Source organism: Zea mays, chromosome 2 (assembly GCF_902167145.1).
Source record: "Zea mays cultivar B73 chromosome 2, Zm-B73-REFERENCE-NAM-5.0, whole genome shotgun sequence".
NCBI lineage: Eukaryota > Viridiplantae > Streptophyta > Magnoliopsida > Poales > Poaceae > Zea > Zea mays.
The window spans coordinates 189,779,792-189,851,880 of record NC_050097.1 but is presented as its reverse complement, the minus strand read 5'-3'; the positions used below and the strand labels follow the sequence as shown (position 1 = coordinate 189,851,880).

Here is a 72,089-nt window from a genome sequence, read left to right as displayed (position 1 = left end):
GAGATTTTTCCTGCAAAAAGAACACCCAAGTGAAGCGAGAATAATCATCCACAATAACTAGAAAGTACTTACTCCCGCCGATGCTTATGTAAGCAATCGGGCCGAATAGATCCATGTGTAGGAGCTCGAGTGGCCTGTCAGTCGTCATGATGTTCTTGTGTGGATGATGAACACCGACTTGCTTCCCTGCCTGACATGCGCTACAAACCCTGTCTTTCTCAAAATGAACATCTGTCAGTCCCAAAATGTGTTCTCCCTTTAGAAGTTTGTGAAGATTCTTCATTCCAACATGTGCTAGTCGGCGATGCCAGAGCCAGCCCATGTTAGTCTTAGCAATTAAGCAAGTGTCGAGTTCAGCTCTATCAAAATCTACTAAGTATAGCTGATCCTCTAATACTCCCTTAAATGCTAATGAATCATCACTTCTTCTAAAGACAGTAACACCTACATCTGTAAAAAGACAGTTGTAGCCCATTTTACATAATTGCGAAACTGAAAGCGATTTGTAATCTAAAGAGTCTACAAGAAAAACATTGGAAATGGAATGGTCAGGAGATATAGCAATTTTACCCAATCCTTTAACCAAACCTTGATTTCCATCCCCGAATGTGATCGCTCTTTGGGGATCTTGGTTTTTCTCATAGGAGGAGACATCTTCTTCTCCCCTGTCATATGGTTTGTGCACCCGCTATCGATGATCCAACTTGAGCCCCCGGATGCATAAACCTACAAAACAAGTTTAGTTCTTGATTTTAGGTACCCAAACGGTTTTGGGTCCTTTGACATTAGATACAAGAACTTTGGGTACCCAAACACAAGTCTTTGACCCCTTGTGCTTGCCCCCAACATATTTGGCAACTATCTTGCCAGATTTGTTAGTTAAAACATAAGATGCATCAAAAGTTTTAAATGAAATGTTAGAATCATTTGATGCAATAGGAGTTTTCTTCTTAGGCAATTTTGCACGGGTTGATTGCCTAGAGCTAGATGTCTCACCCTTATACATGAAAGCATGATTAGGGCCAGAGTGAGACTTCCTAGAATGAATTCTCCTAATTTTGCTCTCGGGATAACCGGCAGGGTACAAAATGTAACCCTCGTTATCCTGAGGCATGGGAGCCTTGCCCTTAACAAAGTTAGACAATCTTTTATGAGGGGCATTAAGTTTGACATTGTCTCCACTTTGGAAGCCAATGTCATCCTTGATGTCAGGGCGTCTCCCACTATAGAGCATGCTTCTAGCAAATTTAAATTTTTCATTTTCTAAGTCATGCTCATTAATCTTAGCATTAAGTTGAGCTATGTGATCATTTTGTTATTTAATTAAAGTCATATGATCATGAATAGCATCAATGTTAATATCTCTACATCTAGTACAAATAGTAACATGCTCAATGGTAGATGTAGAGGGTTTGCAAGAATTAAGTTCAACGATCTTAGCACGTAAAATATCATTGTTATCTCTAAGATCGGAAATTGTAACATTGCAAACATCTAGTTCTTTAGCCTTAGCAATTAATTTTTCATTTTCAATCCTAAGGCTAGCAAGAGAGACTTTCAATTCTTCAATCTTAGCAAGCAAGTTAACATTATCATCTATAAGATTGGTAATTGAAACATCACAAATATTGGAATCAACCTTAGCAATTAATTTAGCATTTTCATTTCTAAGGTTGGCAATAGTGTCATGGCAAGTGCTTAGCTCACTAGATAGTTTTTCACATTTTTCTACTTCTAGAGCGTAAGCATTTTTAACTTTAACATGCTTCTTATTTTCCTTAATTAGGAAGTCCTCTTAGGTGTCCAAGAGTTCATCCTTCTCATGAATAGCACTAATTAATTCATTCAATTTTTCTTTTTGTTGCATGTTAAGATTGGCAAAAAGGATGCGCAAATTATCTTACTCATCACTAACATGATCTTCATCACTAGAGGATGCATATTTAGTGGAGGATCTTGATTTTACCTTCTTCTTTTTGCCGTCCTTTGCCATGAGGTACTTGTGGCCGACGTTGGGGAAGAGGAGTCCCTTGGTGATGGCGATGTTGGCGGCGTCCTCGTCGGAGGAGATCTCCTCGGAGTCCCACTCGCGGCACACATGGGCATCACCGCCCCTCCTCTTGTGGTACCTCTTCTTTTCTCTCCTCTTGCCCTTCTTGTTGTCGCCTTTGTCACTATCACTAGAAAATGGACATTTAGCAATGAAATGACCGGGCTTACCACACTTGTAGCACACCTTCTTGGAGCGGGGCTTATAATCCTTCCCCCTCCTTTGCTTGAGGATTTGGCGGAAGCTCTTGATGATGAGTGTCATCTCCTCATTGTCAAGCTTAGAGGCGTCGATGGGTTGTCTACTTTATGTAGACTCCTCCTTTTTCTCCTCCGTCGCCTTGAATGCGATCGGTTGTGCTTCGGGCGTGGAGGGTCCATCTAGCTTGATAATTTTCTTTGAGCCTTTGATCATCAACTCAAAGCTCACAAAATTACCTATCACTTCCTCGGGAGACATTAGTGTATATCTAGGATTACCTCGAATTAATTGAACTTGTGTAGGGTTAAGGAAAACAAGTGATCTAAGAATAACCTTAACCATCTCATGGTCATCCCATTTCTTACTCTCGAGGTTGCGCACTTGGTTCACCAAAGTTTTGAGCCGGCTGTACATTTCTTGTGGCTCTTCCCCTTGGCGAAGTCGAAAGCGACCGAGCTCCCCCTCGATCGTTTCCCGCTTGGTGATCTTGGTCACCTCGTCTCCTTCATGCGCGGTTTTGAGTACATCCCAAATCTCCTTGGCACTTTTCAATCCTTGCACCTTGTTATACTCCTCTCGACTTAGAGAGGTGAGGAGTATAGTGGTGGCTTGGGAGTTGAAGTGCATGATTTGGGCCACTTCGTCCTCATCATAATCTTCATCCCCTACGGATGGTACCTGTACACCAAACTCAACAACATCCCATATACTTTTGTGGAGTGAGGTCAGGTGATATCGCATCATATCACTGCACCTAGCATAATCTTCACCATCAAACGTTGGTGGTTTGCCTAATGGGACGGAAAGTAATGGCGTATGTTTAGGAATGCAAGGATAGCGCAGGGGGGTCTTACTAAACTTCTTGCGCTCATGGCGCTTGGAAGTTACGGACGGCGTGTCAGAGCCGGAGGTGGTTGGCGACGAGGAGTCGGTCTCGTAGTAGACCATCTTCCTCATCTTCTTCTTCTTGTCACCGCTCCGACGCGACTTGTGTGAACGAGATTCCTTTTCCTTCCCCTTGTTATGGGACTCTCCCGATGGAGCTTTCCCGTGGCTTGTAGCGGGCTTCTCGCTGGTCACCATCTCCTTCTTGGCGTGATCTCCCGACATCACTTTGAGCGGTTAGGCTCTAATGAAGCACCGGGCTCTGATACCAATTGAAAGTCGCCTAGAGGGGGGGTGAATAGGGCGAATCTGAAATTTATGAACTTAAGCACAACTACAAGTCGGGTTAGCGTTAGAAATATAAACGAGCCCGAAAGAGAGGGCGCAAAACAAATCGTGAGCAAGTAAAGAGCGAGACACGATGATTTGTTTTACCGAGGTTCGGTTCTTGCAAACCTACTCCCCGTTGAGGTGGTCACGAAGATCGGGTCTCTTTCAACCCTTTCCCTCTCTCAAACGGTCACCTAGACCGAGTGAGCTTCTCTTCTCAATCAAACGGAACACAAGGTTCCCGCAAGGACCACCACACAATTGGTGTCTCTTGCCTTGGTTACAATTGAGATTGATCACAAAATAATGAGAAAGAAAAGAAGCAATCCAAGCGCAAGAGCTCAAATGAACACAACAAATCTCTCTCTCTAATCACTAAAGCTTTGTGTGGAGTTGGGAGAGGATTTGATATCTTTGGTGTGTCTTGTATTGAATGCTATAGCTCTTGTAAGGTGTAGAAGTGTAGAAACTTGGATGCCATTGAATGTGGGGTGGTTGGGGTATTTATAGCCCCAACCACCAAAAATGGTCATTGGAAGGCTACAGTCGCATGGCGCACCGGACACTGTCCGGTGCGCCAGCCACGTCAGCAGACCGTTGGGGTTCGACCGTTGAAGCTCTGACTTGTGGGGCCTCTGGGTTGTCCGGTGGTGCACCGGACAGGTCCTGTAGACTGTCTGGTGCGCCACCCGCACGTGCTCTGACTTCTGCGCGTACTGTAGCGCATTGAATGCGGTTGCAGTCGGCCGTTGCGCGCGAAGTAGCCGTTGCTCCGCTAGCACACCGAACAGTCCGGTGTGCACCAGACACTGTCCGGTGACTCACCGAACAATCCGGTGAATTATAGCGGAGCGCCCTCTGAAATTCCCGAAGGTAGCGAGTTCAGCTTCAAGTGCCCTGGTGCACCGGACAGTCCGGTGCGCCAGACCAGAGTGCCTTTGGGTTGTCTTTTGCTCTCATCGTTTGAACCCTTCCTTGGTCTTTTTATTGGCTTATTGTGAACCTTTGGCACCTGTAAAACTTATAGACTAGAGCAAACTAGTTAGTCCAATTATTTGTGTTGGGCAATTCAACCACCAAAATCAATTAGGAAAAAGGTGTAAGCCTAATTCCCTTTCATATATGTACATCACTAACAAGTAAACAACGATAGAAATATTACCTCTTTGTATCTATTTATTTCATGTTATTATCTTGTTAGTCAGTCACCGGTTAGCCATCAATAAAATGCGTGTTTACATTAAAGTATAAGTTTTCGCTTAATAGTTCAATTCCCGTTCATTTTCTATACCGTTTATTCCTTTTAGTTTTCGCTCTTGACTATTCTAAATCCGATCCTTTTTAGTCATAAAATATGGAAATAAAAACTGGAGAGAGGTTTTAACAGCCGTTTTCGTCGCTAGCACCTAGCCTTGTGGCGTTGTTGATCCCTACATCAGACGCACATACGTGGCTTCACGATCCAGTCGATTGGTATTACCCGCCTACGTGCACCGGGCACAAGGGAGCGGTCGCTGTGGACTTGGGACGCCGCGGTGCCCCATGCCCCCAGACCCTTCTCTCCCTCTCGCACGACCTCAGAGGCTCAGACAAGCGTGAACCCCACGAAGCTGCCAAGCCGTGACTGCCCCTCGACCTGCCCGCTTCCTCCGACACCTAGGGTTTTCTACCACTCTTGTCACCGCGATCCTCGCCCCCTGCCCGCTCTCTCGATGCAAGGAAACATGATGGAATCCACGCCTGCCTCGGGGGAGAGGGAAGCAATCTCCACAATCATCGCCCCCGCCTTGAATCGCGCTTGGATCCCCTTCCATCCTTGGCACCATTGGCCCTTCCATCCTTGGCGCCCTCCGTCCAACGGCAGTGATCCCATTCCATTGGCTGGCCATCTCCACCTCCCTTCCGCAAGAACACATGCGCGTCTCCCTTCCATCCGCCATCTTCACGCTTGGATCCCCTTCCAGGCGTTAGAGCCCGCCATCTACCTTAGGTCTACAGCAAGCACAGATTACATCAAGCCCACCATCTATTTAAGAAGTCCTCCTTGTGTAACACCCGTGGAACTTCCACAGGCAAGGCCGCCACCCGCCCACCCCAACCTCATGCACAGGCAACCATGAAGCTTCCACAAGCAACAGCGAAACGTAATTTGTGCTTGTTGTTCATCTGTCCAAAAGTCCTACAGTAAGTTCTCGTCTAATTTGTGTTAGTTTTGTTTAGTTCTGTTGCCTCTGTTCTCTCAATGGTTCAGTACAATCTTGTTTATTTCATTGTGAATCTGTTCGAATTCTGTTTGTCTAGGTTCAGTTTAATGGTGTACATGTCAATTTAATTGTTCTAATTTCAGTGTACTGAGTTGGAGGTAATATATACCAAACACTGGTATTTTGAATAAATGTTTGGTTCTTGTTAGGGTATATCTGTTAGGGTCTTGTTCAGCTAGGGTGTAGTTCTTACATTTTGCATCAAAGCATCGTAATTTTAGCTCTAATTTTAACGGATAGAGCACAGAGCTGGGCTTGAATAGAAAAGCACATCTGACCCAGTTAATGTTGTAGGCCAATGAGCTCCATACAGATTAGATCAGTCTTCTTCCTTGTCAATGGTTCAACTCACTCCAATAATTTCATTATGTTATTGTTAGTAGAAAATAAGATAATAATAGGTTTGCATCACTAGACAATAATATGTGATTGGACGGAGGGTATTTTTGTTTGACTACTATTAAGACAATTTTTGTGGTAGTTGTGATGCCAAACAAAATAAACACAGCTTGCCATAGAAGCCAGGCATGATGACAATTAGCAAGGAAGCACCTGGTTTAATATTATTAATTATAGATGACTGGTCCATATTTTGAAACTGTTCTTGGACAACTTCATAAGCCTTAGTCTGTTCGAATCCTATTTGTCTAGGTTCAGTTCGTTGGTGTACGTGTCAATTTAATTGTTCTGTTAGAATCTCGTTTGACTTTGTAAACATGATTTTAGTGTACTGAGTTCAAGGTAATATATACCAAACACTGGTATTTTGAATACATGTTTGGTTCTATGTAGATCTTTTTTTCTTTTCATCTCGTGCTAGGGTATATTAGTTAGGCACTTGTTCAGTTAGGGTATAGTTCTTACATTTTTCACCAAAGCATCGTAATTTTGGCTATAATTGTAACTGATAGAGCACAGAGCAGTGCTTGAATAGAAAAGCACATCTGACCCAGTTAGTGTTCCAAGCCAATGAACTCCATACAGATTAGATCAGTCTTATTCATGGCCAATGGTTCAACTCACTCCAATAATGTCATTATGTTCTTGTTAGCAACAAGTATATGTAAACTTTTCGATTTATCTTTTTCCTAGACCCTACTCATGTGGGATCCTCCAGCACTGTCTGCCCTGGATTATATGTGATAATATTTTATTTGCCATTTTCTCATGCACTAGCAAGTGTATCATCATATCTGCACATTTCATGCAAAACGTCTTGTAACATGCTCTATCTTTTACCCACTTCTGTTTACACTGAATTACCAGGCACATACAATAATGTTTGCCAAAGATCAATTCCTTTCTCTATGATATACACATGTTTGCTGGGTTGCATCACCCCAAACAAGCTTTGTTTTGGGAGTTGTTGTTAACAGTTTGGAGTATGGGAAGCAGATTCAAGGTTTATCTGTCAAGTATTGGTTGGCCCGCAATTCATACATAGGTTCTCGCTCGATGACATTTATGTGCAGGGTATTGGTGGGCGGTGGTACATCTGCGGCGGGCACACCCTACACTGTAGCAAGCTCTGCCGCATCCTGGACGGACTCTTCCTACAGTACCCCATTGCGACAAGGTATGGAAATTGGCAGCTTCCGTCGTACCTTATTTTCAAGTCTGAAACACGACTGGTGCTGACTTGCTTCAATCAAGATCCACAACGCAATATTATTCTAAAGAAATTGAAGGATTCACTAGCATGATTTAGGAATATTTAAAGACTTTGGTTGGTCTACTTGACCATTTACTTTGGTAGCAGTATATTGGATTACTTGCAGTCTTCATGTCCTACCTTTTTGCAGGTGCAAGGATCAGGTGATTACTTTAGCATCAGTATATTCTCTAGCCTTGCTTTGCTATTTTCATAAAAACAGCTTGTGTTTTATGTTATTATTAGGCACATATAGTAATGTTTTAGGCACGATCAATGAAACTCAAGTCATGCTTAGTCTACTTTCTCCCACTCGCATTCCAATCTCATTGTTCTGTTACACCAAAGACAGATGTATTTTAAAAGGTGTTACAAGCGCTAGCACATTGACATGTGACTTTACTCTGTTTTTTAGGTAGCATGCCCGCTACTCTACCACCACTGATCCATATCTTTCAGGTCATTGTATTGTTATTTTGCAGGCCATCAACTAGAACAAAGATCTTTCTAGAGAACCATATTGTTGATTCAGAAATTTCTCTTACAACCACTGTAATTTTGGTGCGTGTTTCATCTTTATATATGTGCTTTTGGAGAAAGTTGATAGGCTAAATTGTTTGGGTTCTAGGCAGTAGCTAGAAAGAGACTTGGAAGCTGAGAAAAGTTGTTGCAATATATTGCAAGAACTTATCTCACACCATTTTAAACTCATTCGCTTCTTTCTTTTCTACATACATTCATAGTACATTGATATGTGATCCAATTTATAAAATTTGAGCGAAATTTCTTGTGGATGGTGACCACTACCAAGTCTGGATGGTGAGTAGTACTTGGGAGATACTAATCATTGTTTGGTATACTAAAATAATATGTTGTGGTTCTATGCATTCAGAATATGCGTTCATGATTTTGTTTTTGAGGAATTGGATGATGTGTTGTTTACTATCCTTGGGGCTACATGGTGTGGACTGTGAAGGTCGGCCGATGTACATAGAGAGGCCAGGGATGGTGTCCCGGAGTTTGAGAGAGCTTTCAGGGAGAGGTTCTCTGCCTACACATTAGCTGCTAAGAGGCATATTGACTCCACTACCATCTTCGACGTCCAAGGTGTGGTATGTTAATGATTCAGTTTGAGCTGTGCTTACAAAATGCAGATCTGTGTGGTTTTTGCTCTTAGAATATATTGCTTGTCATACATATGTTTGTTGTTCATGTTCTGTATCACAACTTATTTAGCTAATCGATATGATATGAGGCCTAGGAGTTTCCACTTTGCTTATGCTTGCTTCAACTCTTCTCAGGGGCTCACATGGATCATCCCCGAGCGCAAGCAAACTTTGAGATCCCGCCGAAAGCATGTCATCCCTGGAATCCTTCAGTTGGGAGTAACATTTAGTTTCACTGTGTAGTTTTTGCTCTCTAAATATATCGCTTGTCATACATATGTTTGTGATATCATAGATTTGGATTTTTATTTTTGAGCAGTACCAATTTCTTATTTTTGTTAATGCAAGCCTTGAAGCATATCAAACTCTATGAACTGGTATGATTTGGAAGATAGGAATTGTAACTTCTGTGTCGCAAATAATCTATGAGGTGTGAGCTGCTAGAGGTAGAACTTGCTGAAATAGTTATGATCTGAAATAGTCATGTATCTTGTGATATTAACAATTCCTCACAGTATTTGACTATTTGTATTGTAGCAACTACAGATAAGCAACTGCTCCTTTTGCTTCGTGTAGTACTAAATTTTTTGTTGCTTGTTTAAAGAAAAATTTAGGTTCCATTTGCAATAGTGGATATGTTTTCATTGTCTGTTGAATGCTGTTGGGATATTTGTTTTTTCTTTTGTCAAACTCCAGTTAAAATATTTTCCTTGTATTGTATGAATTGCGGTGTTCAGAAGCACAAAGAGATTAGTAAAGTCGAGAAGGACATAGTTCTCAGGTGTGTTCTTATGTTTACTTTACATTCGAGAAGGACATTCTATTTGAAGCTCAACTTATCGTGTAAATTGGTTTCAAAGCTCAGCGAGTATTCTGATGTTTGGTATTTTCGTTCTTCACACCCCCTTCGCCAAGGCCATCAATGGGGTCGCGTTGCAGCTCTTCAGCTTCATCGAGGCCATCAGCATCGGTCGCCCCCCCCCCCCCCCCCTAGAAATTCTTCAAGATCATAGACCTCAAGACAGGCTCTCGAAGTCTCGAACCTGATATCCAGCGTCTTTGGCTATACCTAGCCTCAACATCGAGATGACGATGTGAGGACTTTGGGTCAGTGTCTCTAGCGTTGTCCCGTCATAAAAAACAAACTATCACGAAATGTTTTTATGGATTTTATCTTCATTGATGGAGATAAAATTATAGTTATGTAAACATTCTTAACCTTTAAAAAGATGCTAACAAGAGCATTAAACGATAATTAATGCTTCTACATCTCATTGTATCTTATTATAACATGTTTCTTTCGTAGCAACGCACGGGCATACACCTAGTTCTCTATTAAGCCGGTAGGCCTTCAGTCTAGTCTAACCGTTCTACGTGATGGACTTCGATTCTACGTCTATGTAATCGAGTGATATCTCAGTTCTGGGTAGCTTTACTGTCCGCAGCGACTCAGGAGTCCTGCGGCGGCGGCGGCGGCTCGCCAGACCCTGCAGATGCGATGCGGAGCTCGCGACCCATGCATCCCATGGCGGAGCTTGACTGACGGCGCTCTGTACTCACGGCTTTGCGATGACTTCCGCTGGAGAGAAGAACGATTCCGACGACGATCTCATCGTTCAATCACGAGCTCTGATTAGTGAACCTCGCACGCCGAAAACAGAAATGCAAGTTTTCAATTTTACAAGCTAAACGAAGTGGAGGCTTAAAAATAAAAGCGAAAATAAGTGTTCCCTCCGGTCAAACTTTTCAAAGCTTAATTAAATTCTTAATCTTAAAAATAAATATAAATGTATTATCTCTACTACATTTAAGTACGAATGTCCTTGATGCGTCCAAGAGCCATCGTAGGCTCGATAAACTACTCGTGACTTGTGAACTCACTCAATTCGTGGTTAGCTCGGTGATCGACTCGTTTCATTTTGCCACGAGCTGATCTAGTATCTCAACTTGGTTCGTTAAGGAGTCAACTCGACATGAGCTCGAGCCAGCTCGTTAGCTCGAATAAGTTAGCATTTATCAGCAACACAAAGCATACACATGTATTGGATGAACTAAGAAGTGACAAACTATGCTAATTTGAGGTTTACTTGATGTGATATGAAATTATGAGTATTATTATTTGTAGTATTAAATTAGTATAAAATTAACTAGCAATTGATGGTATTTATATATATGCATATATATTATTTTTTGTTATGTGTCGTGAGCTAAACGAGCCAGCTCGAGCTCACAAACAAGTCAAGTCGAGACTACCTAAACAAAAAAATGCATAGAGAGGGACTCAAACGGTCAAACCCAAGACCTACCGCTCCAAACATCTAGCACATACCACCAAACCACACAATTGTTTATGTTTACAAAGGAATGCTAATTTATATATGCATATACTAGTATTTGGAAATTTTAAAAATGTAATTATGTTTGGAAAATTAATATCTATTTATATTTATAGATACAATTGCAAAACACGGACACTTAGCTAGAAAAAACATGCAATAATTTACCTAAAAATATTAGTTATTTATTATAAATTTATGTGTTTGTATTTATATTACAATAATACTTATACGCTGCAATGACATACTAATCATATAGCCCAGTGGCAAGCCAGTACAATAGATCATCCCAATAGAAAGCAAATTCAAAATTAAAAGTGGACCCACTCTGTCGGCGTTTCGACCCCGGGAGGTCCCTGGACCGACGAGTGAATTGTCGTCGCGTGCCCCAGCCCAGATGGGTCGGCGCGAGACGGAGCACGAAGGGGGAAGAAACAGGCAAAAGGGGAAACCCGCGGCCTTCGTGTTGCCCTGCGCCCAGGTCGGGTGCGCTTGCAGTAGGGGGTTACAAGCGTCCGCGTGGGAGAGAGAGAGAAAGCCTTATGCGCCGGCCCGTTCCCCCGCGCGACCAACCCTCTCATACGAGAGCCCTGGACCTTCCTTTTATAGGCGTAAGGAGAGGGTCCAGGTGTACAATAGGGGTGTAGCAATGTGCTAACGTGTCTAGCAGAGAGGAGCTAGAGCCCTAAGTACATGCCGTCGTGGCAGTCGGAGAGGTTTTGGCACCCTGTTCATGTGATGTCGTGGCCGTTGGAGGAGAGCTGGAGCCCTGCGGAAGGACAGCTGTCGGGGCTGTCGAATCCTTGCTGACGTCTCCTTGCTTCCGTAAGGGGCTGAGAGTCGTCGTCGTCATGGAGCACGCGGGGCGCCATCATTATTTGTTTACCGGGGTGAGCCAGATGGGACGTCGGTCTTGTTCCTCGTAGCCTGAGCTAGCTAGGGGTAGGGTAATGATGGCCCCCCTGTGACGTGGTCGGTCCGAGCCCTAGGTCGGGCGAGGCGGAGGCTCCTCCGAGGTCGAGGTCGAGTCCGAACCCCGGGTCGGGCGAGGCGGAGACCGTCTTCCGAGGCCGAGGTTGTGTCCGAGCCCTGGGGTCGGGCGAGGCAGAGTTCGTCGTCCAGCGTCGAGGTTGAGCCCGAGCCCTGGGGTCGGGCGAGGCGGAGACCGTCTTCCGAGGCCGAGGTTGTGTCCGATCCCTGGGGTCGGGCGAGGCGGAGTCCGTCGTCTTTTGAGTTGTGGTTGAGTCCGAGCCCTGGGGTCGGGCGAGGCGAATTCCATCTTACGAGGCCGAGACGGGGGCCGAGCCCTAGGGTCGGGCAAGGCGGAGCTTCCTATGACGCCCGAGGCTGGACTTAGCTGCTGTCAACCTCACTCTGTCGAGTGGCACAGCAGTCGGAGCGACGCAGGCGGCGCTGTTTTCTTGTCAGGTCGGTTAGTGGAGCGGCAAAGTGACTGCGGTCACTTCGGCTCTGTCGACTGAAGAGCGCGCGTCAGGATAAGGTGTCAGGCGATCCTTGCATTAAATGCTCCTGTGATACGGTCGGTCGGCGTGGCGATCTGGCCAAGGTTGCTTCTCTGCGAAGACTGGGCCTCGGGCGAGCCGAAGGTGTGTCCGTTGCTTGAGGGGGCCCTCGGGCGAGACGTGAATCCTCCGGGGTCGGCTGCCTTTGCCCGAGGCTGGGCTCGGGCTAGGCGAGATAGTGTCCCTTGAGAGGACTGAGCCTTGACCTTAATCGTGCCCATCAGGCCTTTGCAGCTTTGTGCTGATGGGGGTTACCAGCTGAGATTAGGAGTCTTGGGGATACCCCTAATTATGGTCCCCGACAGTAGCCCCCGAGCCTCGAAGGGAGTGTTGATACTCGCTTGGAGGCTTTTGTCGCACTTTTTTGCAAGGGGACCGGCCTTCCTCGGTCGCGTTTCGTTCTGGTGGGTGCGCGCGAGCGCACCCGTCGGGTGTAGCCCCCGAGGCCTCGGAGGAGTGGTTTGACTCCTTCGAGGTCTTAGCGCGTTTCGCGATGCTTCGGCCGGTTTGGTTGTTCCCTCATGCGAACTGGCCGTAGCCCGGGTGCATAGTCGAGTCCCAAGTTCTCGGGCTTGTATGTTGACGCTGTCAACGATTTGGCCGGAGCCGGGTTTGCGAGAGCAGCCCCCGAGCCTCCGCACAGAGCGAGAGGACGGTCAAGGACAGACTCGGCTTTTTTCATACGCCCCTGCGTCGCCTTTCCGCAAGGAGGAGGGGGGAAAGCGCCATGTTGCCCTCAGAGGGCGTCGAACATGGTGTCTCCAGTGAGTTGCTAACAGGTGATCCAAGTGGACGCTCGTGCCCCATTCGTTAGAGGTCGGCTAGTGGCCCGGAGGCGCGCTCCAAAAGTACCTGCGGGTGATTCGCCGGACCCGGTCCCCTTTTGATGGGGTCCGAGGGCTCGTTGCCTCCCTCTTGTGGGATTCCGTTACAAAATCGTTCTTGTGGGTCTCGGAAATGTCCTAGGGTACCTCGGGAGCGTAGCCCGAGCCTTGGTTATGTATCGAACGTACCCAGGGTCATCCCTCGCTCTGTGTGCTCTGAGGCGGCTGTCAGAACCCTTCGGGGGCCAGCCTACGAACCCCTGATCAGTAGTGGGCGCGGAGCCCGAGTGGCCTAAGGCGGATGTTGAACCCTTCCGAGGGGCCAGCCTTCAAACTTCTGACCAGTAGTGGGCGCGGAGCCCGAGTGCTCTGAGGCGGCTGTTGAACCCTTCCGAGGGGCCAGCCTTCGAACCTCTGATCAGTAGGGGGCTCGGGGCCCGCTTCCTTCGCGGAGAAGGATCCATTTCGGAGTATCCCCTTTCCCAGTTCCTGTGGCAAGAGAGAGAAAGAGGAAGTGGAAAAGGATACAAAATCGAATGACGTGGCGCACCTTTTTTGACGCGGTCATCATGGCGGAGGTGAAGCGTCGCCTGCTTCGCCTGCCAAAGGTGCTGCCTGTCCTGCCGCAGAGTTAATGCGACGGGACGAGTGGTTCACGGGGCAGCCGTTGTGCGTGCGCGAGCCGTTCGAGGAACGGGCGTCTCGCTTTGAGTTTTGAATCTCGCGGCGGATTCGGGCGAAGTGTTGAACGGGTCTCGCCTGGGCCTTTATATATTCGGGAGAGGGACCGGTGGCGGTTCTTTACTCTGCTGCTCACCTCCCACTTAGGTTTTCGCAACCCGAGGGAATAGCCAGAGAAAAGAAACCGCGTACCTCGTCCTCTCCGCCGCCACCTCTTCTGCTTGGTGATGGCCGACCGGGTGACCGTTGTTTCGCCGCGCGACCCGTGGCCTTTCTCCACCGTCACGGCGGGTGATCTGGAGGCCCTTGTTGCTGAAGGTTTGCTTCGCCCTCTCTCCGGTGACTCGCAGCCGGAGTGGATGGCCCCTCCGAGCGGAGCTGCTCCGTCCCCGCCGTCGGGGTATGTGCTGAGCTTCGTCTCCTTTCACGAGCGGGGGTTCGGAGTGCCGGTGAGCCGTTTTATGCGGGCGATTCTGCACGTCTACGGGGTGGAGCTGCACAATCTCAGTCCCAACTCCATCTCGCAAGCAGCCATCTTCGCGGCGGTTTGCGAAGGATATTTGGGGATTGCCCCCACTGGGACCTATGGACCCATCTCTTCTCCGTGGAGCTTTTTGCCTCATCGACGGGGAAAGAAGAGTTCGCATGGCGGTGTGGGCCGGTGGCTGCATCCTCCAGTTGAGGCAGGCATGGTCGCTGCAGTACATCCCTGCCATCCTCGCGTCTTCGAACAAAGGGTGGCAGCGCTGGTGGTTTTATCTCCGAAATGACGATGGGAGGCTCCCGTCGTTTTCTCAACGAGTGGTGACCGCCGCCGCCGAGAACTGGCGCTACGGGACCCCGCGCGAGAGACAGAAGAATTTGCAGCCCCTTTTGAAGGCCTTGGAGGAGCTACGAGAAAGAGGGCTCACCGCCGCGGGGGTGGTTGCCGCCATTCATCGCCGGAGGGTGCTCCCCTTGATGGAGCGGCGGCTGCCGCTTTGGGAGATGACGCCGGGGGTCGACTTGGAGGGTTTGCAGATGTCCTTGGATCCCCTTCCCGTCGACGACCTCCACAGGCGGGTAGCCGACACGGTAGGGAAGTTAGACGCCGGCGCCTTTTCCCAGCCCTTGATGCGTCCCGATCGCGGGTGTGTGTCCCTGGTGAGTGTCCGCTCCTTCTTTCTTCTTGTGTCAAATCGCCCTTGGTTCTCACAGCCGAGACTTTTCGTCTGTCTCCAAGAGGTAGGGGCTCACAAGCCTTCCCTGCCACCGGTCCCGGAGGACGTGGTGGACCGAGCTGCGCGGAGGGTTGCCACGGAGAAGAGGAAGGAGAAGAAGGACGCGAAGAAGGCTCGGGTCCGCGAGCGGACGCGGGCTCGGGACGCCTTGGAAAGGCTTCGTCGTCGGCAGGAGAGGGATGGGCTCCCGAGGGAGCCGTCGCCGGAGACGCCTGATGACGACGACGATGATGAAGACGATGAAGAAGACGACGACATGGCTGCCCGCCTCTGTCTCAGCCCGGATCTGAGGCTGGGCCAGGGGTCGTCAAGCCAGCCCCCGAGCGGACTAGCGCCGTCGGTATCCGGGGCCGGGACGTCGGGGTCCCGGTCCGAAGAACGGGGGCAGGCCGAGGGGGTACTTGACCCCTTGGCCGAGGTAGTTGAGGTGACCCCGAGGAGTCAGGCCGAGCCGCCTGTTTCCCAAGAGCTGTTGCCTGTGCCGGCTGCGCAGGAGGGTGATCCTTGGGTCATCGTGGCTGTGCCTGGGCAGTCCATCCCTCTGGTGCCTCGGGCGCCCAAGGCAAGGATGGTGCCGAAGCCGGCAGCGGGGCTGACCTCGGCGGCACCTTCGGGGATCGAGGCTCGAGAGACCTCCCCACAGGCACGATTGATCATGGCCCGGAGTGGGTAAGTATCTTAGGATATCTTCGTCCTGGCTCCTCCTTCGCGTGTCCTGATCCTGCTCTTCCTTTTCTTCCCAGCAAACGGAGGCATGGTTCGACCGGTCTGGCTCCCCGGAAGGTCCTCAAAACGGCGTCGGCTTCTGCAGCCAGTGCTGCACCGAGCCTCGCCGGCCAGCTGGCCTCCTTACAAGATGCCCCGGAGTGGGGGGCCCAGGCGGCACAAGTTGCCGTGGGGCGAGCTCCCGAGGCCGACTCCTCCGTCGAGGCGGCCGTCGTGCCGAGGGAGGCTGTCGGCACGGCTGTGGCCTCGAGCTCACCAGACGCGTTGCCAGCGCCGGCACCGGCTTCTGCCGAGGTGGTTGTCGTTCCGGCCATGGAGCCACCCGTCGCCGCCGACGCTGAGATGGCCGAGGTGTCACTACCTGGTGCCTCGGAGGAGGGGGGCGCGGAACCGCGACCCGCCCTGGGGAGCGGCAACCTTGTCCCCGCGCGGCGCAGTCCCGACGGGCGGCGTTAGTCGCTCCGGTTCTGGACCAGTGGGGCTTCGGATCCCCTCTTCGTTCTTGACGACGAGCGAGAGGAGCAGTCTTGGGACGGGCTTCGTGAGTATGCCGAGGCAACGGTGGGGTCGCTTCGGTCGACCTTGGAGGTCCTTCGTAGGGATGTTCCCAAGATTCTCCAGGTAATGATTTCAAGCATACCTTTCACGTGATCAAGGCATTCTTCATGACGCCCCACTTCCTTTCCTCAGGATCTGACGGATCTGAGCGCCGCCAAGTCGTCGTTCATCCGTCGCAAGGCCGATGTCTAGGGTTCGCTGCGGTCCCTGAGGACCACGCTTGCCTGGGCTACCGAGCGCCTCTCCCAACGGAGCGCCGAGGTGGTGGACCTTCGGTTGCTCTGTGTCGATCTGAGAGCAGAGGCAGCGACGGCACGCGCAGAGGCGCAGCGACGGGAGTTGGAGCTTGGCCAGATCATTGGCGAGCGGGACCAATCTCGGGGCCGGGCCGCCGAGGCTGAAAGCCGGGCTGAGGCTCTTGGAGTCCAGTTAGCCGAGGCGTCTGCTCGGACCGGAGCCCTTGCGACAGACCTAGCCGTGGCCCAAGCCGCATCCTTGGAGCAGCGTGCCCGAGCCAAAGGTATGTCTTGGCTGTTTTAAGATTTTGATTCAGCTTTGTTCCTCAACTCACGTTTGAAGTCTTCGGCTTTGGCTGTTTGCAGAGCTCGAGTCTGCCCTCGATGAGTCCACCAAGGCACTTGCCCAGGCGGCCGAGCATGGGGAGGCCGACCACGCGGCCATGTCCGAGGCCATCTCGGCCTTCTACCGGGTCTTTGGTTTGGATGACGTCCCCTCGGGAAGCTCCCCTCAGAGTCACCTGCAGGCCTTGGGTGACCACGCACGCGGCAGACTCCGCGAGGCGCTGCACCACGACGTCAGGCGGGCCTTCGCCGTGCTCGCTTCCCACTATGACGTGGATCTGGAGCGGGTCAGCGAGGGGTATTGCCTTCCCGATGAAGATGAAGCTGCCCTGGTCGAAGTCTAGAGGCTTGACATGGCCGCCGTGGGCCCAAGCGCGGTGCTGGCGACCACCTTCGAAGTAGAGATCCTCCCGCTCGCGCCGTCGTCCGAGGCCGGGGCGGATCTCGCCGAGGGTGGGGACGAAGCCGAGGGCGCGGCTCCTTCTCCGGGCGACGCCTGATTCTGCCGGAGCAGTTTATTTTGAATGCATATGTGTCTTTTGCGGCCACCGAGGCCCGAACACTTTATTATCGTAATATAAGGTTGTGTCTCTTTTCCTCCTGTTCTGCGTATCCGAACTCGTTCGTCAGTAGCAGGATTGCTTACCCAAGTAAGAGTTATTTTTTGTGGTAGGCGACGAGTGAGGTATCCGTATCCCAGAGGCGTAAGAATCCCTCGGCTCGGTCGGCCTTGCCACTTACATGCGCCCTTATTCGTTTCTTGGGGTCCTGTTACTGATATAGCCGGGAGACGCGAAAGTCTTTTTGATGGAAGACTTTTTTTCAAGGAAAATTTTGACGCAGAGGAGGTTTGCCCCTTCTAGTCCCCGAGGGAGGGTCGGGCTTTGCTGAGGCAAGGCTGGCCCTTCCTTGATGGTTAGACTTCATACGTAAACGAGGTATATGAACGTCTTGAAAACATCTTAAGGGTAGAAGCGACGTAGCTGTCGGATGTTCCAAGCGTTGCTGTAGACTTCGCCTTGATTGTTGGCCAACTTGTACGTCCCGGGCTTCAAAACCTTGGCGATGACGAACGGCCCTTCCCAGGGGAGTTCCTTCATCCATCGCCTGCCGAACTTGTGGAGGTCGTTGTAGATCCTCGGCTTGAGTCATTGCAGAATCATGCCGTTGGCACGTTCTACCTGCCCATTCGTCATGGGGTGAGCCACGGCGGCCCAGTCCACCCGGATGTGGTGATCCTCGTAGAAGTCCAGGAACTTTCTGCCGGTGAACTGGGTGCCGTTGTCAGTGATGATGGAGTTCGGGACCCCGAAGCGATGGATGATGTTGGTGAAGAACGCCACCGCCTGTTCGGACCTGATGTTGTTTAGGGGTCGGACCTCGATCCACTTGGAGAATTTGTCGATGGCGACCAGCAGGTGCGTGTAGCCCCCGGGTGCCTTCTGCAAGGGACCGACGAGGTCCAGACCCCACACAGCAAACGGCCAGGTGATGGGTATTGTTTGCAGAGCCTGAGCGGGCAGGTGGGTCTGCCTTGCGTAGAATTAGCACCCTTGGCAGGTGCGGACAATTCTAGTGGCGTCGGCCACCGCGGTCGGCCAGTAGAAACCTTGTCGGAAAGCGTTTCCAACAAGGGCTCGAGGCGCTGCGTGATGACCGCAAGCCCCCGAGTGTATTTCTTGTAAGAGCTCCTGGCCTTCGGCGATGGATATGCATCGCTGGAGGATGCCGGAGGGGCTGCGATGGTAGAGCTCCTTCCCGTCACCCAGCAAGACGAATGACTTGGCGTGCCGCGCCAGTCGCCAAGCTTTGGCTCTATCGAGGGGTAGCTCTCCTCGGTGGAGATATTGTAGGTACGGGGTCTGCCAGTTTCGATTAGGCGTGACCCCATTCCGCTCTTCCTCGATGCGCAGTGCCTCACCCTCGGGGGCCGAGGGTGCCTCGGGCTGGGCCGAGGCCTTCTCGGGCTCGGGCGTGTCGTCGGTCTTGACTGAGGGTTGATGTAGGTCTTGGGAGAAGACGTCCGGGGGAACCGTTGTCCGCCCCGAGGCTATCTTAGCCAGCTCGTCCGCAGTCTCGTTGTATCACCGAGCGACGTGGTTGACCTCGAGCCCGTAGAACTTGTCTTCCAGGCACCGAACCTCGTCGCAGTAGGCTTCCATCTTCGGGTCGCGGCAGTGGGAGTTCTTCATGACTTGGTCGATGACAAGCTGTGAGTCACCGCGAGCGTCGAGGCGTCGGACCCCTAGCTCGATGGCGATGCACAACCCATTGATCAGAGCCTCGTACTCAGCCACGTTGTTGGATGCCGGGAAATGGAGGCGCAACACGTAGCGGAGGTGCTTCCCGAGGGGCGAGATGAAGAGCAGGCCCGCGCCTGCCCCTGTTTTCATCAGCGACCCATCGAAGAACATGGTCCAGAGTTCCGATTGGATCGGAGCCGTTGGGAGCTGGGTGTCGACCCATTCAGCCACAAAGTCCGCCAAGACTTGGGACTTGATGGCCTTCCGAGGGGCGAACGAGATCGTCTCACCCATGATTTTCACCGCCCACTTTGCAATCCTACCCGAGGCTTCTCGGCACTGGATGATCTCCCCCAGGGGGAAGGATGACACCACAGTCACCGGATGCGACTCAAAGTAGTGTCGCAACTTCCGCCGCGTCAGAATCACTGCGTACAGCAGCTTCTAAAATTGTGGGTAGCGGATCTTGGTCTCGGACAGTACCTCACTGATGAAGTAGACCGGCCTCTGGACGGGCAATGCATGCCCTTCTTCTCGTCTCTCAACCACGATCGTGGCACTGACCACCTGAGTGGAAGCGGCGACGTAGATCAAGAGGGCTTCTCCGGCAGCGGGGGGCACCAGGATGGGTGCGTTCGTAAGGAGCGCCTTCAGGTTGCCGAGGGCTTCCTCTGCCTCGAGGGTCCAAGTGAAGCGCTCGGTCTTTCTTAAGAGGCGATACAGAGGTAGGCCTCTTTCGCCGAGGCACGAGATGAAACGGCTCAGAGCCGCAAGGCATCCCATGACCCTCTATACGCCTTTCAGGTCCTTGATGGGCCCCATGTTGGTGATGGCCGCAATTTTCTCCGGGTTGGCCTCGATGCCCTGCTCGGAGACGATGAACCCCAAGAGCATGCCTCGGGGGACTCCAAAGACGCACTTCTCGGGATTGAGTTTTACGCCTTTCGCCTTGAGACACCGGAATGTCGTTTCAAGGTCGGAGAGGAGGTCGGAGGCTTTCCTCGTCTTGACTACGATGTCATCGACGTAAGCCTCGACCGTTCGACCAATGTGCCCTGTGAACACGTGGTTCATGCACCTTTGGTATGTCGCACCCACATTCCTCAAACCAAATGGCATAGTAACGTAGCAGTACATGCCAAAAGGTGTGATGAAAGAAGTCACGAGCTGGTCGGACTCTTTCATCCTGATTTGGTGATACCCTGAGTAGGCATCGAGAAAGACAGGGTTTCGCACCCAGCAAAGGGTAGGGAACCTTCGGACATGCTTTGTTTAGACCAGTGTAGTCTACACACATCCGCCATTTCCCTCCTTTCTTTCTCACAAGCACAGGGTTGGCAAGCCATTCGGGATGGAATACCTCTTTGATAAACCCTGCGGCCATCAGCTTGTGGATCTCCTCGCCTATGGCTCTGCGCTTTTCTTCGTCGAATCGGCGCAGAGGCTGCTTCACGGGTCGGGCTCCAGCGAGTGCTCGACGACATCCCTCGGTATGCCAGGCATGTCCGAGGGACTCCACGCAAAGACTTCGGCGTTCACGCGGAGAAAGTCGATGAGCATTGCTTCCTATTTGGGGTCGAGCTCGGAGCCGATCCGTATCTGCTTGGAGGCGTCGTTGCTGGGGTCGAGAGGGACAGACTTAACCGTCTCTGCTGGCTCGAAGTTGCCGGCATGGCGCTTCACGTCTGGCGCCTCCTTGGAGAGGCTCTCCAGGTCGGCGATGAGGGCCTCGGATTCGGCGAGGGCCTCGGCGTACTCCACGCACTCCACGTCGCATTCGTACGCGTGTCGGTATGTGGGGCCGACGGTGATGACCCCGTTGGGGCCCGACGTCTTGAGCTTGAGGTAGGTGTAGTTGGGGACGACCATGAACTTGGCATAGCATGGCCTCCCCAGTACTGCGTGGTAGGTTCCTCGGAACCCGACCACCTCGAACGTGAGGGTTTCCCTTCGGAAGTTGGAGGGAGTCCCGAAGCAGACGGGCAGATCGAGTTGTCTGAGGGGTTGGACGCGTTTTCCGGGGATGATCCCGTGAAAAGGCGCCGCGCCTGCCCAGATCAAGGACAGATCGATCCGCAGGAGCCCGAGGGTCTCGGTATAGATGATGTTGAGGCTGCTGCCTCCGTCCATGAGGATCTTGGTGAGCCTGACGTTGCCGATGACGGCGTCGACAACGAGCGGATACTTCCCCGGGCTCGGCACGCGGTCGGGGTGGTCGCCCTGGTCGAAGGTGATGGGCTTGTCGGACCAGTCTAGGTAGACTGGCGTCGCCACCTTTACCGAGCAGACCTCCCGACGCTCTTGCTTGCGGTGCTGAGCCGAGGCGTTCGCCACTGGCCCACCGTAAATCATGAAGCAGTCGTGGACCTCGGGGAACTCCTCTGCCTTGTGATCCTCCTTCTTGTCGTTGTTGTGGGCCCTGCCACCTTCCGCAGGTGGCCCGACCTTGTGAAAGTGGCGCCGAAGCATGACGCACTCCTCAAGGGTGTGCTTGACGGGCCCCTGATGATAGGGGCACGGCTCCTTGAGCATCTTGTCGAAGAGATTGGCTCCTCCGGGAGGTTTCCGAGGGTTCTTGTACTTATCGGCGGCGACATGGTTCGCGTCGGCGGCGTCGCGTTTCGCTTGCGACTTCTTCTTGCCTTCTTCCTGGCGCCGCACTGAGTGGACTCCTCGGGGACATCTTCCGGCTGGCGGCCCTGGGGCCGCTTGTCCTTCCAGAAGATGGCCTCAACCGCCTCCTGGCCAGAGGCGAACTTGGTGGCGATGTCCATCAGCTCGCTCGCCCTAGTGGGGGTCTTGCGACCCAGTTGCTCACCAAGTCGCGGCAGGTGGTGTCGGCGAGGAACGCGCCGATGACATCCGAGTCGGTGACGTTGGGCAGCTCGGTGCGCTGCTTCGAGAATCGCCGGATGTAGTCTCGGAGAGACTCTCCCGGCTGCTGGCGGTAGCTTAGGAGATCCCATGAGTTCCCAGGGCGCACGTACGTGCCCTGGAAGTTGCCGGCGAAGGCTTGGACCAGGTTGTCCCAGTTGGAGATCTGCCCCGGAGGCAGATGCTCCAGCCAGGCTCGAGCGGTGTCGGATAGGAACAGGGGGAGGTTGCGGATGATGAGGTTGTCATCGTCCGTTCCACCCAGCTGGCAGGCCAGCCGGTAGTCCGCGAGCCATAGTTCCGGCCTCGTCTCCCCCGAGTACTTTGTGATGGTAGTCGGGGTTCGGAACCGGGTCGGGAACGGCGCCCGTCGTATGGCCCGACTGAAAGCCTGCGGACCAGGTGGTTCGGGCGAGGGACTCCGATCCTCCCCGCTGTCGTAGCGTCCCCCACGCCTGAGGTGGTAGCCTCGGTGCACCCTCCCGTCGAGGTAGGCTCGACGGTTGCGGTGGTGGTGCTCGTTGCCGAGGCGACCCGGGGCCGCAGGCGCCGTGTTGCGCGTGCGCCCGGTGTGGACCGAGGCTTCCCGCATAAATCGAGAAGTCGCGGCGCGATGCTCCGAGGGGTACCCCTGCCTTCGGGAGCAGAGCTTTCGGCCCGTCGGACCGCGGCATCCTCCAGGAGATTCTTGAGCTCTTCCTGGATACGCCGTCCTTCGGTGGTCAATGGCTCCAGCATCGCGCAGAGTAGTATTGCTGCTGCAGCCAGGTTCTGGCCGACCCCACTGGAAGCCGGTGGCGGCCTTGCCCTGACGTCGTCGGCAATGCGGTGTTGGATGCCCTGGGGTAGATGGCGCGCTTCTCCGGCCGGCGCTTGGTCTGCCCATTCCTGTCCGATGTTCTGTCGGAACTGCTCAAGTGTTCCTGCTCCCTCGTCGAGCCTGGCCTGCATCTCGCGGATTTGCTCGAGCTGTGCGTCCTGACCCCCGCAGGGACTAGGACCACAGCTAGCTCCCGAAGGATGTCAACATGAGGCGCGGGCCTAGGGGGATCGTCGTTCTCCGGTATACCAAGATGGTTGCCTTCACCGGGACCCCCTAGATCGACGTGGAAACATTCACGACTTGGGCCGCAGTCCTCGTCGCCGAAGCTGCGGCTACCATCGGAACAATCGGAGAGGCAGTAGTCGCATGCGGTCATGAAGTCCCGCATGGCACTGGGGTTACCGAGCCCGGAGAAATCCCAACAAAAGTCGGGCTCGTCATCTTCCTCGGAACCCGAGGGTCCATAGGTTGAGACGACCGTCAGTCTGTCCCAGGGCGACCGCATATGATACCCCGGAGGGTTGGTGCATGCCTCTATGAAGGCTTCCACCGAAGCGGAGTCGCTTGGTGGGTCAAGGCTGAATCCAAAAGGCACGAGATGGGAATCGGTCGGTACCTCTTGGTCGACGGGCGGTGACGAAGTCGCGTCAGGGGCGGACTGCACCGTTGTCTCAGGTACGAGGGCGACGCCCAGCAAGTCCTTCACGAGCGTGCTGGTGTCGTCCGTCTGCTTGGAGTCGGCGCGTTGCGGGGAAACGACGCTTGTCTTCGTCTCAGACGCGAGGTCGACGCCCGACGCGTCCCCCGCTGGGGCGCCGGCGTCGTCGACTTGCTCGACAGCCGACGAGGTGCAGCCTCCTACTTGGCCATGGTTGCCCCGCCTCCTCCTCCGTCGGCGGGGGAGGTGATGGGACAAACCCGAATGTTGTTCTTCCGCCACGTGGGGAAGACGTCGTTGATTCCGCCACCGACGGGCGGGCTGACGGCCGCCATTGTCGTTGTCGCGCGGCGGAGGAAGGAGTATCATGTCGTAGCTGTCGTCGAGAGACATGAACTCAAGACTCCCGAAACGGAGAATCGTCCCGGGTTGGAGAGGTTGCTGGAGACTACCCATCTGGAGCTTGACGGGAAGTTGTTCGTCAACACGCAGCAGGCCCCTACCTGGCGCGCCAACTGTCGGCGTTTCGACCCCGGGGGGTCCCTGGACCGACGAGTGAATTGTCGCCGCGTGCCTCAGCCCAGATGGGTCGGCGCGAGACGGAGCACGAAGGGGGGAAGAAACAGGCAAAAGGGGAAACCCGCGGCCTTCGTGTTGCCCTGCGCCCAGGTCGGGTGCGCTTGCAGTAGGGGGTTACAAGCGTCCGCGTGGGAGAGAGAGAGCCTTATGCGCCGGCCCGTTCCCCCGTGCGGCCAACCCTCTCGTACGAGAGCCCTGGACCTTCCTTTTATAGGCGTAAGGAGAGGGTCCAGGTGTACAATGGGGGTGTAGCAATGTGCTAACGTGTCTAGCAGAGAGGAGCTAGAGCCCTAAGTACATGCCGTCGTGGCAGTCGGAGAGGTTTTGGCACCCTGTTCATGTGATGTCGTGGCCGTCGGAGGAGAGCTGGAGCCCTGTGGAAGGACAACTGTCGGGGCTGTCGAATCCTTGCTGACGTCTCCTTGCTTCCGTAAGGGGCTGAGAGCCGCCGTCGTCATGGAGCACGCGGGGCGCCATCATTATTTGTTTACCGGGGCGAGCCAGATGGGACGCCGGTCTTGTTCCCCGTAGCCTGAGCTAGCTAGGGGTAGGGTAATGATGGCCCCCCCTGTGACGTGGTCGGTCCGAGCCCTAGGTCGGGCGAGGCGGAGGCTCCTCCGAGGTCGAGGTCGAGTCCGAGCCCCGGGTCGGGCGAGGCGGAGACCGTCTTCCGAGGCCGAGGTTGTGTCCGAGCCCTGGGGTCGGGCGAGGCGGAGTTCGTCGTCCAGCGTCGAGGTTGAGCCTGAGCCCTGGGGTCGGGCGAGGCGGAGACCGTCTTCCGAGGCCGAGGCAGTGTCCGAGCCCTGGGGTCGGGCGAGGCGAAGTCCGTCGTCTTCTGAGTTGTGGTTGAGTCCGAGCCCTGGGGTCGGGCGAGGCGAAGTCCATCTTCCGAGGCCGAGACGGGGGCCGAACCCTGGGGTCGGGCGAGGCGGAGCTTCCTATGGCGCCCGAGGCTGGACTTAGCTGCTGTCAACCTCACTCTGTCGAGTGGCACAGCAGTCGGAGCGACGCAGGCGACGCTGTTTTCTTGTCAGGTCGGTCAGTGGAGCGGCGAAGTGACTGTGGTCACTTCGGCTCTGTCGACTGAAGAGCGCGCGTCAGGATAAGGTATCAGGCGATCCTTGCATTAAATGCTCCTGCGATACAGTCGGTCGGCGTGGCGATCTGGCCAAGGTTGCTTCTCTGCGAAGACTGGGCCTCGGGCGAGCCGAAGGTGTGTCCGTTGCTTGAGGGGGCCCTCGGGCGAGACGTGAATCCTCCGGGGTCGGCTGCCTTTGCCCGAGGCTGGGCTCGGGCGAGGCGAGATCGTGTCCCTTGAGAGGACTGAGCCTTGACCTTAATCGCGCCCATCAGGCCTTTGCAGCTTTGTGCTGATGGGGTTACTAGCTGAGATTAGGAGTCTTGGGGATACCCCTAATTATGGTCCCCGACACACTCCGTAAAAAACTAAAATTAAAGTGAACATGACCCATATATCAGATATTAATCTACAGATAAAAACGAGAAAGATATAAAAAAAATTGCATCCTTCTTTATAGCCGGCTCGTCCGGTTGTCATCCTTTGGCTATTGGGCGGTACTATCTGGGAGCACTATGCTGCGTACAACTTTCGTAAAATGCGTTAAATGTATGTCATTAAATGGCAATTCTCCATTTCTAATTACTTAGAAATCATTCGAAAAGGATATGTTTCTGAACTGCTATATAATAAAGAACACTAGCAGACCCTATTAGGAGGTGGATACAAGCACTATAGACGTATCCCTGTCCCCCATTTATAACTTGTACATACTTATTCATTGAAATAAAAAGTAATGTAAGGACTTCTCTACAGTAAGTTTTGATAAAAAATACATAGAAATCCCAAATTAGAGAAAACAACCCATATAGACACACACACTAACTATATAAAAGTTGCCAAACAAGTCAACCGAACACCCGCAACACAATTGATTAAAAATAACAAATAACAAAAATAACATCGGACACCTAAATCGAATGTCTTAGACCATCTTCAATAGTTCACTCATATGGTCATCTAAAACATTGTTTTGTACTGTAAATTGTACTGTTCGCATAGTAGAGTTTGAATATAGGGATGATGATGAGTAAGCTGCTGGAGATAGCCTTATATACCAATAGGTCATGTCTCGTATACGAGACCAGTGCAGTCCAAAGTCTAAAATGCTTCTTCTCCATTGCAACTTTAATCACAAGTTGTAGGGCCTACTGGGATTACACTACAATGTATACCCGCATAAAAGAAGCGCAATCTAATCCAAGTAAATCAAGGCAAAGACATATATATAAAGTTAAAATGCCATAAGATACCGAAGTTTGGAGTCCCTCCAGTCCTATTATGATGGATGAGAAAAGAACAATTTCATCGATGAGAAATGAACGTTTCAGTTTCAGCATTACACTGATTGTGATCGAATCACAATTGTATTGGTGGTAACTGAAATGGTCTCCTATCACCACCCTTTGAGTGCCAGTCTGGCCCCATGGACTGTCATGAGTCGAGCCAGCCAACTCGCAGCTCCTACCTCGCCTCACCGTATTCCATGTACGGAAACACGAAGCCTTCCTACACCTCTAGAGTTACGCGTATTCCATTTACGGAAACACGAAGCCTTCCTACACCTAGAGTTAGGAAATGAGTCGTCTCAACTCGTACCATTTCCATATTTTGACCCATCTATTCAGGGGTGAAGCCAGAATTCAAAATTAGGAGGACCAAATTAGATTAGGGGGCTATTAGAAGCATTTTTACACTATTTACATAAAAATTAGCTAAAAACCTAAGATATCCTGTAGAATTAGGGGAGCATTAGGGGAGACATTGCCCCTCTGCCGTCGCCCCTGCATATATTTTCGTATTTAGAAAAAAAATCAAAAATAAGATGAACATGGAAGATGATCTATCTCATCCATTTTTGTACAATCCCTTTTTATTCGGCTTGAGCCCGTATTTATTCTATATATAAAAAATCCAGAATCGGCCCAGTATGTACTAGTGCAATAGCTAAAGTCTCATATACTTACGTCACAAATTATAATATGAGATATTATTCTAGCCATTGGTTCTCCTCGATGACAAAGTGCCTAAAAACTCAAACAACATCAGTCATAGTTATATATACATCACTAACAAGTAAACAACGATAAAAATATTACCTCTTTGTATCTATTTATTTCACGTTATTATCTTGTTAGTCAGTCACCGTTTAGCCATCAATAAAATGCATATTTACATTAAAGTATAAGTTTTCGCTTAATAGTTCAGTTCCCGTTCATTTTCTATACCGTTTATTCCTTTTAGTTTTCGCTTTTGACTATTCTAAATCCGATCCTTTTTAGTCATAAAATATGGAAATAAAAACTGGAGAGAGGTTTTAACAGCCGTTTTCGTCGCTAGCACCTAGCCTTGTGGCGTTGTTGATCCCTACATCAGAGATCAGACGCACATACCTGGGCACCTGGCTTCGCGATCCAGTCGATTGGTATTACCCGCCTACGTGCACCGGGCACAAGGGAGCGGTCGCTGTGGACCTGGGACGCCGCGGTGCCCCGTGCCCCCAGACCCTTCTCTCCCTCTCGCACGACCTCAGAGGCTCAGACAAGCGCGAACCCCGCGAAGCTGCCAAGCCGCGACTGCCCCTCGACCTGCCCGCTTCCTCCGACGCCTAGGGTTTTCTACCGGGCGCCGCCGCCGCAGCCGCGGCCGGGGATGCAGGTGGCCCTGCGCAGTTAGCCGCTTTTGGATCCACCGCCGCCGCGCGCCATGTCGCTCCTGCGGCGGCGGAAGCAGCAGCAGCTACCGCCCTCGGAGGGCGACGGGTCCGACCACGACGACAACGACAAGGGGAAGAAGCCGTCCTCGTCCTCCGCGCCGCCGTCCAAGGAGCCCACGAGGCGGACCAAGGCCAAGTGGTCGTGCGTGGACAGCTGCTGCTGGCTGGTCGGGTGCGTGTGCTCCGCCTGGTGGTTGCTGCTCTTTCTCTACAACGCGATGCCAGCTTCGTTCCCGCAGTATGTCACCGAGGCCATCACGGGGCCGCTCCCGGACCCGCCCGGGGTCAAGCTGCAGAAGGAGGGGCTGCGAGCTAAGCACCCCGTCGTCTTTGTCCCCGGCATCGTCACCGGGGGCCTCGAGCTATGGGAGGGACACCAATGCGCTGAGGGTCTCTTCCGCAAGCGGCTATGGGGCGGCACATTTGGTGACGTATACAAGAGGTGCTTTATCCTCCTACTATTTTGTTGTTGTTTTTTTGTTTCCGGAATCACAGTCGTCCTCGTGAATTTAACAGTAACTAGAACTGCAGTGTGATTGGTTTTGAAAGGTTATTTGTTTCTTTGGTTGGTTGGACCTATCAATTGGATGTTTGTTGCCTACATCACATGTTCTTTAAGTTTACTTTATTTGGTCATTGATATTGTCTTTATAAAGTGCAGATTCAGTGTTTTGCTAATGTTACTGGGAATAGTTATGTGTTATTACCTTGTATTGTTTCGCAAATGTTACTGATTGCTAATCAACCTCGTCTTTTATATAGTTTTATTTAAGCATTAAGAATTTAATTCCTATGAGACTTTATAGCTGTCTTTTCAGGAAATTCTTCTTTTCAGAGACTCGGAGCTATCTCAGTGACAGGGTACTCACTGAGATCTCGGCAATGATAATTCCTCTATGATTTATCTTTTTTGTTTTATGCAAGGGTCCAAAAGTTCATTGTACTTTGATTTGGCCTTGTGCTTGGTGAGTAGGTTGGCAGCCTGTTTGGTCCCAATCTCTGTTTTAGTTATGTAGCTTCTCAAGATCTGAAATATAGCAGCAAAAACGGCTTACTGTTGTCTTGACGCAGTGTTTTTTTAGAAAGCGCTGAAAATTTTCTTAGTACCACTAGTGGAAGTGTGGAACTTGAAGTGTGCAATATATGCACTTTGGACCTGCATGGTGCTGGTGTCTTGTGAAACTATAAAGCACCAACACTTCTCTTGTACTATTTCCTTGCCCTTTACTATTCTTTCTCATCCTACTTGGTTTAGGTGGACACATGGGAACTGTTTTTATGTCGTGAAGAATAGTTATTTTTCTAAATCATGTAGTTTCTAAACTTTCAGAAGAAAACTGCATTTTGCATGAAAAGCTGGAGCTTTTTTTCTGGTACTAGGCATGCATAGCAAGGTTTCAGAAACAATTTGGTCCCCTCTAGCAGTTCTACCATTCAGGTCTTGCTTTTATAGAAAGATCCATGTTGCCTGCAATGTACTTTCTGGAAAGTGTACCGACCAGAATTTTGATCTTATTAGTCTTGTGCTGTTGAGCTATCCATGTATACTACAGGGAAAAGAAATGCCTTAGGGCTAGTTTGGCAACCTCATTTTTCTATGGGATTTTCAGTTTCCCAAGGGAAAATGAACTAATTTCCCATGGGAAAATGAAAAACCCTTGGGAAATTGTGGTTCCCAAACCAGCCCTTACAGTTTATTTTAAACAGTTACTTATTTGCACTAACATTTTGGCTGGATCATTGTTATTGGTTGCAAATATTTGGATTCTGTCATTCTGAAATCTCAAGTGCATTAAACCTCATTGGGCCCGGCATTATTTTGGCTACCAGGAAAATGAGGGGTTATGGTTTCACTTTTTTTTCCTCAGCTGAAATCCAATTTACTATGCTCAATTGCCCATCGTGAAGAACATACAATTTATGAATCTTGAACTTCAGAAGTTCTTCATTTGCCGTCCTATGAAACATGAGGACAGGTTTCACAACACATTTTGACATTATATCTTTATCAAGTCAGTTGTGGTGAACTGTGAACAAATGTGCTTGTTATGCATATCGGCACCTCTTGTATTTGCATTCTTCCCCTAGCAGTAAGGTCAACGGCACTCAGATGGGAAATAACCGAAGCATCTTATGCCATGGCAGTTGCGTACTTCTTCTTTGGCCACTGATTCTTACTTTCTCTTTCTGGTCAAATCTTCATTCTTTCAGACCTCTATGCTGGGTTGAACATATGTCGTTGGACAATGAAACTGGATTAGACAAACCTGGAATAAGGGTCAGGTCAGTCACAGGCCTTGTTGCAGCAGACTATTTCGTCCCTGGATATTTTGTTTGGGCTGTCTTAATTGCCAATTTAGCTCGTATTGGATATGAAGAAAAGACCATGTACATGGCTGCATATGATTGGAGGTTATCTTTCCAGAACACTGAGGTACTCTTCTTCGATGGCCTTATACAAGTAAATTTTAGTCAGAAGTCACCACGGATTAGCTATTTGGTTATGAACTTTTGATGCTTAGTGATAGTTCCCAGTTCCCACCGTGTAAATGGTTCTGGTATAAAATGTATTGCCATATTTGTAACGCAGATTACTATATACAGGTTCGTGATCAAACTTTGAGCAGAATAAAGAGCAATATTGAACTCATGGTAGCAACAAATGGTGGAAATAGGGTGGTGGTGATCCCACACTCCATGGGGGTCCTCTATTTTCTGCATTTTATGAAATGGGTCGAAGCACCTCCTCCCATGGGGGGCGGTGGTGGTCCGAACTGGTGTGAGAAGCATATTAAAGCTGTAATGAATATTGGAGGACCTTTCTTAGGAGTTCCCAAGGCTGTTGCTGGGCTTTTCTCATCTGAAGCCAAAGATGTTGCCGTTGCTAGGTAATTTAAACAGAGTTTGCAACTTTTAGTAGGTATTTTCATGTTATCAGGGTTGAAGTTTACTAGGTGATGCCTGCTGAGATAATATTGTTTCACAATGCTGTTCTTTATAAGATTGCATCCGAAATGTTTCGTTCTTTATCTATAGTAGTTAGCATATATCAGACTATAGTTTACATATTACTTTTGTTAATGTCATTTATCTATTTGCTTACTCAGTACCATTCTAAATTGTGCTTATCGTTTCTGGACAATATCTGTATCTTATTTACTATAGCTCTGGCATTCTGATTGCTGCTGTTACCTTACATATAATTAGCATCTAACCATGGTGATTGAGTTTATGCAAGATCAAATGTTTTGTTTGAATTGACTATAATTACTAAAATCTGCTCTGTGATGAAGTTTGTGGGGATCGAGTGGTACACAATCTAGCTTATTGGGGTCATTGCATAAAATCATTCTATATTAGCTGATATTTTTTCTCTTTAATATTCTATGATTTTTTGAAATGCATGTTGTTTTCCATTTTTCCATGTATGCAACTATTCTGGTTCAGGTATAAGGTAATTGATTCATTTATTAAAGCAAAAGGGAATAACAAAAGAATGGAATATTATTCTGAAGTTGTAAAAATCATATATTCTCGAAAAAGAAAAGAAGCGTTAAACATCATATTATGAATGGATGGAGTAACTTCTGAATTCAAGGTATCACATCAATAATGCAATCATTCATTCCCTGAAACAAGCACAATTACTATCGCAAGTCTAGGCATTTCTCAGTGACCTATCGTTGATTTCCTAAATTGGGCAGTAATACGTTCACATGGGTAAACTTGAGCTATGCTGGTCCTGTTATCCATCCTGAAAGGCTTTGTTGTTGTTGTTGTTGGTCCTGTTATCCATCCTGAAATGGTACAGAAGTTATCCTTTTGTGCTTTGTTATCCCACGAGTCATAATGTATGACAATATGACATGGCATGATGACAAAGTTATCCATATGTGATCTTAAATGAACCCAGACATTGTTTAGCATGTGGTTGTCCAGGGGTACCAATGTAAATGTTTGGATTGTGTTTTCTGATTTCATTTCCAACATGAACTTGAGCTGCTGGATACCTTTGTATCTTGATTTTCTTATATTTAGTTGCACAAAGAAAATTGCTCTTAAAATTAGTTCCCAACTAAATTTTGTTGTTTATGTACAGAGCTATCGCTCCTGATGTCCTGGACTCTGATTTTCTTGGACTTCAAACTTTGCGCCATTTGATGCGTATGACCCGAACATGGGATTCAACAATGTCAATGCTTCCTAAAGGTGGTGATACAATTTGGGGAAATCTGGATTGGTCTCCAGAAGATGGCCTTGAATGTAAAGCTAAGAAGCATAAAACCAATGATACCGAGGTTTCTAAGGATAGCAATGGGGAAAATATCGAAGTTCAACCTGAACCTATAAACTACGGAAGGCTGGTATCCTTCGGTAAAGATGTAGCAGAGGCACCTTCTTCAGAGATTGAACAGATAGAATTTCGTGTGAGTATTCAGAAGCTTCTTAACACGTTCTTGCCTGTTTCCCTGGTGTGGTGTTTTTCTTCTGCTACTTGTCAATGCCTTGTACAGTTTTGACCTGTTTCCGATATACTTTTCTTGTGTAGTATGCTTCATTTCCATATGTTTATAAACTTGCTGATCAAGTTATCAGTTGTGCTAGCTAGAACCTTTCTATTCACCATTGTCTGTAAATAGGTTTGGACCCAGATGTAGCCTTTGACTCAGTCTCCCAAACAACAAGTCGAGAAAAATCTTGAAAGACTATTTTGGTTGCGGTAGCAAGTTGTTAACAATCTGGACTTATTGTGGTTTAAAGTTAATACTAAACTCTGTCTTCTACTGAGACCATTGAAACAAAACTAGATTTTCCTTATGTGTGTGTTGCTCTGCATCAATATATACTGTGACCTCATTGCATTGAAAATGGATTATAAGCTGTGCATGATGTATTTTTAATATTGGAGCAAAACTGTGCTTTGATCATTTCAGGATGCTGTTAAAGGTAACGATATCGTCCATTCAAATGCATCATGCCGGGAGATCTGGACAGAGTACCATGAATTAGGATGGGGTGGAATAAAGGCAGTCGCAGACTACAAAGTTTACACTGCCAGTTCTGTTATAGACCTTCTTCACTTTGTTGCTCCAAGGATGATGCAGCGTGGAAATGTCCACTTTTCATATGGAATTGCTGATAACTTGGATGATCCGAAATATCAACATTACAAATATTGGTCAAACCCCTTGGAAACAAAGTGCGATTCCTTTGCCAACATTCCTATTCTATATTTTATAGTAGCTTTTCTCAGGCTGTTTATGCTTCCATTGTTGTAGTATTATAACATACTATGACCGTTTTTTCTTCAGGCTACCGAATGCTCCTGACATGGAAATAATTTCCATGTACGGAGTAGGCATTCCTACTGAAAGGGCATATGTCTACAAGTTGGCTCCACAGGCAGAGTGCTATATACCATTCCGGATTGACGCCTCGGCTGATGGCGGGGAGGAAAACAAATGCTTGAAAGGGGGTGTTTACTTAGCTGACGGCGACGAAACTGTTCCAGTTCTTAGCGCGGGCTACATGTGTGCAAAAGGGTGGCGTGGCAAAACTCGTTTCAACCCTGCCGGCAGCAAGACTTACGTGAGAGAGTACAGCCATTCACCACCCTCAACTCTCCTGGAAGGCAGGGGCACTCAGAGCGGTGCACATGTTGATATAATGGGGAACTTCGCTTTGATCGAGGACATCATCAGGATAGCTGCCGGGGCAACCGGTGAGGAAATTGGTGGCGACCAGGTTTATTCAGATATATTCAAATGGTCAGAGAAAATCAAATTGAAATTGTAACCCATGGGAAGTTAAAAGAAGTGCCCCAACCCGTTCATTGCGTTCCTAAATGCTTGCCTGAGCGCAACTCTGGATTTTGCTTAAATATCGTATTTTTTTCACGCCTCATTCGTCCCTCTAGTAAATTTACATTGACAGGACCCCGGTGCGACGCGGATGTTGTACCGTATTTTTGGCATTGTATATTAAAATGTACAGGCGTAAGTTACATTTGCTAGCTGAAATTATTGCAGTAGCTTGCCTTTTCTTTTGAGCACGGAAGTGTGCTCTCCATTACGTGATAACCTGTGCCAAATCTTTGACAATCATATCCTGAATATAAGATGGAACATTATTTCGTTGTGTGACCATATTACAAGAGCGGGGAATGTAATTGACTATCCTTGACACAAAATTACATAACAGCAAGTCTTTCAACTTCCAAATTAGGCCACTTGCTGAGCTCTTTGCTGAAAGTTGCGTTTCCTTCGATATCTGAAGAACCTTGTTCACTTCTATGTATTTTGACTCCCTCGTGTTAGGGTGGTGGCAACGTGGCCGAGATGCAGCGGAATAACTTATTTTACATCTACTTAGGAGGTGTTTGGTTATAAGGACTAAAGATTAGTCTTTAGTTTTTAGTCTCTTTTTTGCCAAACACTAGGACTAAAATGATTTAGTCTTTAGTCTTTCACATATGTGCTAAAAGGGACTAAATCATATTAATTTCACATTTACCACTCATTTAGTTCAATTGTACTAATAGCAGAAGAATGTTAAAGGCTATTTTAGTCTTCTTATAAGTCATTTATTATTTCTTACTATTTTTAGCCCCTAAAACCAAATATATTAGGGACTAAACTTTAGTCCCTAGACTAAAGGAACCAAACATGACCTTATTCAGCCTACATCTAAAATATGCGGGTAACTAAACAGGTGCTCGTATAAAGTCAAGGCATACTATGGTTTAGGATTAGACGATGCGGATAACCACGTTCCTGTTCCTGCCGCCTGTCTGCTGCATGCCTCTGCCGTTCCGCGCGTCGTCGACCGGTGGCCTGCTTGTATCACTCTAGCGACTGGCGGCTGATCCGCGCGCCGCTGTGCATTTCACTCACGGTATGTCGTCGCAGGCAGCTGACCGTACCTGAGAGACCGCCAGATCATCCAAACTTCCGTCCCAAATCGGTGGTGTACGAGCTATTCACGCGAAGCCACGATGACGAGTTCAGGGAACCATGCATTATATGCCTTGCATGCATGCATCGATCTAAACTGAACACTGCACGACACGGCCATTCGCACCGGCCGGTGCACTGCACCGCCGCCCAGGGGCCGGCGTGGCGTTTGGGGGGAACGAATGAGGCTCGACCCAATCCTGACCTGCTGGCACGTACGCTGTCTTCTTCCCGACATGATCGACCGAGCGAGGCTCACAGAAATGAGCGCTGCCGCTCCGGCGCTGTCCTTGTCGCGTCGCGGCCATGCATCCTGTCCAGATCGTGCTCCCTTCGCATACAGATCAGCCGTCCCTCTCGCCGCTCCTTGTGCAGTTGTGCGGTGTGCTGTGTACTTGCATTGCATCGGATTCGGATCCTTTTTTCTACACTCCCATGCATGCAGCGCGCGCGGCGCCACGTCAAGCTAGACGACATGAATGAGCGACCTCGAAACGAAAAGCAAATACTAATAGCAGAAGGTGCATTACATACAATATAAAATAGTTCTGCTAACTGGCGGACAGCACTGCAAAAAAAATCATGCAATGCCCTTTTGTATTGTTCTGGGTCGCTATTAAAAGACTTGTGCGTCTGCGAGCGGACACGAGCTGCGCTCCGCCCATGCCGGTGCTCGTGCTAATCAGATCGATCGACTGGACCGACGCGCCGATCCTGGGGGCACGCCATGCACATGCATGGCCATGCATGGCATTGGCATCTTCGATCAGTCTCCCAGTGTCGCGCGTTTCCGTGGCATGCCGCACTGTACAGACCCGAGATTCCTTCCATCTCCAATGGCTGATGAGGCTATCCACAACAGCATCTCTATTTAAAAATCGTTTAGGATCACATTGCTCCAGCTACTTGATCCTCGTCACCTTCCTCGAAACTGAGCTGCTGGAAATATTGTACAGTACATGCTGATCGGTTATGCTGTGTACATATGTATACGTCGTACGTATCACTGGACTACTGACAAGTATTTATAAATACTCCCCCATTTAGCTCTTGATTTTTATGTCTATATTTAGATGGATAAAGATGAACTTATATATGTATATATATATATATATAAATATAACACATACATCAAATATTATATAAACCTAATAGTTAACTAAAATGAATTTTACAGTGTGTTTTGTTTGGTTTGATGGTTTGGCTCATCCATCGTGGCCTGGCTCCGGATGGAGTGGTCTTGCACTTTCTTGCGGAGTGAGCTGATCACACGTGTTAGTATATTATTAGAATAACGCAGTGACGGATGACATCGTTCCGCGATTCAAACCAAATGATAATATAGCCTTGGACGTAGGTCCAGATGACTCCGGAAGCAATCCAACCTGCAAACCAAACACGCTGTTAATGCTTGATGCTCCAGCGCGAGGGGGCCAATGAGCCATGGCCCTCTGCAGAAATGGTCGTTCATGCCTGCAGAGTTGATTAGGTTCGGATGTTCTGTTGATCGAGTGTGCGAAGAAAACAAATGCTTCAAGTAGTAGTAGTAGATGCTACACAAACCCATCCAAAGATGCAGGCTAGGCACACACATGCCAGTCGAAAAAGAATGCGAGAAGATGACGAAGTCAATTAAAGAGTTTTGGTCGGTGGAGCCAGACCTAGTTCGATGTCTTGACCAATTAGCTGTGGTTTTGGTAGAGAGCATCAACGCATGCCAAGGCAGGCTCGCGAAAGAAATAACTATGTTTTCTTAACGCGTACGTGTGATGTCGCTATAGCGTTACAGAGGTTTATAGGCAAATTCATATCCCGTGCGCACAGCTATCTGGTGCTCCCATGCGCATGAGTCATCCACACCACACAACCAACATCCAACGGTGCCTGCACTTTTCACAAAGAAGCCACCCACGCTCCCACGCAACCCCCTATTTCACTTTACGAGGAAGCCCCCGACCTTCTTCTTCCTCAATCCCCAAACAACACAAACATCAGACTCCTCACACACACAGCAGGGGCGTCGCCGAGAACGCGGCGGCCACCACCGACTCGTCGCCGTCAGCCTTCACCCTCGAAATTGTCTCCTACAGGCTAAAGTGTCACCCTCGTTGTGGATCAGTGACGTGGCGGCTATGAAATGGAGGAGCCGCCACCATTATGCCCTAGCGGTGGCTTAATGGCACTTCTCACCGCCATGGATGCGCGGAGGATCGCCGACCCTAGTGACGATGCTGTAGGAAACGGGTGACGCCTAAGAGGGGGGGGGGTGAATTAGGACTTAACTTTTACTAAACTAGGCCACAATTAAATCCCTAGAGCAAAACCTATGCAAATAATCAAAACTAGAATGTGCAAACTCGGTTTTGTCTAAGTGTTGCTATCTCTACCGCAAAGGCTAAGTTTCAATCTACACTAAATAAGTATGACAATAAGATTGAAACTTAAATGCTTAATATAAATGCGGAATGTAAAGAGCTAAGTAGAGAAGCAAACTCTCGTGGAAGACGCCGGTATTTTTACCGAGGTATCCGGAACCACGCAAGGTTCCGACTAATCCTCGTTGGTGCCCCTACGCAAAGGGAAGCCCACGCGAGGGCCAAGCACCACGGTCGAGTAACTCCGTAGAGAGCCACGGGCGTTCTCCACGCGCAAGTGGTGCTCCGCTTCCGGCTCCTCTCGGACGCTCCCCGCCGTCTCCACTATCGAGCTTCCGGCCGAAACGCCGCGGGCCTCGTTCCCTCCGGTACACGGTGGCGGCCGTGACACAAACGCGGTTGTCACGGTCTCGCAAGACTCTCGCCCCACTCGATACAATTACAACGACTCACGCAAGAGCCGAGGGGTTGTGTGGTTTTACAAAACTCACTCAACTAACTAGGGTTCACCTAGAGCAAGCGCTAAAGCGGTCTAACTAACCTAAGCACTTCGCAAAGCACCTACGCTAATCACCGAGTGATTCTATTAAGCACTTGGGTGTTTGAGCTCTTGGAAATGTGCACTATATGCCTTGGTATGTTGCTTGGGCTCCCACTCTTGAGAATGGCCGGTTGGGGGTGTATTTATAGCCCCCAACACAATTGTAGCCGTTGGAGAAAAGCTGCTGCTCTCTGCGGCACACCGGACAGTCCGGTGTGCACCGGACAGTCTGGTGGTGCACCGGACAACGCACTGTAGCCTGTCCGGTGCGCCTAGCCGTTGCCTGTCCAACTCCTGTCAGAGCAGGTGACCGTTGGCGCCGCAGGCTCCGGGTGCCACCTGGAACTAGACGTTGGGCTGCAGTTCCCAGGTGCACCGGACAGTCTGGTGTGTGGGCACCGGACAGTCCGGTGTGCCACCGGACAGTCCGGTGCTCCACGCACAGACAGTCCGCAGGCAGCACACGCCTCCTTTCTTGGACTTTTCTTGATCTTCTTAATATCTTCTTTTGAGGTGTTACTTTCCTCAATTCCTTAGTCCAAGTAGTTCTTGCATCCTGTGAACTACAAACATAAACACTAGGAAACTTGTTAGTCCACAGATTGTGTTAATCATCAAACACCAAAACTTACTTAGCCAAATGGCCCGGGGTCCATTTTCCTTACAATCTCCCCCTTTTTGGTGATTGATGACAACACAACCAAAGCAAGCAAATAATACAAGTATTTGAATAAAAATGCAATCTACTTGCTAGGATGCATGATTGTCCCCTTAATGTGATATTATGGACTTAAGCCTCCCCCTAACTCCATAATTCACTTACTTCCTATTTTGGACCAAATAACCAAAACCACTTGAAATACTATTTGTAGATATAAAATTTTAAATTTGTGGTGTTTGGTGTTTGATATAGTTTTCATTGCTTTGGTCCCTAAACTTCTCCCCCTTTGGCATCAACCACCGAAAAGGAAGACATTAAAAGCATGTAGGAAGTAAATAAAAGCTTGCCCTCAACAAGAATTGAAACTCTTGAAGAAAAACATATGAAAACTCCCCCTAAATGAGTGTTCTCTTTTAAAAAGAAATTTCTCCCCCTTTTTAGAGACGAAGAAATACTCCCCCTGACAGAGATCATCTACTTAGGAAAAAGCATGTGAAAATTAGAGGTGCAAGTCATGATTTGAATAGACTGACTTCCCTTATGCATAGGTAACAAAATATGATTGAACCACTTATGCATTTAGCAACAAGGAAGTATGAGATATGAAACCGTAGTCTAACCAAATGTCGGAGAAGACGTGTAAATGATGTAAAATTACAGTCCTTGGAGATATGCAGTGGAAGATTGTTGTCTTTCTCCGGGGACTTCATTTTCCTTACAATGAGACTATCACATGAAATAGACTTGAAAAGGCGTTAGTCTCAAAGTGTTAGATTATAGAGTAACCTCCCCCTAAAGGTGTGCATACAAGTTTTGAATACTTGTAGGAGACATGCACTTTGATTTGATATCAAGAGGGGCAAATTATCCATAATCTAAACTTTGGCACATATAAGTTAAATGATACACTTTGTAGAAATCAAAATTTTCAATTGATGCATCATTTACTATGGAGTGATATAAAAGCTATGTGTTGTGCTTTAACTAAACATTTTAAGCCATGTAGGTTTGCTTAAGTATATGAATTTAAAAACTAGCAATCCTACCATATGATTTACCTAGTATGCATGATTTCGAACAAAAGTACATAACAAATGTAATACTAGGCAAGAAAGGTAAACTAGATAAAAATTAAATAGATACGCATATCTAAAAACGAGAAATACAATAAAACTAGTTACCTTAGTCATGGGTGGGAAATTTAGGTCCAAAAATTTCACTAACCCACTTGGCAATAACCTTGATCCAATATGATGTATACCATGATATACATCCCAATTTAGCCAAGTCTCCAAATTTCCCGAAGACCTTCGGTCCACTCACTTCCCTTTCGGGATCCAAACCTTCTTGGTGCTTTTCATGGTTGAAATTATCTCCTTTGGCACCCAGATGCGTTTGGCTCACTTTCCTTTGTTGGCTTGCTTGTTTGCCTTGATTGCTATCACCTTTCCGTTCTTTTTCTTCTTGATCAAATATGGTGTAGCATCCTTTTTGTTCACCTTTTTGATGTAGGTGTTGGAGATTTTGCTTGATGGCTTTTGCTTGAGCTTTTGTCTTTGTTTATCCCCGGTCATCGCCTTGCATTGGAAAGACTTGTGGCCTTCCTTGTGGCATAGCCTACAAATCACAGTTTCTCCCTCCATAGGCTTGTTCACTCCCGCAGTGGTGTTATCCTGTGGAGGTTGGATTTGTTTGGCTTTGCCTTTCTTGTCATACAAAGCCTTGCCAAGGCGAGCCACTTCTTGCTTTAATTGTTCATTTTCCTTTGCAACCTCATCCGTACATGTCCCTACAACAATATTCTCAACAACGACTTGGTTGCAGGGGTTAGAATCATCAATTAAATCAAAGCAGGAAGTAGAAGCATCTTTCTTAATTATTTCAGGCATTTCAACTAAAGATGCTGCTGGGGTGCTACCAATGTTTTCTAGCTTAGTAGTTAGCTCATTGTTGTGTATGCTAAGAATTTCCATTTTCTCTAGCAAATTTTCAATAGCTTCTTGAGAGCTAGCTAACTTAGCCTTAAGTTTTTCATTCTTTTTAATAAGGCTATCATCGGTAGCAGTGGATGGAGCACTAGATTCTAATAGCTCAATTTTAGTTGATAGCTCACTATTTAAGTTTGCAAAAGTTTCAAATTTTTCTAGCAAACCTTTGTAATCATTTTGAGAGCTAACCAACTTATTTTTCAAAGTTTTAAGTTGAGCTTTTTGCTTAGTGCAAACATCCTGGAAAAATTCTACGGCTTCCGCAAGCTCATCTAGAGAGGGCTTTCCCTCACCTTCATCATCACTACTACTTTCATCACTAGAGGATGGGATGCTTTTGTTACCTCTTGCCATAAGGCATTTGTGTGATGACCATGATGATCGTGACGAGGACCGGTGGCTGCGCGTCCTTGGAGGTTTTTCTTCACTTGAAGAATCATCCCAAGTTCTAACACTTGTTAGCGCCTTGCCTTTGCTCCTCTCCTTTTTGGGTTTGGCCATATTTGGACAGTTGTCCCTGAAGTGGCCCTTCTCCCCACATGCGAAGCATCCTCTCTTCCTTTGCTTTTTCCTGTCAATGTTAAAGAGAAGATCCTCGACCTGCAGGGGCACACCCATTAGATTAATCTTGCGGATCATCCCCATTACCTTTCCGACGCGTCGGATTGTTTCTTCGTCCTCGGAGGATGATGTGCATGGTTGATTATCTTCTTCATCATCACTTTCTTCTTCTTCCTCTTCTTCACTTGAGGAACTTGGAGTGGGAGCCTTCTTTTTGACCTTCCTTTCATCACATGCAAAAGCATATGGTCTTGAGGAAGTTGGCTCCTCTCCCCGACTCATTTTTCGCGACATCTCAAAGGCCGCGATTTTCCCAATCACAATGGTCGGGGTCATGTTGCTTAAGTCCTCCATGTTGTGAAGGATGGTGATGATGCTCCCATATCTTTGTTGTGGTAGCAGGGAGATAATCTTCCTCACAATGTCCGCATTACCTAGCTTATTAATGCCAATAGAGTTGAGCTCATTGATTATTAGATTCAAACGAGAATACATGTCTCTAACAAGCTCATTATCTTTCATGGCAAAAGAATTATACTCATTTAACACTAGGCAATGTTTTTGCTCACGGACATTGGATGTGCTGTCATGGAGCTCATGCAATTTTAGCCAAATCTCATTAGCAGTTTTCAAGGTAAATACTTGATTAAAAATATCCATGCTAAGAGATTCATACAAGCAATTTTTGGCTCTAGCATTTAAATGAATTTCTTTTTCTTCACTCGTGGTGGGTTTCTCGGGATTCTTGAGGGGTTTCATCCCGTCACGAGTGACTCTCCAAACACCTAGATCAACGGCCTCTAGGTAACAAGCCATTCTAGCACTATAATATGGGAAGTTAGTGCCGTCAAAGTGTGGTGGCCTATGGGTATCCATCCCTTCCTCTAAAAAGAGTCGGCTCTTTTAGCGGTGAAGCTAAAACGTTTCAAATGAGCCAAACCGGGCTCTGATACCACTTGTAGGAAACGGGTGACGCCTAAGAGGGGGGGGGGGTGAATTAGGACTTCTAAAACTTTTACTAAACTAGGCCACAATTAAATCCCTAGAGCAAAACCTATGCAAATAATCAAAACTAGAATGTGCAAACTCGGTTTTGTCTAAGTGTTGCTATCTCTACCGCAAAGGCTAAGTTTCAATCTACACTAAATAAGTATGACAATAAGATTGAAACTTAAATGCTTAATATAAATGCGGAATGTAAAGAGCTAAGTAGAGAAGCAAACTCTCGTGGAAGACGCCGGTATTTTTACCGAGGTATCCGGAACCACGCAAGGTTCCGACTAATCCTCGTTGGTGCCCCTACGCAAAGGGAAGCCCACGCGAGGGCCAAGCACCACGGTCGAGTAACTCCGTAGAGAGCCACGAGCGTTCTCCACGCGCAAGTGGTGCTCCGCTTCCGGCTCCTCTCGGACGCTCCCCGCCGTCTCCACTATCGAGCTTCCGGCCGAAACGCCGCGGGCCTCGTTCCCTCCGGTACACGGTGGCGGCCGTGACACAAACGCGGTTGTCACGGTCTCGCAAGACTCTCGCCCCACTCGGTACAATTACAACGACTCACGCAAGAGCCGAGGGGTTGTGTGGTTTTACAAAACTCACTCAACTAACTAGGGTTCACCTAGAGCAAGCGCTAAAGCGGTCTAACTAACCTAAGCACTTCGCAAAGCACCTACGCTAATCACCGAGTGATTCTATTAAGCACTTGGGTGTTTGAGCTCTTGGAAATGTGCACTATATGCCTTGGTATGTTGCTTGGGCTCCCACTCTTGAGAATGGCCGGTTGGGGGTGTATTTATAGCCCCCAACACAATTGTAGCCGTTGGAGAAAAGCTGCTGCTCTCTGCGGCACACCGGACAGTCCGGTGTGCATCGGACAATCCGGTGGTGCACCGGACAGCGCACTGTAGCCTGTCCGGTGCGCCTAGCCGTTGCCTGTCCAACTCCTGTCAGAGCAGGTGACCGTTGGCGCCGCAGGCTCCGGGTGCCACCTGGAACTAGCCGTTGGGCTGCAGTTCCCAGGTGCACCGGACAGTCTGGTGTGTGGGCACCGGACAGTCCGGTGTGCCACCGGACAGTCCGGTGCTCCACGCACAGACAGTCCGCAGGCAGCACACGCTTCCTTTCTTGGACTTTTCTTGATCTTCTTAATGTCTTCTTTTGAGGTGTTACTTTCCTCAATTCCTTAGTCCAAGTAGTTCTTGCATCCTGTGAACTACAAACATAAACACTAGGAAACTTGTTAGTCCACAGATTGTGTTAATCATCAAACACCAAAACTTACTTAGCCAAATGGCCCGGGGTCCATTTTCCTTACAGATGCCACGGGCATTCAAGGCCCCTCGTCTATTCATGTTCTTGTTCCCGTTGAAGATGATGCCCCTCAAGTTGATGCTCATCAAGACGTTCCCCCTTACGCCAGACTGTTATGGTCAACAATGCTCCTATCAATGATGCCACACATCATGGAGATGTATTCCATACACCCAAAAAGGATCAATTTCATTATACATCGGTGAGAATTTTGTATATGATTGTGAGAAAATAGTAAAGTCATGATTGTGCACTCACTGATTTTCTCATTGTAGTCGTCGTTTGTACCTGATTGCGAGGATAAATTGAAGCCTGCCATTGGAATGTCATTCGGTAATCTTGATGAGGTGGAAGGATTTTATAAGACATATGCACATAAATGTGGGTTTTCGGTCCGGATAGGAGGTCAAGGCAAGAAAAACGATGTGGTTGACCATAAGAGGTTTGTGTGTTCAAGGGAAGGCTTCACAAGGAGACGTGTGGAATCAAACAAACAAAAGAAGCACTTTGAAACAAGATGTGGATGCAATGCACGTGTATATGTGAAGTTGGGTCAGGACAATAGGTACTATATCGCTTCATTTGTTGAGGAGCATAACCATGGTCTAGTCTCGCCTGATAATTTTTTTTCTGCGATCGAATCGAACTATAAGTGAAAGGACCAAGACTACCTTATTCACGTGTCACAAAGCAAGTATTGGTACGTCACAAGCATATAGACTTTTGCAAGTAAGCGACGACTTTGATAATATTGGATGCATGAAGCGAGATCTCCAGAACTATTATCGAGGACTTAGGGAGAAAATAAAGGATGTAGATGCTCAATTATTTGTGGCACAAATGGAGAGGAAGAAAGAGGCAAATTCTGCCTTCTTCTATGATTTTGTTGTTGATGAGCATGGAAAATTAGTCTACATATGCTGGGCTGATGCTACAAGTAGAAAGAACTATAGTCATTTTGGTGATTTAGTGTCGTTTGATGCAACTATAGCACAAATCAGTACAATATGTGTCGGGGACCATAATTAGGGGTACCCTCAAGGCTCCTAATTCTCAGCTGGTAACCCCCATCAGCACAAAGCTGCAAAGGCCTGATGGGTGCGACTAAGTCAGGGATCGGTCCATTCGAGGGACTCGATCACGCCTCGCCCGAGCCCAGCCTCGAGCAAGGGCAGCCGACCCCGGAGGATCTCCGTCTCGCCCGAGGCCCCCTCCAGCGACGAACATACTTCCGGCTCGCCCGAGGCCCAGTCTTCGCCAAGAAGCAACCCTGGCCAAATCGCCACGCCAACCGACCAAATCGCAGGGGCATTTAATGCAAAGGCGGCCTGACACCTTTATCCTGACGCACGTCCTCCAGTCGACAGAGCCGAAGTGACCGCAGTCACTTCGCCGCTCCACTGATCGGTCTGACAGAAGGACAGCGCCGCCTGCGCCGCTCTGACTGCTGTGCCACTCGACAGAGTGAGGCTGACAGGCAGTCAGGCCCGGCCTCAGGCACCATAGGAAACTCCGCTCCGCCCGACCCAGGGCTCGGACTCGGGCTCAGTCCCGGAAGACGGCGAACTCCGCTTCGCCCGACCTAGGGCTCGGACTCGGGCTCAGTCCCGGAAGACGGCGAACTCCGCTCCGCCCGACCCAGGGCCCAGACTCGGGCTCAGTCCCGGAAGACGGCGAACTCCACTCCGCCCAACCCAGGACTCGGACTCGGGCTCAGCCCCGGAAGACGACGAACTCCGCTTCGCCCGACCCCAGGGCTCGGACTCAGCCCTGACCTCAGCCGACGGTCTCCGCCTCGCCCGACCTAGGGGCTCGGACTCGACCTCGGCTTCAGAAGACAGACTCGACCTCGACCTCGGAGGAGCCTCCACATCGCCCAACCTAGGGCATGGATCGACCACGTCAACAGGGGGCGCCATCATTACCCTACCCCAAGCTGACTCAGGCTACGGGAAACAAGACCGGCGTCCCATCTGGCTCGCTCCGCCAGACAAGCAATGATGGCGCCCCGCACGCTCTATGACGACGGCGGCTCTCAGCCCCCTTACGAAAGCAAGAGGACGTCAGCAAGGACTCAACAGCCCCGACAGCTGTCCTTCCGCCAGGCTCCAGCGCTCCTCCGACGGCCACGACACCACACGAACCGGGTGCCAAAACCTCTCCAGCTGCCACGACGGCATGTACTTAGGGCGCTAGCTCTCCTCCGCTAGACACGTAGCACTCTGCTACACCCCCCATTGTACACCTGGATCCTCTCCTTACGCCTATAAAAGGAAGGACCAGGGCCCTCTTACAGAGGGTTGGCCGCGCGGGGAAGAGGACGGGACTGGCGCTCGCGTGAGGCCACTCGCTCCCTCCCACGTGGAACGCTTGTAACCCCCTACTGCAAGCGCACCTGACCTGGGCGCGGGACGAACACGAAGGCCGCGGGATTTCCACCTCTCTCACGCCTTCTTCCCCCCTTCGCGCTCGGCCTCGCGTCGACCCATCTGGGCTGGGGCACGCGGCGACATTTTCACTCGTCGGCCCAGGGACCCCCCGGTCTCGAAACGCCGACAGTTGGCACGCCAGGTAGGGGCCTGCTGCGTGTTGACGAACAGCTTCCCGTCAAGCTCCAGATGGGCAGTCTCCAGCAACCTTTCCAGCCCGGGACGGTGCTCCGTTTCGGGAGTCTTGAGTTCATGTCCCTCGACGGCAGCTACGACATGGTACTCCTTCCCCCGCCGTGCGACGGTGACAATGGCGACCGACAGCCCGCCCGTCGGCGGCGGAATCGACGACGTCTTCCCCACGTGGAGGAAGAGCAACATTCGAGCTCACCCCGCCCTCTCCCCCGTCGACGGAGGAGGAGGCGGGGCAACCAAGGCCAAGCAGGAGGTGGCACCTCGTCGGCTGTCGAGCAAGTCGACGGCGCCGGCGCCCCAACGGGGGGCGCGTCGGGCGTCGACCTCACGTTTGAGACGAAGACGAGCGTCGTCTCCCCGCAACACGCCAATTCCGAGCAAACGGACGACGCCAGCACGCTCGCGAAAGGCTTGCTGGGCGTCACCCTCGTACCTGAGACGACGGTGCAGTCAGTCCCTAACGTGACTTCGTCACCGCCCGTCGACCAGGAGGTACCCATCGGTTCCCATCTCACGCCCTTTGGATTCAGCCTCGACCCGCCAAGCGACTTCGCTCTAGCGGACGCTCTCGTAGAGGCGAGTCCAAACCCTCTGGGGTTTCGTATGCGGTCACCCTAGGACCGGCTCGCGGACATCTCGACCTACGGGCCCTCGGGGTCCGAGGAAGATGACGAGCCCGACTTCTGTTGGGATTTCTCCGGACTTGGTAACCCCAGTGCCATGCGGGGCTTCATGACCGCATGCGACTACTGCCTTTCCGACTGTTCCGACGGTAGCCGCAGCCTCGGCGACGAGGACTGCGGCCCAAGTCGTGAATAACCACGTCGATCTAGGGGGTCCATCCGAAGGCAACCATCTCGGTATGCCGGAGAACAGTGATCTCCCTAGGCCTGTGCCTCGCATTGACATCCTACGGGAGCTAGCTGTGGTCCCCATTCTGGCGGGGGGGGGGGGGGGGGGGTCATGACCCACAGCTCGAGCAAATCCGCGGGGTGCCGGCCAGGCTCGACGAGGGAGCAGGAGCACTTGAGCCGATCCGCCGGGACGTCGGGCAGGAATGGGCAGGCCAACCTCCGGCCGGAGAAGTGCGCCATCTACCCCAGGGTATCCAGCACCGCATCGTCGACGACGTCAGGGTAAGGCCACCGCCCGCTTCCAGTGGAGTCGGCCAGAACCTGGCTACAGCAGCGATGCTTCTCCGTGCAATGCCAGAGCCATCAACCACCGAGGGGCGGCGAATCCAGGGAGAGCTCAAGAATCTCCTGGAGGGCGCCGCGGTCCGACGGGTCGAGAGCTCCGCCTCCTGAAGGCAGGGGTACCCCTCGGAACATCGCGCCGCGACTTCCCGATTCATGCGGGAAGCCTCGGTCCACACCGGGCGCACGCGCAACACAGCGCCTGCGACCCCGGGTCGCCTCGGCAACGAACACCATCATCGCGACCGTCAGGCCCACCTCGACGAGAGGGTGCGCCGAGGCTACCACCCCAGGCGTGGGGGACGCTACGACAGCGGGGAGGACCGGAGTCCCTCGCCCGAACCACCCGGTCCACAGGCTTTCAGCCGCGCCATACGACGGGTGTCGTTCCCGACCCGGTTCCGACCCCCGACTACTATCACAAAGTACTCGAGGGAGACGAGACCGGAACTGTGGCTCGCAGACTACCGGCTGGCCTGCCAACTGGGTGGAACGGACGATGACAACCTCATCATCCGCAACCTCCCCCTGTTTCTCTCCAACACCGCTCGCGCCTGGTTGGAGCACCTGCCTCCGGGGCAGATCTCCAACTGGGACGACCTGGTCCAAGCCTTCGCCGGCAATTTCCAGGGCACGTACGTGTGCCCCGGAAACTCCTGGGACCTCCGAAGCTGCCGGCAGCAGCCGGGAGAGTCTCTCCGGGACTACATCTGATGATTCTCGAAGCAGCGCACCGAGCTGCCCAACATCACCGATTCAGATGTCATCGACACGTTCCTCGCCGGCACCACTTGCCGTGACCTAGTCAGCAAGCTGGGTTGAAAGACCCCCACCAGGGCGAGCGAGCTGATGGACATCGCCACCAAGTTCGCCTCTGGCCAGGAAGCGGTTGAGGCTATCTTTCGGAAGGACAAGCAGCCCCAGGGCCGCCCACCGGAAGATGCCCCCGAGGCGTCAACTCAGCGCGGCGCCAAGAAGAAGGGCAAGAAGAAGTCGCAAGTGAAACGCGACGCCGCCGACGCGGACCTTGTCGCTGCCGCCGAGTACAAGAACCCTCGGAAACCCCCGGAGGTGCCAACCTCTTCGACAAGATGCTCAAGGAGCCGTGCCCCTATCATCAGGGGCCCATCAAGCACACCCTTGAGGAGTGCGCTATGCTTCGGCGCCACTTCCACAGGGCCGGGCCACCCGCGGAGGGTGGCCGGGCTCACGACGACGACAAGAAGGAGGATCACCAGGCAGGAGAGTTCCCCGAGGTCCGCGACTGCTTCATGATCTACGGTGGGCAAGCGGCAAACGCCTCGGCTAGGCACCGCAAGCAAGAGCGTCGGGAGGTCTGTTCGGTGAAGGTGGCGGCGCCAGTCTACCTAGACTGGTCCGACAAGCCCATCACCTTCGACCAAGCCGACCACCCCGACCACGTGCCGAGCCCGGGGAAATACCCGCTCGTTGTCGATCCTGTCATCGGCGATGTCAGACTCACCAAGGTCCTCATGGACGGAGGCAGCAGCCTCAACATCATCTACGCCGAGACCCTCGGGCTCCTGCGTGTTGATCTGTCCTCGGTCCGGGCAAGCGCTGCGCCTTTCCACGGGATCATCCCCGGGAAGTGCGTCCAGCCCCTTGGACAACTCGACCTTCCTGTCTGCTTCGGAACACCCTCAAACTTTCGAAGGGAGACCCTCACGTTCGAGGTGGTCGGGTTCCGAGGAACCTACCACACAGTATTGGGGAGGCCATGCTACGCAAAGTTCATGGCCGTCCCCAACTACACCTACCTCAAGCTCAAGATGTCGGGCCCCAACGGGGTCATCACCGTCGGCCCCACGTACAAACACGCGTTTGAATGCGATGTGGAGTGCGTGGAGTACGCCGAGGCCCTCGCCGAATCCGAGGCCCTCATCGCCGACCTGGAGAGCCTCTCTAAGGAGGTGCCAGACGTGAAGCGTCACGCCGGCAACTTCGAGCCAGCGGAGACGGTTAAGTCCGTCCCCCTCGACCCCAGCAGCGACGCCTCCAAGCAGATCCGGATCGGCTCCGAGCTCGATCCCAAATAGGAAGCAGTGCTCGTCGACTTTCTCCGCGCGAACGCTGACATTTTCGTGTGGAGTCCCTCGGACATGCTCGACATACCGAGGGATGTCGCCGAGCACTCGCTGGATATCCGAGCTGGAGCCCGACCCGTGAAGCAACCTCTGCACCGATTCGACGAAGAAAAGCGCAGAGCCATTGGCGAGGAGATCCACAAGCTAATGGTGGCAGGGTTCATCAAAGAGGTATTCCATCCCGAATGGCTTGCCAACCCTGTGCTTGTGAGAAAGAAAGGAGGGAAATGGCGGATGTGAGTAGACTACACTGGTCTAAACAAAGCATGTCCGAAGGTTCCCTACCCTCTGCCTCGCATCGATCAAATCGTGGATTCCACTGCTGGGTGCGAAACCCTGTCTTTCCTCGATGCCTACTCAGGGTATCACCAAATCAGGATGAAAAAGTCCGACCAGCTCGCGACTTCTTTCATCACACCCTTCGGCATGTACTGCTATGTCACCATGCCGTTCGGCTTGAGGAATGCGGGTGCGACGTACCAGCGGTGCATGAACCATGTGTTCGGCGAACACATTGGCCGGACGGTCGAGGCCTACGTCGATGACATCGTAGTCAAGACGAGGAGAGCCTCCGACCTCCTTTCCGACCTTGAAGTGACATCTGATGTCTCAAGGCGAAAGGAGTGAAGCTTAATCCCGAGAAGTGTGTCTTTGGGGTTCCCCGAGGCATGCTCTTGGGGTTCATCGTCTCTGAGCGGGGCATCGAAGCCAACCCGGAGAAGATCACAGCCATCACCAGCATGGGGCCCATCAAGGACTTGAAAGGTGTACAGAGAGTCATGGGATGCCTTGCGGCTCTAAGCCGCTTCATCTCACGCCTCGGCGAAAGAGGCCTGCCTCTGTACCGCCTCTTAAGGAAGGTCGAGTGCTTCACTTGGACCCCCGAGGCCGAGGAAGCCCTCGGGAACCTGAAGGTGCTCCTCACGAACGCGCCCATCTTGGTGGCCCCCGCTGCCGGAGAAGCCCTCTTGATCTACGTCGCCGCGACCACTCAGGTGGTTAGCGCCGCGATTGTGGTTGAGAGACGAGAAGAGGGGCATGCATTGCCCGTTCAGAGGCCAGTCTACTTCATCAGCGAGGTACTGTCCGAAACCAAGATCTGTTACCCACAAATTCAGAAGCTGCTGTACGTGGTGATCCTGACGCGGCGGAAGTTGCGACACTACTTCAAGTCTCATCCGGTAACTGTGGTGTCATCCTTCCCCCTGGGGGAGATCATCCAGTGCCGACAGGCCTCGGGTAGAATCGCAAAGTGGGCAGTGGAGATCATGGGCGAAACAATCTCGTTCGCCCCTCGGAAGGCCATCAAGTCCCAGGTCTTGGCGGACTTCGTGGCTGAATGGGTCGACACCCAGCTCCCAACAGTTCCGATCCAGCCGGAACTCTGGACCATGTTCTTCGATGGGTCGCTGATGAAGACAGGAGCGGGCGCAGGCCTACTCTTCATCTCGCCCCTCGGAAAGCATCTACGCTACGTGCTACGCCTCCACTTCCCGGCGTCCAACAATGTGGCCGAGTACGAGGCTCTGGTCAACGGGTTGCGCATCGCCATCGAGCTAGGGGTCCGACGCCTCGACGCTCGCGGTGACTCGCAGCTCGTCATCGACCAAGTCATGAAGAACTCCCACTGTCGTGACCCGAAGATGGAGGCCTACTGCGATGAGGTTCGGCGCCTGGAAGACAAGTTCTACGGGCTCGAGCTCAACCACATCGCCCGGCGCTACAATGAGACTGCGGACGAGCTGGCTAAAATAGCCTCGGGGCGAACAACGGTTCCCCCGGACGTCTTCTCCCGAGACCTGCATCAACCCTCCGTCAAGATCGACGACACGTCCGAGTCCGAGGCACCCTCGGCTCAGCCCGAGGTACCCTCGGCTCAGTCCGAGGCACCCACGGCTCAGTCCGAGGCACCCTCGGCCCAACCCGAGGCACCCTCAGCTCGGCCCGAGGCATCCTCGGTTCAGCCCGAGGTACCCTTGGCCCCCGAGGGTGAGGCACTGCGCGTCGAGGAGGAGTGAAGCGGGGTCACGCCTAATCGAAACTGGCAGACCCCGTACCTGCAATATCTCCACCGAGGAGAGCTACCCCTCGACCGAGCCGAGGCTCGGCGGTTGGCGCGACGCGCCAAGTCGTTCGTCTTGCTGGGAGATGGGAAGGAGCTCTACCACCGCAGCCCCTCAGGCATCCTCCAGCGATGCATTTCCATCGCCGAAGGTCAGGAACTCCTACGAGAGATACACTCGGGGGCTTACGGCCACCACGCAGCACCTCGAGCCCTTGTCGGAAACGCCTTCCGACAAGGTTTCTACTGGCCGACGGCGGTGGCCGACGCCACTAGAATTGTCCGCACCTGCGAAGGGTGTCAGTTCTATGCGAGGCAGACCCACCTGCCCGCTCAGGCTCTGCAGATGATACCCATCACCTGACCTTTTGTCGTGTGGGGTCTGGACCTCGTCGGCCCCTTGCAGAAGGCACCCGGGGGCTACACGCACCTGTTGGTCGCCATTGACAAATTCTCCAAGTGGATCGAGGTCCGACCCCTAAACAGCATCAGGTCCGAACAGGCGGTGGCGTTCTTCACCAACATCATCCATCGCTTTTGGGTCCCAAACTCCATCATCACCGACAACGGCACCCAGTTCACCGGCAGAAAGTTCCTGGACTTCTGCGAGGATCACCACATCCGGGTGGACTAGGCCGCCGTGGCTCACCCCATGACGAATGGGCAAGTAGAGCGTGCCAACGGCATGATTCTACAAGGACTCAAGCCTCGGATCTACAACGACCTCAACAAGTTTGGCAAGCGATGGATGAAGGAACTCCCTTCGGTGGTCTGGAGTCTGAGGACAACGCCGAGCCGAGCCACGGGCTTCACGCCGTTTTTTCTAGTCTATGGGGCCGAGGCCATCTTGCCCACAGACTTAGAATACGGTTCCCCGAGGACGAGGGCCTACGCCGACCAAAGCAACCAAGCTAGTCGAGAAGACTCGCTGGACCAGCTGGAAGAGGCTCGGGACCGGGCCTTACTACACTCGGCGCGGTACCAGCAGTCCCTGCGACGCTACCACGCCCGAGGGGTCCGGTCCGAGACCTCCAGGCGGGCGACCTGGTGCTTCGGCTGCGATAGGACGCCCGAGGGCGGCACAAGCTCACGCCTCTCTAGGAAGGGCCGTTCGTCATCGCCAAAGTTCTGAAGCCCGAAACGTACAAGATGGCCAACAGTCAAGGCGAGGTCTACAGCAACGCTACGTCGCTTCTACCCTTAAGATGCTTTCAAATTGTTCATATACCTCGCTCCCACGCAAAGTTTAGTCGTCAAGGAAGGGTCAGCCTTGCCTCGGCAAAGCCCGACCCTCCCTCGGGGGCTAAAAGGGGGGAACCCCCTCTGCGTCGATATTTTTCTTCGAAAAAAGATCCTTTCTGCCAGAATGTCTTTCGTGCTTTTCGACTACTTCGAAAGTGGATCCTGAAAACGACGGAGTACACGTAAGCAGCCAAGGCTGACCGAGCCGAGGGACTCCTACGCCTCCGGGATACGGATACCTCACTCATCACCTTCTGCGATAAGTAACTCACGTTCGGATAAGTGATTCCGCGGACCGAGCAAGTCTTCACGCTCGAAAGCTCTTCTGCCGAAGCGATTCTTCGGGCCTTCTCGACTGCGTCGGTGATAGAATCCCATGGACGGGCAAGAGCGCGCGTAAGCGGCAAGGCCGACCGAGCCGAGGGATTCCCAAGCCTCCGGGATACGGATACCTCACTCATCACCTTCCGTGAAAAGCAACTCTCGCTCGCACAGACAATTCTGTTACCGACAAAAAAGTCCAGATACTCGAAACAAGAGGAAAAGAAGCGCAACTTTACAACATGGCGAGGATGTGTTTGGGCCTCGGCGGCCGCAGAAAACACACGCTACAAGATAATCCGATCCTGCAGGCTCGGATCTTGACGGTTGAAGGGAGCAGCAGCACCCTCAGCGTCAACTACACCCTCGGCGAGGTCCAGCCTAGCCTCGGACGGCGACGCGGTCCGAGGATCTCCACTCTGAAGGATGACTTCATCATCACGCCCGGGCCATCGCCGCCAGGGTCTCCTCCAAGAATCCGGCTCGAGCAGGCGGCTCGGCTGATCACCCCGAGGCCTCGGCCAGCTGTCCCCCAAAGACATCAACCCAGCCCGAGGCCTCGGAAGATCAACTCCGGCGTCGGTCCCGCTAACGGACGACCCGACCAGGTTCCGGCTGACCAAGTCTTCTTTTCGAGCCAACTCTGCCTCTGTCCATGCTGACACCGCTACCCCTGGCTTCGGCTCATCGAAGAGCGGCCGAGGGGTTCCTTTAACTAAGCAAGAGAAGCCTCGGACAGCAAGGCCGACCGAGCCGAGGGACTCCTACGCCTCCGGGATACGGATACCTCACTCGTCACCTTTGTACGGGGCGACTCACGCTTGGTGAAGCGGTTCAGACAACCAACAGGTGAGTCTTAGTGCTCGAAAATGAGGAAAAAACACGGCTCCATGCCAAAAATACATACACGTTCAGGCCCCGACAGCCACAATGAACAAAAACACCGGCATCCAAGGTGCCATTACAAACGGAACTCCGGTTCCGTCCCCGCGGGTATGAACGACCTCCACACCGGGGAGCCTGCGGGGCGACAAGTTCCGGGCGACTCGCTGGCGACCTCTACAGCAGCGGCCATGGTCCCAGGACGGACGCGGCCACCGGAAGGCTCTCGTTCGCGTCCCCGCTCAAGGGATGCGAACCAGCCATCAAAGCCAAAGAGCGGGCCACTCCGAAGCACACCGGCAGGTCCTCGCTCCCGCCCTCGCCACGAAAGCGAGGAAGAGGGCGGAATGTTGCATCCTAGCTGGGCAGCAACAGTTCGCCTTCCCCCGCGTGGCTGGAGGACGTCTCCTCCGCAGAGCTGGAGGATGGTTTCCACCACCAGAAGCTAGAAGAAGAGGTGGCCAGCCGACCCGCGCGGGAGATAGAGCCCCGGCTCGCCTCGCTCTCCGCCCCAGCAAGGATGATGAACATCCATGAAGCTGAGGGCGGGACCAAGATCGCAGCCCGGCTTGCTTCTCCCCATCCAGGGGCTGGTGGTCACCATCTCGGGTGACCACCGGCGAAGGGATGCAGCCGGGCCGCGTGATGAAAATCCTTGAAGCCGAACGATGGCTGAAAGGTACCAACTCCCACGGAGTTGCGTTCCCCCAACAACAAGGCGGAAGGACTGCGGGTGTCCCCCATCCGGGGGCTCGGAAGGTGGAAAGACACGATGCATAAGGGAGCGCGAAGACATGGTCGCCTTTCAAGGGGGTCACCCTCCTTTTAAAGGCGACTCTCCCTGCCTGCGTCCCCAGCCGTCGTGGGCTGAGTCTTCCCCAACACGCTCCAAGGTCCTCCCCCTACGGCGCGGGGGCTGGGTCCCACACGTCATGCAAACTGGCCCAGAGCAGAAGAAGCCAAACCACCGCGCGCGGTGCATGCAACCGTCCAGCGGTTACAAGCGCCCCTCCACTTTCTCCCAGACCAGCGGATGAAAGGGCGGGCAGCCATGCAGGCGACATGCAACCGCGCCAAGTGGGCGCTCCTCTCCGACTTCCAACGCACCTAGCATGGGGGCCCACGCCCACGCGTCATGCAACCGGCGCACCGGTCGCTACGTGCAAGCAACTGCACCGCCACTCGCACTACTGCCACGCCTCCTCGACTGCGGAACCAGTACCGCGACTCGAGGCAACCCTGCGTACGACACAGCAGGGCCAGCCAGGCGTGACGGTCAATACGGCCAAAAATGGGCCGACAGTAATGGCGGTGGCAGGCGGGAGCAGCGGTCACGTCGTCAGCCAAGCATACGTCCCATCCTGGGGCAGTGAGAGAGCCCTCTCTCACGGCATGAAGACGGCGCGCCCGTGTTCCATTCCTCGAACGGCTCGTGCACGCGTAACGGCCGCCCCGCGAACCACTCGCCCCGTCGCATTAACTCCGCGGCAGGCGGCGCCTCTGGCAGGGTGTAGCACCCACTTTGTAATTTGCTAGAAAGAATGCCAATAGAGAAAACAATTTCTCCTTATGTGGGTTTAACCGGTGTGCATCATCACATGTGAACACCATGTCCAAGAACAATTAATAAAAAGGTATGCTACTAAATCCTTGCATCATGCTGAATATTTTATTTGTGGTGTGCATTTTGTAACAAGAAAATATTAAAGACCAAAAAGGGAAAATTAAATCCTAAAAGAAATTGTAGAATCTAGAAAAAGAGAAGAAAATAAGAATTTTGGGGATAAAAATAAGTAAATAAAAATATATTGGTCATCCACTCAAAGCTTGAATTTGTACACTTGACACAATGTTGAAATTTGTATTCAAAATTCAAATTTGAATTCAAAATAGTTAAGAACAAAAGAGAACAAGAAAAGAATAAATAGAAAAAGGAAAAGGAAATAAAAGGCTATTTGGGCCTCGGTAACCTAATTCGGCCCACTTCCGCTTCCACAGCCCGCAGCCCACACGTCCACCGCAGGCGCTCACTTACGCCTGGGTCCCACCTTCCAGCCCCTTGGTCACCCCGCGCTCGCGCTCATTGTCTCACTGGAATGCGGGGCCCGCTTGACAGTTCACACCGCTCCCACGCGCATCCGACTTACTCGCCTATGCCACTGAGTTCCGGGACCCGCACGTCAGGGTGGGCGTCGTCAACAGCTCGTCCGAGCTTCGCGCGGATGGCGGGCGAACCGAACGCGATTTCACCGCGGCCGGGGGAAGTGGGGGTTGTTGCGCTCGATGGCGCCACCTGAGGATAAATCCTCGCATTCCCTTACCTGACCGCGTGTGCGCCCTAGCCCTGTTTCACCTGTTTGAGCGCCGCCGCGGACCGAGAAGAGGGGCGGTCGCTGCTGCACACGTTCTTCGCCGGTGAAGCCAATTAGGGCGCACGGTTGGCCAACGACCTTCGCCGCACCCTAGGGAGTGTGATCGAAGCCGCTGCGGAACCAATCGTTGTGTGGAAACTGCGCAATTTCTCACCGGGGCGCCGTCTTCGTCGCGGATCCGCGCATCTCCGTGGACAGGGCGCTGCACTGCGTGATTAACGGTACGGGTCCCTCCCCCACGTTCGCATTCTTCCCAATTTCAGTTCGCACCTGGTATACTTAGCAATCGGGCACCGTAGGTTGTGGTGGGGATTCCGGCCATGGCGCTCCGCCGCGAGGACTTGCGTCGCCGCCGTGGTCAGGAGCGAGTGAGAGAGAGGAGTGCACGACCGTAGATCTTGGAGTTTACGGCTGGGATTTGGTCATGCCATGTCGATTCGGGGAGAAGATCTGAGCCGTAGGTGATTGATTGGGCCGTTGAGATGGGATCTCAACTTGTGTGTCCGGTGGTTAGATGGGTACCGTTGATCTTGGATCATGCGGTTGGGGTCATGTCGTATATGGATGTCTTCTGGGCCGTTGATCGTAGATCTATCGGGCGGATCTGAACTGGCGCGTGGCGTGTGCTCGGCCTTGGATCGTGGATCCAACGGCTCGGAGTGACGCGGCTTTAGGCGCTGGAACGATGTAATCTTAGCCGTAGGGATATGATCGTGCAGCCTAGATCGCTGGATACCCCTTCGTGGTGCACTTTTCCTTAAGAGCCCTCGGGTTTCAGTGAAACCAACCCGCCATCCACCTCCACGGTTCTCTGTGTCTGCAGAACTTTACACCGAGACCCCTGAGTTTTCCAGTTAATGAGGCCTAGTCCAGAGCATAATAAAACCAGAGAAAAGGATTATTAACTAGATTTTTAATAGGAAAATAATTGCTAGAACTTCAATAATTCATAGAAAATACATATGAACTCCAAATTACTTCATTCCACCTCCTAAAATTTTGTAATTTTATTATCTATCACCTAGAGCCTCTGTTATGTCATGAAAACAGTAAGAAATTTATTTATCACTTAATTCTATTTAAAGCACATAAAATCTTTGAAAATGCATAACTTAAATTCTATAACTCCAAAAATTATGATTCCTGTTCCTAGAATTTTATTTTATTATGTAGAATATCTCTGTGTATTTTGTTTATATGTTTGGTGTAATGTTAATTTCTCTATATGCACTGTGCTTGTTTGTATTGTGGCGAGTAGAAGAGCCCGTTGCTGTGGAAACTGAGGTTCAACAAGTAGAAGTAGCTGAGCAGGAGCTCATTGAAGGCAAGTTGTGCCCTTGATCACTTACTTTCCCAGCCATGTTCTTATTAATTTTAATGATCTGCATAGGTTAATTTTGATGGGAGCCTTTATGTTACCCCAGTTTTGATTACCTCTATACCTTGTTCACCCCTGAAATATTTTTGGGTAGTATTTGCTATTGCTTTATGTGGATTGGGTATGGAGATACACTACTCATGATTATTCTGTTATTATCTTGTTACTATTACTGTTCATGTTAAGATCATTAAATTAATGGGAACATGGAGCGACCACCCGGGAAAACAGTGCTACCACAAGGGTATAATGGGACGCCCTTGGCTGACTAATTAGGAAAGCTAGTGGAAGACTACCTTACCCGAAAGGGGCAAGGGCAGTAGGGGAGAGGTCAGTGCGGGGAGGTCCCTGGTTGATTTTGCTGCGATGGCTGTCAGCCAGGAACCCTGTACTGGATCTTCCTATAAACTGTAGCGGGTTTTCGGAAGCTAGTGGAACTTTGTAAAGGCCTCGTAGTGGATCCCTAGCCATTCACCTCGGTAGTGTCTAAGGGCCTTGCAAACCCAGGCGACATGGGATACACGACTTGTGGGTAAAGATGCGCAACCTCTGCAGAGTGTAAAACTAGTATACTAGCCGTGCTCACGGTCATGAGCGGCTCGGACCCTCACATGATTAATTATGGAACTTAAATTCAATTTGACATTTGCATCGCATTTGGGATTATTTTACTATTACTTTATTTATTATTATTAAGGTTTGGTATTTACTTACACTTAGTAATTGCTAATAAAATTTTGACCAACTTATAAAAGCAATGCTCAGCTTCAGCCTTTATTCCATTGATCAGCCTTACACTTCATGAACTCCCACCTTTGGTGAGTTCATGCCACATTATTCCCCACAACTTGTTGAGCTATGAACGTATGTGAGCTCACTCTTGCTGTCTCACACCCCCCCACAGGAGAAGAACAGGTGGTCGAAGAGGAGCCGCCTAACACTGAGGAGTTCGATCTGATCTAGGTGGCGTGTCTCGGTCGACATTGGCGCCGACGATCCTTAGTTCGCTTTATCTTTATTATTTTATTTTGTAATAAGACTTCCGCTATGTAATAATTACTCTGATGTTTTATGACATTTATCTCTATACACTCTGTTATTATATATGTTGTCTTCTTGGCGCATGTATGAGATGCACCCGGCTTTGTTCCTTTAAAAGCGGGTGTTACAGAAGTGGTATCAGAGGAAATGTTGACTGTAGGACGAAACCTAGATAGAAATGGACAAAACCCTTACCTACTTATCTCATTCTGATTCATTCTATACTCACCTTACTCTGATTCTTTCTACACTTATCTTGATCCTGTCTCACCTTCTACTGTTCTACTCTGATGATTCTTACCTTTTCTACTCTGAGACAAGATGGATTTCACACCTTGGAATCCTACATTTATGAACTTTTTAAGAGATAGGAGACCTAAGACAAAATTAAAACTATTTTCTCTATTTTTTAAAAAAATGTTGGTTGATTGTTCTGATGACAAATGCCTGATTTGCTTCTTTGATTGATTGAAACATTATAGTTGGGCATCTTAGCATGTACCACCATAAGGTAATGTATTAGCTTTAGTGGATAACACACTAATCTACTTAGCTAATAAATCCCCCGCAGTAACATTTCTTGTAATTACTGCCTTGTCTACTGCTCTTTCTTACCATATGTATCTAACTCAGATGGTCAATACCAGGAGGGGTGGTGGAATTGATTTGCCTCCTAACCGACACACTCGAAGAATTTATAGACAACCTCAGCCGCAGCCTGCAGAGATGAATCCCCCTAATCCTCCACCAGGCGGAGTTGACCCACTGGTTGCTGCTCAGATGGCGGTGATGCAGCAAATGGCGGACACTATGGCTGATATGCGTGCCCAGATGCAGCAAGAACGCCAAGAGATGCGTCAGGAAAGAGAAGACATACGCCAGGAGTTGCGCCAGGAGAGAGATGAGATACGCCAAGAAAGGAGGGCGCAACAACAGCAACTGCAGCAACAAATGCAACAGCACCAACAACAGCAACAAGTGCCACTGCCTCCACCACCACCACCGGTTCCACCTCGTGATAAGCACCGGGAGTTTATGAGTCATAAGCCACCTACATTCGCTAGCTCACCTGATCCACTGGACGCGGATGATTGGCTGAAGTCAATTGAGAAGATGCTGAATATTGCACAATGCACTGATCGGGAGAAGGTCTTATATGCTTCTGGACGTCTGACTGGTCCTGCTGCTGACTGGTGGGATTCTTATACTGCTGCCCATGATGCTGCGGATACTATTACCTGGGCAGAGTTCAGTACGCAGTTCAGGAACTACCATATTCCAGCTGGGATGATAAAGATCAAGAAGAAGGAATTTCTGTCGCTGAAGCAAGGAAGTATGTCAGTCAGCGAATACAGAGATAAATTTATTCAGCTGTCGAGATATGCTCCAGAGGAAGTTGCTGAGGATGAGAGAAAGCAGGAGCATTTTATTGAAGGACTTAATGGACCGCTGCAGTATGCTCTAGTGGCACACACTTTTCCATCATTTCAGAGGCTACTGGATAAGGCTCTTGCTATTGAACACAAGCGTGTTCAACTGGGTGATTTGAAGAGGAAGGCTATCTCACAGGGACAGGGTAGCAGCAGTGTTCGTCCCCGCTACAGTTCACCACAGGGTACACCGACTCGACCCGGAGGACCACGCCCAGTTCAGCAATCACCACTGAGGACTCCACCTCCTCGACAGGCTACTCCCACGGGCACCCCGACAAAGTTTGCAGGACAGAGTCCGGGCACTCAATGTTTCAAGTGTGGGAAGATTGGTCATTATGCAAATGTCTGCCCACAGAGGATTGCTACTACTCCAGCTCAGAACAAGCAACAGACCCCTAGCAAGGGATATTCTATAGCCAGGGTGAATCAAGTCAGCGTTGATGATACTCCTGATGGTGGGGACCTCGTAATTGGTATGTTTTATGTTAATACAATTCCTGCAACCATATTATTTGATTCTGGTGCTACGCATTCATTCATGTCTGCTCGATATGCCAACACAAATGAAATACCACTGCTAAATATGAGAAAACCCCTGATAGTAATTACACCTAAAGGGCCTGTTGAGGCGAATCAAATGACACGTAGATTGACATTAACCATTATGGGTAGAGATTTTGGAGCTACTGCTATAATATTAGAGTCAAGCAGTATAGATCTGATCCTTGGTATGTCGTGGCTAAGAAAGGCAAAGGCCGTTATAGCATGTGGTAGAGGTACCATAGAACTTACTACCACTAAAGGAGAAAGATTTCAAGTTAATATTGCAGTAACCTCCTCATCCATGCGTGCAATGTTCTTTATGCCTGAGGAGTTTGTTGGTGATAACATCCGGGTGGTTAGAGATTTTCCGGATGTCTTTCCAGAAGAGTTACCAGGGATGCCACCTGAGAGAGAAGTCGAGTTTGTTATTGATCTCTTACCTGGAACCGCCCCTATTTCTAAACGGCCATATAGGATGTCCGTAGAGGAGTTGAAGGAACTGAAGAAGCAGTTGACGGAGTTACAAGAGGCTGGTTATATTCGTCCGAGTTCCTCACCTTGGGGAGCGCCGGTTTTATTTGTGCAGAAGAAGGATGGATCACAAAGAATGTGTGTGGATTATAGATCTCTTAATGATGTTACGGTAAAGAACAAGTATCCGTTGCCCCGTATTGAGGATTTATTTGATCAGATGCGAGGTGCTAGAGTATTCTCGAAGATTGATCTCCGATCCGGTTACCATCAGATGAGGATTAGACCATCGGATATTCCCAAGACGGCTTTCTCGACTCGATATGGATTATATGAGTTCACTGTTATGTCGTTTGGATTGACCAATGCACCAGCATATTTCATGAATTTGATGAATAAGGTGTTTATGGAGTATTTGGACAGGTTCGTCGTGGTATTCATCGACGATATTCTTATCTATTCTAAGAATGAAAGTGATCATGAACAACATCTAAGGTTGGTGCTACAGAAGTTACGAGATAATCAACTCTATGCTAAGTTCAGCAAGTGCGAGTTTTGGATTGACAAGGTGCCATTCCTTGGTCATATTATTTCTAATGGAGGAATAGCTGTGGATCCTGCTAAAGTAAAGGAGATAATGGAGTGGAGAGTGCCCACTACAGTTACGGAGATTCGGAGTTTCTTGGGACTCGCAGGATATTATCGGAGATTTATTGAAGGATTTTCTAAGATTGCTAAGCCCATGACATCGCTTTTGGAGAAAGGAAGAGAATTCAAGTGGGATGAGAAGTGCCAAGAGAGCTTTGATCAATTGAAGGAGAGATTGATGTCTCCACCAGTATTGATTATGCCAGATCTGCAGAAGGGATTTGACATTTACTGTGATGCATGTGGCCAAGGACTTGGATGTGTGCTTATGCAAGATGGTCATGTGATTGCCTATGCATCTCGTCAGTTGAGGAAGCATGAATTGAACTACCCCACCCATGACTTAGAGTTGGCTGCCGTTGTGCATGCACTTAAGATTTGGAGACACTACATTATGGGAACTAAGTGCCAAGTATACACGGACCATAAGAGTTTGAAGTATATATTCACTCAGAAGGATCTCAACCTGAGGCAACGCCGTTGGTTGGAGCTCATTAAGGATTATGACTTGGAGATTCATTATCACCCAGGCAAGGCGAATTTGGTTGCAGATGCCTTGAGTCGGAAGGAGCATGTTCACTCCGCTTTCGTTGTCCAGCTACCTGATGAATTAGCAAAGGATTTTGAGAGGCTCAACCTGGGAATTGTTACACATACGGAAGGAGTTACTATTGAATTGGAACCTACCTTGGAGCAAGAAATTCGTAAAGGTCAGGTTGGTGATGCCAAAATCCAGGAGATCAAGGATCTGATAACAGAGGGTAGAGGCCCAGAGTTCACAGAGGATGAGCAAGGCACGATATGGTTCAAGAATCGGATCTGTGTTCCCGATATCGATAGTCTTCGGGAAACCATATTGAAGGAGGCACATGATTCAGTTTATTCTATCCACCCTGGGAGCACTAAGATGTATCAGGATTTAAAGCAAAAGTATTGGTGGTATGGACTAAAGAGAGATGTGGCTGCACATGTGGCTATGTGCGATGTGTGTCGAAGAGTTAAGGCTGAACACCAGAGGCCAGCCGGACTACTGCACCCACTAAAGATACCTGAGTGGAAATGGGAAGAGATTGGCATGGACTTCATTGTTGGATTACCCCGCACGTCTGCTGGTTATGATTCTATATGGGTGATTGTGGACAGGCTAACTAAAGTAGCCCACTTTATTCCAGTGAAGACCACTTATTCGGGTGCCAAGTTGGCAGAGTTGTACATGGCACGGATTGTATGCTTACATGGTGTGCCAAAGAAGATCGTGTCTGATCGAGGACCGCAGTTTACCTCTCGATATTGGAAGAAGTTGCACGAGTCATTGGATACGAGATTGAATTTTAGTTCGGCTTACCATCCACAGACTGATGGGCAGACTGAGAGGACTAACCAAGTACTGGAAGATATGTTAAGAGCTTGTGCTCTTAAGCATGGTGGTAGTTGGGATAAGAGTCTACCGTATGCGGAGTTCTCATATAATAATAGCTATCAGGCCAGCTTGAAGATGTCACCGTTTGAGGCTTTGTATGGCAGAAAGTGCAGGACTCCCTTGTATTGGAATCAAACTGGTGAAAGGCAGTTGTTTGGACCTGAGATTATACAAGAAGCAGAGGAACAAGTTCAGCAAATAAGGGAGAATTTGAGAACTGCACAATCCAGGCAGAAAAGTTATGCTGATACCCGGAGAAGATTACTTGAGTTTAAGGAGGGTGATTATGTCTATTTGAAGGTGTCACCGCTCCGGGGCATGAGAAGGTTCAAAGTCAAAGGAAAGTTGTCCCCTCGCTTTATTGGACCCTTCTTAATCTTAAAGCGAGTGGGTGAAGTTGCATATCAATTAGAGTTACCGGATCATCTCGCGGATGTTCACGATGTCTTTCATGTATCTCAGCTGAAGAAATGTCTCAGGGTGCCTGAAGAACAGTTACCGACGGAAGACCTTAGTGTTCAAGAAGACTTGACTTATGCTGAGTACCCCATCAGGATTTTGGATACTTTGACTCGAGTTACGAGGAATAAGGTTATAAAGATGTGCAAAGTTCAATGGAGTCACCACGGTGAAGATGAAGCAACTTGGGAAAGAGAAGAAGAGCTTCGTATAGATTTTCCCCACCTTTTCTCTAGTTCTTCTTAAATCTCGAGGACGAGATTATTTTTAAGGGGGGTAGGATTTGTAGCACCCACTTTGTAATTTGCTAGAAAGAATGCCAATAGAGAAAACAATTTCTCCTTATGTGGGTTTAACCGGTGTGCATCATCACATGTGAACACCATGTCCAAGAACAATTAATAAAAAGGTATGCTACTAAATCCTTGCATCATGCTGAATATTTTATTTGTGGTGTGCATTTTGTAACAAGAAAATATTAAAGACCAAAAAGGGAAAATTAAATCCTAAAAGAAATTGTAGAATCTAGAAAAAGAGAAGAAAATAAGAATTTTGGGGATAAAAATAAGTAAATAAAAATATATTGGTCATCCACTCAAAGCTTGAATTTGTACACTTGACACAATGTTGAAATTTGTATTCAAAATTCAAATTTGAATTCAAAATAGTTAAGAACAAAAGAGAACAAGAAAAGAATAAATAGAAAAAGGAAAAGGAAATAAAAGGCTATTTGGGCCTCGGTAACCTAATTCGGCCCACTTCCGCTTCCACAGCCCGCAGCCCACACGTCCACCGCAGGCGCTCACTTACGCCTGGGTCCCACCTTCCAGCCCCTTGGTCACCCCGCGCTCGCGCTCATTGTCTCACTGGAATGCGGGGCCCGCTTGACAGTTCACACCGCTCCCACGCGCATCCGACTTACTCGCCTATGCCACTGAGTTCCGGGACCCGCACGTCAGGGTGGGCGTCGTCAACAGCTCGTCCGAGCTTCGCGCGGATGGCGGGCGAACCGAACGCGATTTCACCGCGGCCGGGGGAAGTGGGGGTTGTTGCGCTCGATGGCGCCACCTGAGGATAAATCCTCGCATTCCCTTACCTGACCGCGTGTGCGCCCTAGCCCTGTTTCACCTGTTTGAGCGCCGCCGCGGACCGAGAAGAGGGGCGGTCGCTGCTGCACACGTTCTTCGCCGGTGAAGCCAATTAGGGCGCACGGTTGGCCAACGACCTTCGCCGCACCCTAGGGAGTGTGATCGAAGCCGCTGCGGAACCAATCGTTGTGTGGAAACTGCGCAATTTCTCACCGGGGCGCCGTCTTCGTCGCGGATCCGCGCATCTCCGTGGACAGGGCGCTGCACTGCGTGATTAACGGTACGGGTCCCTCCCCCACGTTCGCATTCTTCCCAATTTCAGTTCGCACCTGGTATACTTAGCAATCGGGCACCGTAGGTTGTGGTGGGGATTCCGGCCATGGCGCTCCGCCGCGAGGACTTGCGTCGCCGCCGTGGTCAGGAGCGAGTGAGAGAGAGGAGTGCACGACCGTAGATCTTGGAGTTTACGGCTGGGATTTGGTCATGCCATGTCGATTCGGGGAGAAGATCTGAGCCGTAGGTGATTGATTGGGCCGTTGAGATGGGATCTCAACTTGTGTGTCCGGTGGTTAGATGGGTACCGTTGATCTTGGATCATGCGGTTGGGGTCATGTCGTATATGGATGTCTTCTGGGCCGTTGATCGTAGATCTATCGGGCGGATCTGAACTGGCGCGTGGCGTGTGCTCGGCCTTGGATCGTGGATCCAACGGCTCGGAGTGACGCGGCTTTAGGCGCTGGAACGATGTAATCTTAGCCGTAGGGATATGATCGTGCAGCCTAGATCGCTGGATACCCCTTCGTGGTGCACTTTTCCTTAAGAGCCCTCGGGTTTCAGTGAAACCAACCCGCCATCCACCTCCACGGTTCTCTGTGTCTGCAGAACTTTACACCGAGACCCCTGCGTTTTCCAGTTAATGAGGCCTAGTCCAGAGCATAATAAAACCAGAGAAAAGGATTATTAACTAGATTTTTAATAGGAAAATAATTGCTAGAACTTCAATAATTCATAGAAAATACATATGAACTCCAAATTACTTCATTCCACCTCCTAAAATTTTGTAATTTTATTATCTATCACCTAGAGCCTCTGTTATGTCATGAAAACAGTAAGAAATTTATTTATCACTTAATTCTATTTAAAGCACATAAAATCTTTGAAAATGCATAACTTAAATTCTATAACTCCAAAAATTATGATTCCTGTTCCTAGAATTTTATTTTATTATGTAGAATATCTCTGTGTATTTTGTTTATATGTTTGGTGTAATGTTAATTTCTCTATATGCACTGTGCTTGTTTGTATTGTGGCGAGTAGAAGAGCCCGTTGCTGTGGAAACTGAGGTTCAACAAGTAGAAGTAGCTGAGCAGGAGCTCATTGAAGGCAAGTTGTGCCCTTGATCACTTACTTTCCCAGCCATGTTCTTATTAATTTTAATGATCTGCATAGGTTAATTTTGATGGGAGCCTTTATGTTACCCCAGTTTTGATTACCTCTATACCTTGTTCACCCCTGAAATATTTTTGGGTAGTATTTGCTATTGCTTTGTGTGGATTGGGTATGGAGATACACTACTCATGATTATTCTGTTATTATCTTGTTACTATTACTGTTCATGTTAAGATCATTAAATTAATGGGAACATGGAGCGACCACCCGGGAAAACAGTGCTACCACAAGGGTATAATGGGACGCCCTTGGCTGACTAATTAGGAAAGCTAGTGGAAGACTACCTTACCCGAAAGGGGCAAGGGCAGTAGGGGAGAGGTCAGTGCGGGGAGGTCCCTGGTTGATTTTGCTGCGATGGCTGTCAGCCAGGAACCCTGTACTGGATCTTCCTATAAACTGTAGCGGGTTTTCGGAAGCTAGTGGAACTTTGTAAAGGCCTCGTAGTGGATCCCTAGCCATTCACCTCGGTAGTGTCTAAGGGCCTTGCAAACCCAGGCGACATGGGATACACGACTTGTGGGTAAAGATGCGCAACCTCTGCAGAGTGTAAAACTAGTATACTAGCCGTGCTCACGGTCATGAGCGGCTCGGACCCTCACATGATTAATTATGGAACTTAAATTCAATTTGACATTTGCATCGCATTTGGGATTATTTTACTATTACTTTATTTATTATTATTAAGGTTTGGTATTTACTTACACTTAGTAATTGCTAATAAAATTTTGACCAACTTATAAAAGCAATGCTCAGCTTCAGCCTTTATTCCATTGATCAGCCTTACACTTCATGAACTCCCACCTTTGGTGAGTTCATGCCACATTATTCCCCACAACTTGTTGAGCTATGAACGTATGTGAGCTCACTCTTGCTGTCTCACACCCCCCCACAGGAGAAGAACAGGTGGTCGAAGAGGAGCCGCCTAACACTGAGGAGTTCGATCTGATCTAGGTGGCGTGTCTCGGTCGACATTGGCGCCGACGATCCTTAGTTCGCTTTATCTTTATTATTTTATTTTGTAATAAGACTTCCGCTATGTAATAATTACTCTGATGTTTTATGACATTTATCTCTATACACTCTGTTATTATATATGTTGTCTTCTTGGCGCATGTATGAGATGCACCCGGCTTTGTTCCTTTAAAAGCGGGTGTTACACAGGGGAAGCGAGCGACGCTTCGCCTTCGCCATAATGACCGCATCAAAAAAGGTACGCCACGTCATTCGATTTCATGTCCTTTTCCTTTTCCTCTTTCTCTCTCTTACAACAGGGACCGGGAAAGGGGGATACCCCGAAGAGGACCCTTCTCCGTGAAGGAAACAGGCTCCGAGCCTCCCTACTAATCAGAGGTTCGAAGGCTGGCCCCTCGGAGGGGTTCAACAGCCGCCTCAGAGCACGTGGGCTCCACACCCACTACTGGTCAGAGGTTCGAAGGCCGGCCCCTCGGAAGGGTTCAACGGCTGCCTCAGGCCACTCGGGCTCCGCGCCCACTACTGATCAGGGGTTCGAAGGCTGGCCCTCGAAGGGTTCACAGTCGCCTCAGACATAGAGCGAGGGATGACCCTGGGTACGTTCGATACATAACCGAGGCTCGGGCTACGCTCCCGAGGTACCCTAGGACATTTCCGAGACCAGCGGGAACGATCTTGTAACGGAATCCCATCAGAGGGAGGCATCGAGCCCTCGGACCCCGTCGACAGGGGACCGGGTCCGGCAGATCACCCACAGGTACTTTTGGGCGCGCCTCTGGGCCTCTAGCCGACCCCTAACAAATGGGGCATGGACGTCCGCTCGGATTACCCGCCAGCAGCTCACCGGAGACACCATGTTCGGCTCCCTCCGAGGGCAACATGGCGCTCTCCCCCCTCCTCCTTGCGGAAAGGCGACGCAGGGGCGTATGTAAAAAAGTCGAGTCTGTCCCTGACCGTCCTCTCGCCCTGTGCAGAGGCTCGGGGGCTGCTCTCGCAAACCCGGCTCCGGCCAAACCGTTGACAGCGTCAACATACCAGCCTGAGAACTTGGGACCCGACCGTGCACCCGGGCTACAACCAGCTCGCATGAGGGGAACAACCAGACCAGCCGAAGCATTGCGCGAGGCATTAAGACCTCGGAGGAGTCAAACCACTCCTCCGAGGCCTCGGGGGCTACACCCGGCGGGTGCACTCGCGCGCACCCACCGGAACAAAACGCAACCGAGAAAGGCTAGTCCCCTTGCAAAAAAGTGCGACGAAAGCCTCCAAGCGAGTATTAACACTCCCTTCGAGGCTCGGGGGCTACTGTCGGGGACCATAATTAGGGGTACCCTCAAGGCTCCTAATTCTCAGCTGGTAACCCCCATCAGCACAAAGCTGCAAAGGCCTAATGGGTGCGACTAAGTCAGGGATCGGTCCATTCGAGGGACTCGATCACGCCTCGCCCGAGCCCAGCCTCGGGCAAGGGCAGCCGACCCCGGAGGATCTCCATCTCGCCCGAGGCCCCCTCCAGCGACGAACATACTTCCGGCTCGCCCGAGGCCCAGTCTTCGCCGAGAAGCAACCCTGGCCAAATCGCCACGCCAACCGACCAAATCGCAGGGGAATTTAATGCAAAGGCGGCCTGACACCTTTATCGTGACGCACGTCCTCCAGTCGATAGAGCCGAAGTGACCGCAGTCACTTCGCCGCTCCACTGACCGGCCTGACAGAAGGACAGCGCCGCCTACGCCGCTCCGACTGCTGTGCCACTCGACAGAGTGAGGCTGACAGGCAGTCAGGCCCGGCCTCAGGCACCATAGGAAACTCCGCTTCGCCTGACCCAGGGCTCGGACTCGGGCTCAGTCCCGGAAGACGGCGAACTCCGCTCCGCCCGACCCAGGGCTCGGACTCGGGCTCAGTCCCGGAAGACGGCGAACTCCGCTCCGCCCGACCCAGGGCCCGGACTCGGGCTCAGTCCTGGAAGACGGCGAACTCCGCTCCGCCCGACCCAGGGCTCGGACTCGGGCTCAGCCCCGGAAGACGACGAACTCCGCTTCGCCCGACCCCAGGGCTCGGACTCAGCCCTGGCCTCAGCCGACGGTCTCCGCCTCGCCCGACCCAGGGGCTCGGACTCGACCTCGGCCTCGGAAGACAGACTCGACCTCGACCTCGGAGGAGCCTCCACATCGCCCAACCTAGGGCACGGATCGACCACGTCAATAGGGGGCGCCATCATTACCCTACCCCAAGCTGACTCAGGCTACGGGAAACAAGACCGGCGTCCCATCTGGCTCGCTCCGCCAGACAAGCAATGATGGCGCCCCGCACGCTCTATGACGACGGCGGCTCTCAGCCCCCTTACGGAAGCAAGAGGACGTCAGCAAGGACTCAACAGCCCCGACAGCTGTCCTTCCGCCAGGCTCCAGCGCTCCTCCGATGGCCACGACACCACATGAACCGGGTGCCAAAACCTCTCCGGCTGCCACGACGGCATGTACTTAGGATGCTAGCTCTCCTCCGCTAGACACGTAGCACTCTGCTACATCCCCCATTGTACACCTGGATCCTCTCCTTACGCCTATAAAAGGAAGGACCAGGGCCCTCTTACAGAGGGTTGGCCGCGCGGGGAAGAGGACGGGACTGGCGCTCGCGTGAGGACGCTCGCTCCCTCCCGCGTGGAACGCTTGTAACCCCCTACTGCAAGCGCACCCGACCTGGGCGCGGGACGAACACGAAGGCCGCGGGATTTCCACCTCTCTCATGCCTTCTTCCCCCCTTCGCGCTCGGCCTCGCGCCGACCCATCTGGGCTGGGGCACGCGACGACATTTTCACTCGTCGGCCCAAGGACCCCCCGGTCTCGAAACACCGACAATATGATATTTGCACCTTTTACTGGTGTGAACCATCACATGCAAAGTGTTTTTTCGGAGCTGCTTTCCTAGCAAATGAGAAGATTGAGTCATATGAGTGGTTGTTTCGAACTTTCTTGAGTGCAATGGGAGGGAAAGCCCCTAGGCTTATCATAACAGATGAAGATGCTAGCATGAAATCAATAATTAGAACTATTCTTCCAAATACAACTCATAGATTCTGTATGTGGCACAGTATGGAGAAAGTTCCTGAAAAGGTTGGTCCTCCACTTAATCATGAGAAAGATTTTTGGGCTGCATTGAACAATTTTGTATGGGGTTCAGAAACTAGAGAATAATTTGAGAACCGGTGGAATGGAATCATAGATGCTTATGGTCTTCAGAGCAACGAGTGGTTGGCTAATAGATATCAAATTCGTGAGTCATGGATTCCAACTTTCTTTATGGATATATCTCTTGCAGGAGTCCTAAGAACTACGTCGAGATCTGAAAACTCAAATTCATTCTTTAATCGCTTTATCCATCGTAAGTTATGTTTTGTTGAGTTTTGGCTTAGATCTGATACGACCTTAGAATGCCAACGACAAGAAGAGTTAAAAGCTGATAATATTAGTATACATGGCACACATGTTCTACATACACCATGGATTGTGGAGAAACAAGCAAGCATATTATACACGCACAAGGTGTTCAGAATATTTCAAGAAGTGGTAGCTGCTAGAGATCATTGCTCTATTATAGGAACTACACATCAAGCGTCTGTTAAGTATGTTATGGTTAGTGATGGTTCTATGAAGGATAGAGTGGTCCAATGGTGCACGAAAACTATTTTTGGATGTTGCTCATGCAAACTTTTCGAAAAAGATGGGAATTCCATGTCGTCATATTGTTATGGCATTGTGGGGTGAAAAAAATATATGAACTACCATCATTCCTCGTAAAGTGAAACAGGGGACTGCGTGGGAGCGTGGGAGGGCTTCTTTGTGAAAAGTGCAGTCGCCGTTGGATGTTGGTTGTGTGGTGTGGATGACTCATGCACATGGGAGCACTAGAGAGCTGTGCGCACGGGATATGCTGCCTTTGTCGATAGGCACAAATACACTCACATGCTTGTTCCTAAAAATCCAAGCACGTACACTCTATAGACTTTTTGGAACACAGAATGTTAGAAACACAGGAATAAGAAAAAACAATTGGGCCTACAATCTGAATTCGAAATGTGCGGAGCTTTCCATTGTGGTATTTAATTGGACGCAACACAGAACAAATCATGCCAAAACTTTAAGGTATTGTTTGGTTCCCATATTTGTAACATGAACGATAACGGATTATGTTAAATCATGTTTTGTTAAGTCTAACTGTAATCAAATACCATAAGGGTCCGTTTGTTTCCCTTGATTTTGAGTAATTGGAATCCAACTAATGGAGTAGTGTATTTTTTAGAATGTGACATTTCATAACTTTCCAACATTTATATATAAGACTATCTCAAATTTATCGGGTGAGAGATGAAAATTTATTCTATAGATTTACATGGTACTTTTCTAATGTAAACTTATAGCATACTCTTCTACTTGCTTATTTATAGCATAAGTGTAGTGCATAACTATCTCTCTCATATGATTTAGGATAATATACAAATAAATTGCATATACAAATATAGTAACTTAATTAGTTTGTGTCTAAATTATGATTATTAGAATGTAATTCAATTCCAACCAAACAAATGGAGCCTAATAGAAATTGATATTGCCCTATTCGAACTTATTACCGCTAGTAATTATTACAGTTGCCATTTACGTTACATTTCGTGAACCAAACGACACCTAAGAGTTCATAAAAGAAAAGTTTTCATGAGGTGCGACTTCAAACTAGTTTTCTTAATTCTAAAATTTTTATGGTTTTAAATGTCCTATAGAAACTGAAAGGAAATTTTATAGGATTTAATCTTTTATTTTCGAGGAGGATATATAGGATTTTTTATGTTATAAGATCTAAACCCTCCATAATTTCTATACTTTTCGTATGAGTATTTGGTCTAATATATCCTAAAATTAATAAAATCATTATCGACATCTTGTTGTTAAAGGATAAAAAAAATCCCATTTTATCCTAGTGAAAAGAATACACCTCTAACATAGTAAAAGTTAAACCATTTTGATTTTAACTAAAACATA

General features: G+C 50.3%; 1 protein-coding gene across 1 annotated transcript; it reads left to right on the top strand.

Annotated features, from left to right (window-relative positions):
* Positions 1–27,803: 27,803 nt before the first annotated feature.
* LOC100273525 (uncharacterized) lies at positions 27,804–33,870 on the top strand. The gene is made up of 6 exons (NM_001147943.1): positions 27,804–28,409; positions 30,179–30,401; positions 30,572–30,855; positions 32,067–32,394; positions 32,902–33,167; positions 33,280–33,870. The coding sequence occupies exons 1-6, from the start codon at positions 27,958–27,960 to the stop codon at positions 33,761–33,763; spliced, it is 2,037 nt and encodes a 678-aa protein (NP_001141415.1). The 5' UTR covers positions 27,804–27,957; the 3' UTR covers positions 33,764–33,870.
* The last annotated feature ends 38,219 nt before the right edge of the window (positions 33,871–72,089 follow it).

Excerpts from the sequence above, each read along its gene's own strand:
- LOC100273525 (NM_001147943.1), top strand. The coding sequence starts at position 27,958 with ATGTCGCTCCTGCGGCGGCGGAAGCAGCAGCAGCTACCGCCCTCGGAG. Across the intron at positions 30,402-30,571 it reads TATCTTTCCAGAACACTGAG|GTTCGTGATCAAACTTTGAG; the intron begins GTACTCTTCTTC and ends TACTATATACAG. Across the intron at positions 32,395-32,901 it reads TTGAACAGATAGAATTTCGT|GATGCTGTTAAAGGTAACGA; the intron begins GTGAGTATTCAG and ends TGATCATTTCAG.